The sequence below is a fragment of the Amaranthus tricolor genome, chromosome 3 (assembly GCF_026212465.1).
Source record: "Amaranthus tricolor cultivar Red isolate AtriRed21 chromosome 3, ASM2621246v1, whole genome shotgun sequence".
Classification (NCBI taxonomy): Eukaryota; Viridiplantae; Streptophyta; class Magnoliopsida; order Caryophyllales; family Amaranthaceae; genus Amaranthus; species Amaranthus tricolor.
This window is the reverse complement of record NC_080049.1, coordinates 1608518-1680606: the sequence shown is the minus strand read 5'-3', so window position 1 is coordinate 1680606 and position 72089 is coordinate 1608518. Positions and strand designations below refer to the sequence as shown.

General features: G+C 31.7%; 5 protein-coding genes and 1 long non-coding RNA gene across 8 annotated transcripts; 4 read left to right on the top strand and 2 right to left on the bottom strand.

Annotated features, from left to right (window-relative positions):
- Nucleotides 1–12733: 12733 nt before the first annotated feature.
- LOC130807729 (receptor-like protein 9DC3) lies at nt 12734–15609 on the bottom strand. The gene is made up of 4 exons (XM_057673051.1): nt 15606–15609; nt 15212–15379; nt 14612–14851; nt 12734–13959 (listed from the first exon to the last, which is right to left on the bottom strand). The coding sequence occupies exons 1-4, from the start codon at nt 15607–15609 to the stop codon at nt 12734–12736; spliced, it is 1638 nt and encodes a 545-aa protein (XP_057529034.1).
- A 1414-nt stretch (nt 15610–17023) lies between these two features.
- LOC130807727 (leucine-rich repeat receptor-like serine/threonine-protein kinase BAM1) lies at nt 17024–17680 on the bottom strand. Its single transcript, XM_057673049.1, has 2 exons — nt 17201–17680; nt 17024–17032 (listed from the first exon to the last, which is right to left on the bottom strand). The coding sequence occupies exons 1-2, from the start codon at nt 17678–17680 to the stop codon at nt 17024–17026; spliced, it is 489 nt and encodes a 162-aa protein (XP_057529032.1).
- Nucleotides 17681–31304: 13624 nt separating this feature from the next.
- LOC130807726 (receptor-like protein 43) lies at nt 31305–36243 on the top strand. The gene is made up of 5 exons (XM_057673048.1): nt 31305–31535; nt 31638–31913; nt 32609–32676; nt 33165–34174; nt 34840–36243. The coding sequence occupies exons 1-5, from the start codon at nt 31455–31457 to the stop codon at nt 36069–36071; spliced, it is 2667 nt and encodes an 888-aa protein (XP_057529031.1). The 5' UTR covers nt 31305–31454; the 3' UTR covers nt 36072–36243.
- Nucleotides 36244–39665: 3422 nt separating this feature from the next.
- Nucleotides 39666–42954, top strand: LOC130807725 (uncharacterized). Its single transcript, XM_057673047.1, has 4 exons — nt 39666–39902; nt 40080–41222; nt 41388–41828; nt 42943–42954. Exons 1-4 carry the CDS (start codon nt 39666–39668, stop codon nt 42952–42954), a joined length of 1833 nt encoding a protein of 610 aa, XP_057529030.1.
- A 1616-nt stretch (nt 42955–44570) lies between these two features.
- Nucleotides 44571–57895, top strand: LOC130808051 (uncharacterized). 3 transcript variants are annotated; one of them, XR_009040694.1, is made up of 4 exons: nt 44571–46823; nt 48227–50056; nt 50227–50295; nt 52188–57895. It is a non-coding gene; the product is annotated as an uncharacterized LOC130808051 (long non-coding RNA). The 3 variants fall into 3 exon arrangements; XR_009040693.1 differs by lacking the exon at nt 50227–50295; XR_009040692.1 differs by having other exon boundaries at nt 48227–50295.
- A 3566-nt stretch (nt 57896–61461) lies between these two features.
- LOC130808050 (receptor-like protein 43) lies at nt 61462–64374 on the top strand. Its single transcript, XM_057673487.1, has 2 exons — nt 61462–62445; nt 63054–64374. The coding sequence occupies exons 1-2, from the start codon at nt 61533–61535 to the stop codon at nt 64289–64291; spliced, it is 2151 nt and encodes a 716-aa protein (XP_057529470.1). The 5' UTR covers nt 61462–61532; the 3' UTR covers nt 64292–64374.
- Nucleotides 64375–72089: the final 7715 nt, after the last annotated feature.

The following is a 72089-nucleotide window of genomic DNA, read 5'->3' as shown; positions in this document are numbered from 1 at the left end:
GTATTAAAGATCGAATTTGGAAGAAAATCCAAGGCTGGAAAGAGAAACTCTTATCTCGTCTCGGTAAGGAAACTCTTATCTCGTCCCGATAAGGAAAGTCTTATTAAAGCGATTGTTCAAGCGATCCCAACATATATGATGAGCATTTTTCGGTTGCTTGATGTTGTGATTAATGAAATAACTTCAATGGTGGCTCGTTTTTGGTTGGTAAAAGGTCCGGATAACAAAGGGATCCACTACCATAGCTGTTCGAATTTATGTTTACCCAAATATATGGGAGGAATGGGTTTTAGAGATCTCAAAACTTTCAATACAACATTGTTGGCAAAGCAATTTCGAGACTCTATAAAGGGGAATGTCCACTACTTATGAAATCCTGAAGATGAAATACTTCAAGCACTCAGAGATCTTGGAAGCTATGAGAGGTTTTGACCCAAGTTATACATGTGGAGAAGCCTTTCGAGAGCAAAATCTTTACTTTTGGAAGGCTTAGGTTGGCGTGTGGGCAATGGGCTTTCAATTAAAGTGCGGTGTACAACCAATTAAATAATTAATTCTTGTTTTCTTGATTTGGTTTGTTTTAGGATAATATAAAAAAATCCTTCTTGTAATTGTATATATATACATTATCCTCTCTAGTAACAAACTTAAGCCTTTATGATCAAATTCTTCAACTTTCTATATGGTATCAGATTTCGATCCATTTCTCGCGTCCCTTTCGGTTTCCATGGCTACCGCATCCTCCTCTCCAAACACTCTTCCCATTCCTCATGATTCCAATTAACCATTTGTGACTCTCTCTACCTCCAATGTCATCAAATTACATTCCAAAAATTATCTAGATTGGAAGCTTCAAATCAAAGCCATTCTTAATGGGCATGATCTCATGGGATACATTGACGGTTCTTGCCCTTAACCCGCTGTTGTCATTTCCGTAAACAATGTCGACAAGACAAACTCGGTGTTCTCCTCTTGGTTTCGTCAAGATTAATTAATTTTCGGTGCTCTTGTTGGTACTCTTTCCCCGAATCTTATTTCTCTCATTTCCCATTCTAAAACATCCAAAGAATCATGGGATAAATTGGCGAACACATTTAGCAAGATTAGTCGGGTTCATATTAAACAAAAGAAAGATCAACTAAAAGCCATCTCAAAAGGTTCTTTGTCCATAACCGAGCATATGCACTCGCTATTGCCGATGACTTAGCCACCATGGGTAAGCCTCTTGATCATGAAAATCTTATTGATCGCGTTCTTGATGGGTTAGATTCTTAATATTATTTGTTTATTGAGCAAATCAATAGTCGTGATTCTCCCATTAGTTTTGAAGAATTACATGAAAAATTAATCAATAAAGAAACTGCTCTTCAAAAACTAGAATCATCATGCCTACCTACCATTCCGGCCACGGCCTTTACTATGCAAATGGGCCTAGATTATTCCAGCCAAAGTTTTGCTCCATTTCATCTCCCAACAGATTCTGATTTGGGTCCAAAAACTCATGCATATTCTACTTTCCAGGCACGGCTCAGAAACTCATCAGTCCATGCTTCTGTTTTGGGCCCACATATGTTCCAGCCACAGCCCTGAAATTTTCGGCCTACACAGAATCAACAGCCTCATTTTTCTCAATTTCCAGTTGCTGTCTCGTATCGCTCATCCTCAAATTCGGGTCCATCCAAACCTTTCTTAGGCAAATTTCAATGGTGTGGGAATGTGGACATGTTTTATCTCAGTGTGCTTCTTTTACACAACAATTTGCTTCCGCTCATCCTCCTTCAACTATTACAAAACCCAACACTCGGCGTTTTTCTAACACACCGCAAGTCCTTGTCACCATGATGAGTCCTCTTGCTCCTACTCATGATTCTAATATGTGGTTACTGGATAGCGGTGCATCTCATCATGTCACCCATGATCTTGCTAATCTTTCTTTACACACTCCCTATGATGGCACCGAAGAGTTTTACTAAACTCAATGTCGCATCTAATTCTCTTTCGTTACGAAATGTTTTACATGCTCCTTCTATTTATCGTAATATAATTTCTATTTCTCAATTTTGTAAAGATAAAAATGTTGTTGTTCAATTCTCATCTAATTGTTTTTGTGTGAAGGATATACTCTCGGGGAAGATTCTACTTCGAGGCCCAATTAAACAAGGAATTTATGAAGCTTTATCATCATCTCCGGTTGCCTATTGATCGGGACTTTACATCTTTCAATAGTAATACCGTAAGTGCACGGCGTAGCGTAGTACGTCGGCAAGTACGGGTCGAATCCACAAGGAGTGGGGGTTAAGTTAATAGATTTTCGATCGATTAGTGTGTTCGAAAACGTATAATATGATGTTTGGAGATAGAAATAATAAACAAGCAATTAAAAGTACTTAATGGAACTAAAGCATAAAAGTAAATAAGGATACAATGAACTAAAAGCAAGGATAAAATGATCAATAAGCTAAGAGGAATAGGCTAGGCTTTCTCACCAAAGTACTGTTTACTAAACATTAACCTAAGGTCATGGATATTTTTTTATGGGGAAGAACGTATCATAATTACTAATGTTCTCTCTCAAGAAACAAAAGCTTCCAAAACATACTCAATTACCTATTCTCATGGAGCTAAGCATAATCTAAGACATGAAGCACACATTCAACATATCCAATCAAAGCATCTACCTATTCTCATGGAGATGTCTTAACTTTTATGCATAGATTATCGTAAAAAATCAACTCTCACCCTCAATTCAATGACACTACAACATGATAGCAAAATCCATCTTAAACCATAAACAACACAACCAAGCCAAAGGTAAAGAAAGCAATTCAAACTACATACATGGTGATGATGCCTAGCCTAAGCCAAAACAAACTACTCACTCATACTCATATTGAAATTGTAGATTGCAAACAAGCCAAGAATCATAAATGAATAAATTGAGCTAGAGTATCCTAAAAAGATGAGTGCAATATAAGTTGAAGAACTACAAGCATGAATATATGGAAGTAAAGGCAAACAATCAAAGATAACTAAGTGACATGAATTGAAAACAATATAAGCAAGGATGGAAGTTACTCTTTTAAGTTCAATCTAAGGATGAACCAGATGATCTGATGATTCAAAAAAATACCTTCCAAAAGCTTCAATAATATTACATCAATGGTTGAAGAATACCAAGTTGCAAAATATTACAATAAAGGATGTAGTTAAGATTGTATTTGGAAAATGAAAATACTTAATTGAATTGAAAGGGAAATTATGCTAACATTAATTCTTAATTGAAATGAAAGCAAAACTATGAAGAATACATAGAAATTACTCAACATGAAAGGTGAAAACTGAGACGATAGCTCCCTTTTCAAATTTTCTATTTATAGGCTTCAAAAACAAGTGGGGGTAGTGGTTTCATGATTGCTCCACCACCCCTAGGTTGTAGGAGGGGGGGGGGGGGGGGAGGGGGAAGGGGGGGTGCCACCCTTAGTGGATAGGGTAGGGTGGCTGGCAGCAGCAATTAGAAACAACAAATGTAATTGGACCTCGAATGATGCTTAAAAAGATCGCACATGCCATTGCCGCCCATTTCGCTATACTCGAGCGAATCCCGCTTGACCAGTCGAGCCACCATCAGGTACAACATCAGAAACTTCAAAAATTGAACAAAATGTGAAATTTAGCTCCGCTCAACCCGAGCCATCTTGCTCGACCAGTTGAGCGGATGTTCTGTAAACCTGGATTGAATCCTGCTGATGATCAGAAGCTCTAGAAGTTTAAATGCACTTCGCTCGACCCGAGCCAACTTTGCTCGACCAGTCGAGCGAACTTCACATATGTAATACTTAGCTTCTGCTCGAGCTACCTTGGCTTGAACCTATTCTTGTCGAGTGGATCTATTTTAGCTTCTTTTTGGCTTGTTCTTGTGGCTTGGCTCATGATGTTTCACTTCTTTGAGCCCTCGGTGTTTAGGGGAGCAATGTATGCAACCAAAGGGGCTAGTTTGTGCTCGGTATTGATGATTAGATCTTGAAATGAAATAAAACACCAAAGCAACAAAACAAGCGTAAAATCCAATAAACCAATGCGATAACATGTAGTTTCCTCACGCTAAACAAGCCACTTATAGGGGTAATATTAAAGATAAAATGTAGCTAACACCAATACCACTCATGCTCATCTTACATTTCATGTTTTGCATCATAGATTTGGACATCCTTCATTTTTCGTTTTAAAACATTTCTGCTCTAGTATTGATATTTCTATTTCTAAGGACCAAGCATGCACATGTATTTCGTGTAATGTGAATAAAATGCATAAATTGCCTTTTGCGACTTCTACTATTTTATCAACTTCACCTCTAGAATATATATAGACACAGACTTATGGACTTCTCCTGTTTTGTCGTTTGATGGACATAAATACCATTTGATATTTGTTGATCACTTTACAAAGTACATTTGGTTTTATCATCTATGACGAAAATGTGACACTAAGGCTGTTTTTATTCGTTTCAAGGCTTTAGTTGAGAAACATTTTGGTTTGTGTATACATCATCTATATTCCGATAATGGTACTGAGTATATAGCCTTAAAAAACATTCTTACTTTAGATGGCATTACTTGGCTCACTAGTCCTCCTCACACACCACAACATAATGGATGTTCCGAGAGACGTCAGCGTCACATTGTTGAGACTGGTCTTTCTCTTCTACACCATGCTTCCATGCCTATTCTCTATTGGTCTCTTGTTTTTTCTACAGCTGTTTATCTCATCAATCGCATGCCTACCCCTGTCTTGATTAATAGATCCCCGTTCTCTAAGTTGTTCTCTACACAACCTAATTACATTAAGCTAAAGTCTTTTGGTTGTTTATGTTTTCCTTGGCTTCGGCCATACACTAGTCACAAAATAGAACTAAAGTCGATTGCTTGTGTTTTTGTTGGCTATTCTTCATCACAAAGTGCGTACTATTGTTTAGATCCTAAAGTGAATAAAATATATGTTTCATGACATGATAGGTTCTATGAGAATATTTTTCCCTTTAGTAATCAGGCACACACTTCTTCTCTTCCCTCAGCTGACATATGGTGTCTTATGGATATCATGATTCTCTCGTCTTCGCCTCCCTCCTCTACTCTCCCTACTCAACTTTCTGATTCATCTTCAAATTTACCTATCACTTCTCCTTCACCTCCTTTTGATTTGTCTCACAATTCTACTTCATCATCTTTATCTTCTTCTTCACCACGACCATCACACCAAATGATCACTCGCCTAAAAGATAACATCTGCAAACCTATAAATAAATTGAATCTTATGGCTTAATTAACTTCTCTGAAGACTGAAACCCAAGACTGTGACTCAAGCCCTTAAAGACCCTAAGTGGTGTCATGCTATGGATTCTGAGTTTAATGCTTTGCTAAAAAAGAATAATTGGGATTTAGTTCCACCATGTCATGCTGAGAATGTTATTGGTACAAAGTGGGTGTTCCGACTAAAACGTGATTCTAAGGGTCATATTGTTCGACATAAGGCCCGTCTTGTTGCTCGTGGTTTTAATCAACGAGAAGGGATTGATTTTCATGAGACCTATAGTCCTGTTATAAAGCCTGCGACCATTCGTGTTGTCTTAACTGTTGCTACTGTTAAGGGATGGAAATTAAGGCAACTAGATATCAATAATGCATTTCTTCAAGACTATTTAGATGATAATGTTTATGTTACTCAGCCTCCTGGATAAACTGATGCTACTAACCCGCATTATATGTGCAAATTAAAAAAGGCGTTTTATGGGCTTAAACAAGCTCCCCGGGCATGGTTCAAACAATTGAGTTCTTTTCTCCTTTTTATGGGATTCAAGAATTCCATTTGTGATTCTTCTCTTTTCATTTATCTACATAATGATTTATGCATTTATGTCTTGGTTTATGTTGATGACATAGTTTTTATGGCTAATGATGATACTGTTCTTGAAAAGTTTATTATCAGGCTATCTAGTCGATTTTCATTAAAAGATCTTGGTCTTCTATCTTACTTCCTTGGCGTTGAGGTTCAACGCACTTCCTAAGGACTTGTTCTCAATCAACTGCAATACATTCTTAATCTCCTTGTTAAAAGCAAAATGGTCCATGCCAAGTCTGCTGTCACACCACTTGCAGTTGATCCTCCTTTGACCAAAGTCGGTTCTCCATACTCCAATCCCACTGAGTATCGTGCTCTCATCGGCAATCTACAATATCTTGGCATTACACGTTCAGATATGGCTTTTGTTTGAACAAATTAACACTGTATATGCAATCTCCTACTGATGATCATTGGAATGCTTTGAAACGACTTCTTCAGTATCTTGTGAGCACCATTGACTATGGCTTGATTCTTCGAAATAATACTCCTCTTTCTCTTAATGCTTTTTCAGATGCGGATTGGGCTCGAGACAAAGATGATTATATCTCTACCTCAGCTTATATTGTGTACCTTGGCTCTAATCCTATTTCATGGTCCTCTCGCAAACAACGCACTCGTGCACGCTCGTCTATAGAGGCCGAATATCGTGCGGTCGCTTCCACCACCGCTGAACTACTTTAGTTAAAAATTTGTTTATTGATATCAGTCTTCAACTCACCTCTAAACCGATTATATATTGTGATAATTTGGGTGCTACATATGTTAGTGCTAACCTTGTCTTCCATTCTAAGATGAAGCATCTAGGTCTAGACTATCATTTTGTTCGAGAAAATGTGCAAGCTAGTTCTCTACGAGTTTCTTTTATCTCCACCCATGATCAAGTGGCTGACTTGTTAACAAAGACACTTCCTCGGGTGTTATTTCAGAAGTTTGTTAGCAAAATTGGTCTTCTTCCTCACAAGCCCATTTTGAGGGGGGATGTACAACCAATTAATTGATTAATTCTTATTTTCTTGATTTGATTTGTTTTAGGATAATATAACAAACCCTCCTTGTAATTGTATATATATGATTAATTCTTGTTTTCTTGATTTGATTTGTTTTAGGATAATACAACTAGGGATGGCAACGGGTCGGATCTGACCGGGTCCAGGTGGACCCGGATCTAGATCCGTTTTCAAGAATAGTATCCAGATCCGGACCCGGATCCGCGGGTCCAGTTTTGCAAGACCCAGATCCGGATCCGCGGATACTGCGGATCCGGGTCCAAAACGGGTCCAATATTGCTTTTTTTTTTTGTATTTTTAAATGTGTTGAGATTGTAATAAAGTGATATTTATAGACTAATGTTAATAATATATATAATTTCACAATGAATCACCAAAAAAAATTATACAACTTAAAATTGTCTTCAAAATATCCAACAAACACATTCAAAATAACTTAATATAATTAATAAAAGTCAATCATTCATGTTCTTGGTCATCCAATGTTTCCAATTTGTCAATGCTGGCCGGACCCACCGTGGCAGCCACCCTAGCTCCGTCAATGCTGCTGGTCAGTGGCAGCACCATTCCAGGCCCAATTCCTCTTTTTCTTTTTGGCCCAACAGATTACCCACTGGCCTACCCTCCTTTCCTACTTACTCACCTACTGAATGGCCTTCTTGGGCCGGCTCTCATTGGGCCCAGCCTGCTCCCTCTTTTCCCACTGCACCTTGGGCTCCTTCTACATCAAGCAATGGACTTTCTGCTGGTCTTCTTGGTCCGCGACCTGCACAAAGCTATCACACCGGGACTAATGCTTCTATGAATTATATTCCTATGGACATTGATCATGCCATGAACACTCTTTCTTTGTCTACTCCGGATGAGCAATTTTATATGGATACCAGTCCCACATCTCATATGACTCGTTCTCAAGGTACTTTATTTCCGTATTGTCCTGTAAAGCATCAATTCAATAATGCTATTGTTGTTGGTAATGGTAATTTAATTCCAGTTCTTGGTCACGGGCATATTTCTTTTCCTTCTTCCAAAAAATCCCTTACCCTTAAAAATGTCTTACATGCACCTAAACTTATTAAAAACCTTATTTTCGTTTGTAAATTCACTCATGATAATATGGTTTCCGTCAAATTCGATCCTTTTGGGTTTTCTGTGAAGGATTTAGTCAGGGGGAGCATCGTCCTGAGATCTAATAGCACGGGTGATCTTTATCCTTTCCCATCCGCACATGGAGCTACTTCTTCATCTTCCCCATCATCGACTTTTTTCGTTTTTTCTTCTAGTCTTTGGCATTCCCATTTAGGACATCCGAGCAATGTGATTTTAAATTCCTTGTATTCTTCTCGTTCAATTCAATGTAATAAAAATTCTCCTTTTGTTTGTCATTCTTGTCCTTTAGGAAAACATATTCAATTAGCTTTTGCTAATTCTATGTCTATGAGTTCTAAACCTTTTGATATTGTTCATAGTGATTTGTGGACATCTCCTATTTCTAGTCCTTCAGGATATAAATATTATGTTCTTTTTCTTGATAATTATACTAATTTTTTGTGGACGTTTCCTTTAGTTCGCAAATCTCAAGTTTATGATGTGTTTGAGAATTTCAATACTTTTGTTAATACCCAATTTGAGCTTAATATCAAATCTTTCCAATGTGATAACGGGGGTGAATTTGACAATAATATGTTTCATCAATTTTGTACTAGTCGGGGTATTACTCTTCGTTTTTCTTGTCCTTACACATCTTCTCAAAATGGCAAATCCGAGCGCAAAATCCGCTCCATCAATAACATCATTCGTACTCTTTTATGTCATGCTTCCCTTCCTCCGTCTTTTTGGCCTCACGCCTTAAACACGGCTACTTATCTTCATAATATTCTTCCTTCAAAATTTCTTGGTAATTTCACTCCCACTCATTTTCTTTATCATAAGTCTCCTACATATACTAATCTACGGGTTTTTGGGTGTTTATGTTTCCCTCTCTTTCCCTCTACTACTATTCACAAACTTCATCCACGTTCCACTCCATGTGTCTTTTTAGGATACCCGTCCTCTCATCGAGGTTACAAGTTCTATGATCTCTCATCCCGTAAAATCATTATATCTCGACATTTTCTATTCGACGAGGCCACCTTTCCTTTTTCTCAATCTTCTTCCCCGTCTCCCCAAAACTACCAATTTTTAGATGATAATCTCCCACTTCATTTCCTCAAAACATCCTCTACTGGGCCTGCTCATACGCCCAACCCAACTCCTCACCCTTCCCCTATTCCGTTTTCACAACTTAGCCCACCAACTTCCCCTCCCCAGCCTATTCTATCTTCTGGGCCCAATTTCTCACCTAGCCCAATACCTGCTCCCCCTCCCTCTGCCAGCCTCTCCTTGCTTCCGGCCCAACAGTTTCCTCCAGCCCATCAGACTACATTCCACCCCCATCTCTTCCTGGGCCTATTGATCCTTTAAGCCCATAAGCTTTCTCTCCCTCCACCTCTGGGCCTGCTACCATTTCCGGCCCAGCTGCTATCCCAACACTTACTGGGCCTGCCTCACGCAGCCCAGCCAATTCCCACGCTTCATCATCACCACCCGGCATGGTTACGCGTAGTCAGCATGGTATTTTTAAACCCAATCCCAAATACTACTCCCAAGCTTTATATGTTTCTTTTTCACCTTTACCTAAATCTCCTCTTCATGCCCTTCATGACCCAAACTGGAAGCTAGTTATGAAAGAGGAATTTGATGCCTTAATTGAAAATCATACTTGGGATTTGGTACCTCGTCCTCCTAATGATAATATCATTTGTTCTTTATGGGTGTTTCGTGTCAAGACCAAGTCCGATGGTTCTTTTGAGCGCTATAAAGCGCGTCTTGTTGGTGATGGTAAATCTCAAAGGGAAGGCATTGACTGTGATGAAACTTTTAGTCCGGTTGTGAAACCTTCTTCTATTCGCATTGTTTTAAGTATTACTCTTTCCAGGTCTTGGTCTATTCATCAACTAGATGTTAAGAATGCTTTTTTGCATGGTTACTTGACTCAGACTGTTTACATGCATCAGCCTCTAGGTTTTCGTGATCCTACTCGTCCTGATCATGTTTGTCTGCTTCGTAAGTCTCTTTATGGTCTCAAACAGGCTCCTTGAGCTTGGTACCACCGGTTTGCCACTTTTGCGACTACAATTGGATTTTCTAACAGCATTTCTGATAATTCTCTTTTTGTTTATTGTCATGGTTCTGATATTGCTTATCTATTATTATATGTGGATGATATTATTCTTACGGCTTCTTCTGATTCACTCCGTGAGTCTATTATGTCCAAACTTAGCTCTGAATTTTCCATGAAGGATTTGGGTCCTCTTAATTATTTTTTGGGTATTGCTGTTAATCGTACTTCCACGGACCTCTTTCTATCTCAACAACGGTATGCATCTGAACTTCTTGAAAAGGCTGGCATGTCTCAATGTAACCCTGTTGCTACCTCCGGCAAACTTTGTGCTAATGCTGGTTCTCCTTGTGATGATCCTACCTTGTATCGTAGCCTAGCTGGGGCTTTGCAGTATCTTACATTCACCCGCCCAGATATTTCATATGCTGTTCAGAAGGTTTGCCTCTATATGCATGATCCTAGAATTGAACATATGGCTGCTATTCATCGCATTCTTCGCTATGTCAAAGGTACTATTCACTATGGTCTGCAGTTGTATCGTTCTAATCTTTCGACTCTTTTGTCCTATACCGATGCTGATTGGGGTGGTTGTCCTGATACTCGCCGCTCCACTTCTGGGTACTGTGTTTTTCTGGGTGATAATTTAATTTCATGGTCCGCTAAACGCCAACCTACTGTTTCCAAGTCTAGTGCTAAGGCTGAATATCGTGGTGTTGCTAATGTTGTTTCTGAAACTTGTTGGATTTGCAATTTACTTATTGAACTTCATTGTCCTATTAATACAGCTACTCTTGTCTATTGTGACAATGTTAGTGCCGTCTATTTGGCTAATAATCCCGTACATCACCAGCGCACTAAGCATATTGAGATCGACATTCACTTTGTTCGTGAAAAAGTTAAACGTGGTGATGTTCGGGTGCTTCATGTTCCAACCCGTTATCAGATTGCTGACATTTTCACCAAAGGTCTTCCTCAAGTATTATTTGATGATTTTCGTTTCAGTCTCAGTGTCTCTAAACCTCCCAATTCGACTGCAGGGGTGTATTAGAATATATTAGAATAATATCTTTTGATTACTAGAATATTTTATATAATCTCCATGATTGTGTAGCATATTAGAAAAATATTTAGTTTCCTAAAGTATGATTTGTAATCTTGTATATATTCACATTTCGTCTAATGAGAATGCAACCACATAAAATCCTTCTACTCATATCAAGTTTTCGAGCGACTTCTTTGATTGTCGCAACCATATCTTCATCGTATCCTTGTTGATTCAACAAGAGTTTAAAGCCATATACAAAGGATTACAAATAGTGTAGATTTATCTTGTAACACATGATTGTAATACATCATTATTGTAATACTAGGCGAATTCGAGCTGTATGGGATGCGAAAACCAGCAAGGCTGCAGCTGCTATGTTCAGCCTTGAAGTGGCTTTGAGGTTAGGCTATCAAAATGTCCATCTTTTTAAGCTATCTTTAAGCAGCACTCAAGCAGCACTGGGAATGTATGTGAAAAAATATGTATGGAGCCTTTCTCCCTAGGACTCAAAACCTTGGCTTTCCTTGATATTTCTTAATGCAATGTCATGTTTAACTCAAAAAAAAAAAAAAAGAAAAGGGAAACAATTATCAATATTACCACCGTACCATATCATGCAAAATTGAAAAAACTTCCTCAGTATTCATTTACAAATAAAAAATACTCAAAAAATATTGAGGACTATTAATTGAGCTTTAATATTCTTTCTCTTAATCAACAAGAAAGTAAAGGCACAAATAACAATATCATTATGGTTCTTTGGTTGCTTAATCTTTTTCTTGAATTTGGATTATTGAAATTTGTAGATGAATAGTGAAACAAGAAATAAAATGGCAAACTTTGAAGAACCAAAAAAGTCTGTTATTTATCCATGGCATTGAAAATACTTATGTGTGACCATATCTGGGTAAAGATTACAATTACTTTTAACAATTGAAAATTGTGATGTTTTGGAAAATTTTTAATCTTTTTATTAGAATTAATGTACGATTAATTGGGAAAAAGCAAAGATTAAATGAGACCGAGGGAAAAGTAGGTAAATAATAATCTAACATTTTATTTTCTTTTCCTAACTTCAAAATGACGATTAAATTTCCTTCTTTATAATCTAACAATCTTTTAAATTAATTAATTAATTATTTGCTTACTTTTCCAATTATTATTTCATTAAATTTTCATTATTATCCCATTTTCTATATGGCAAAAAGAAAAGGAAAAAAAATAAACCAAAACAATATGTATGAAAAAAACGACGAAACAGCAAACAAATAAAAATTAGAATATTCATCATGTATTCATGTTCTTCCCAAATATCCAAAACTCTTTCCCCAAATCCTAATTTTAATATATATTTGATATATTTGATATAAAAAAAATAAAAAATAAAAATTAAAACGAGTCCTCCAGATCCGCAGGTCCGGGTCTGGGTATTTTTCTCAGATCCGGATCCGGACCCATGAAATTTAAACGGATCTGGATCTGACCCGGATCTGATGGGTCTATATTTTTAGGACCCAAATCCGTAAAAACGGATACGGATCCACGGATCCGGATCGGGTCCAATACCCATTGCCATCCCTACTTGCTACAAATGAAATGTTCTTAGATAGAGGATCACTTTTAGTTCTTTGTTTTTCTTGTTCTGCTTCTTCTACTGAAATGGTGGTCATGAAAATCAAGTAAAGCCCATTCCATCTTATTCAACAATTTAAAAATCCAAAAAGGCTTCCACACTGACAATATGTTGTATCCCCAAGCCAAACCAACTATTGTACCACTTCCAAATCCAATCACTACAACTTCCCACATCGATAATTCTGTTTTTTCTTCAACATTATCATTGTTCAAAGATTGCACAACAATATTGTTTTTGCATTCAAGTAATGGTACTCCACACAATTCAAGATTTTCCTTGTACGATTCAGATGAGAAGGTATCAAAATTGTTACCATGGGGTATAGGCCCTTCCAGTTGATTATATGAAACATTAAAAATCTCGAGAAATGTTAAACTAACAAGTTCTTGAGGGATTTCAACGATAAGCCTATTTGATGATAGGTCTAAACCATCCAACAGTGATAAGTTCCCGAAGGATGGAGGGATGCTTCCGGTAAGTAGGTTATGCGAGAGATTAAGATTTCGTAGTGCTTGCAGCATCCCTATAGAATTTGGAATCTCTCCTTCAAAGTGATTATTAGACATATCAAATGTTGACATAGAAGTAATTATCTTCTTATTATCCAGTTTCACCCCCTTTACTATCATCTTAATGGAGAACATATAACCACCGCCTTCTAAGTACCTTGGACTTCCTATAGTAGACATGTCGATATCCATGATGGATAGAAATTGATTCATGTACATGAATGGCAATTTACTACAAAAATTATTGTTTGAAAGCTCGAGAATTTGTAGATTTGAAAAAGGAAATGTTGTAATCATTGTTAAATTGTTGGTTATATCATCATGAATTTTATTAAACGGTAGGCTGAGAACCTCTAAAGATGGAAGGCTATTTAACCAGTATGGAAATAGATCTTTGAATTTGTTGTTCCTCAAATTTAGGACTTTTAGGTTTCTACATTTAGATAAAGACCTAGGTATAGCTCCTTCTAACTGATTGTCACCGAAAACTACATATTCCAAGAAATCACGAGTAGAAAATGTTGATGGAATGATGCCCTTGAAATTATTTGATTGGAGATTCAATACAGCTAATAATTGAGTACTAGTATTGCCCAAGCAATGAGGAACTTCTCCATTAAACTTGTTATAAGATAAATCAAGGATTAGAAGATTAACCAAGTCGCAGATAGAAGAGTTTTTAAAATTCGTGACATTGTATCCTGGAATGCATGACAAATATGAAAGAATTTAGAGAAAGTTGTAGCTTCATATAATAATGTATAAATACATCATAGTAAAAGAATATTCTACCAAGAAATTTAATCTTTTTTGAAAAGAAAAAAAAATAAATTTGACCACATGACTTCTTAAAAAAGTTAGAAATTTGTTTAGAGTACATGTAATCACGTTAGGATAATTCCACTCAACTTTATGGAATATCTTGTTTTAAAAAATAAAACGATAACTATAAACTTAGTGTACCTGTAATCACGTTAGGATAATTTCACTCAGTAAATTGAGTTGTGATGCTTCCAATGTAGGCATATTAGATGTGAGATAATTGATATACTTTTTTTTATAATCTTTATTAATATATACAAAATACAAATATCAAAAATCAAAGAAATACATTAAAAATAATTCGATAGAACTTGTTTCACATATTTTTATTGGTTACATTAATCAATGTTATAAGAAAAATAAAAGCAAATATGAAAAACCTTAACAATACAAGAAATATATTTTTATTAGTGACAAGCAAATTCAAAAAATAAAATAATAATTTAACAATTGGAAGTCTCAATGTATGCAACAATGTCGAAATATTTTGGAAGATGCAATTTAGATAAGCATTGCTAAAGATTAGTGTACCGGTAATCTGTGGTGTGATTTTTCCAATCAAGTTATTGTTGGCAACCAACAAATAACGAAGATTCGTAAGCTTTTCAATGTTGACAGGTAACTGACCCGTGAGTTGATTATCTGTCAAATTTAGAAAATCAAGTAACTCACAACTCCCTAATCTCTCAGGGATTGGACCACTAAGCTTATTTGAAGAAACATCTAGGTATGTCAATAACCCATTCGTCCCCAACTTATGTGGAATACTTCCTGTAAAGTTATTTCCCCAAATATTAAGTTCTTCTAAGTTAGATAAATCTCCAATAAACTCTGGTATAAAACCTTGTAAGTTGTTTTGACAAAGAATTAAGAACGTCATGTTTATAAGAAGAGAAAAAGAATTTGGTATCTCACCGTGTAATTAATTATTTGATAAATCCAAATTAGTCAAATTTGTAAGAAGAGAAAAATAATTTGGTATCTCACCATGTAATTGATTATGTGATAAATCCAAATAAATCAAATTTGTAAGAAGAGAAAAAAAATTTGGTATCTCACCATGTAATTGATTATTTGATAAATCCAAATGAATCAAATTTGGAAGAAGTGAAAAAGAATTTGGTATCTCACCATGTAATTGATTATTTGATATATCTAAAGTTTTCAACCTCTTTAAGAATCCTAAGTCATAAGGAAGTAATCCCGAAAGATAGTTGTCAGAAAGATCCAAAACTTGAAGCTTTTGAAGTTTACTAAACTCTGGCGATATTGTACCAGAAACTCGTTCGTAGTATAGGGCTGGCAAAATTTGACCCGACCTGTTAACCTGATCTGAAACCGACCCGAAATTAGCGGGTTTGGGTTTAGATTTTTGACCCAATTAATTAATTGGGTCAACCTGACCTGATCTGTTTATTTAATGGGTTAGGTTCAGGTTGAATATTTAAACCCGAAAAAAATCTGTTTAACCCATTTATTAAATGGGTCAGTCAGGTCAGGTCGACCCATATTATCTAATATTAACCCATTATACTAGATGACACGTTATTGGGCCACTTGGGAGTTGGGCCTGCAAAATGGGGATGGAATGATGGAAATAATGAAAAATTGAAAATCATAAACCCTAAAATTATTTCGTCTTCCCAGTCATTCCTCTTCACTCTTCAGTGTTCTCTGCACCTTCCTCATTCCTCTTTAGTCTTCTCTGAGCGCCTTCCTCATTCCTCTTCTGTGCGCCTTCCTAATGTGTTGAGGGTAAGATTGCTTTTAAAAAGTGAGATGGAGAGTACGGATGGTTTTATGAAGAAAATGGCTTGTAAGATGTATGAAAAATTTGGGAAATATTGGAGTGATTTTAGCATTATTATGGCAGTCGCTATTGTGTTAGATCCTAGGTTTAAGCTTCAATTTGTTCAATGGAACTTTAAAAAAGTTTATGGAGATGGTGTTGATTATGAGGAAGAAGTGGCTAAGGTGAGGGAGAAAACACAAGAAATTTATAATATCTATGCTCTTAAACTATCTGCAACTTCTCCAAGACAAAAATATGGAAGTTTACATGTTGGAAATATTGAAGATACTACCGATGAGTTTATGACCGTAAGTTTCTGATTTTTTTTCCATAATTATATAAGTTGTTGTTTGTTTCTTTACCTTTTAAAGATTTTGATGTAAATGATTGTTTTATAGGACTTTGATAGTTTCTCTAATGAGCATAGTACTGTGAGTATGAATTCTGATTTGGAGATGTATTTTGAAGAGCAACAAGTGCCTCGTTCAATTAATCTTGATATTCTTGCGCATTGGAAGGCAAATGTATCTCGTTATCCGGTACTTCCTTTAATGGCTAGAGATATTCTTGTCATTCCTATATCTACCGTGGCTTCCGAATCTGCCTTTAGCATTGGTGGTCGGGTAATTGATTGCTATCGAAGTGCTTTGAAGCCAAATATTGTCCAAGCTATTGTTTGTCTAAAGGATTGGACATTTGAAGGAGATAATTTTCTATATACTATATGTCTAAGTTAATATTGGTTTTGGTTGCTTTTATTAGTGTTAATATTTTTGTTTGTTTGATAACTTATATTTTTGTTTATTAATGAAGAAAAATGGAATCACAATTAGATGAGCTTTGTGGGATAGTAATGAAGATTAAAGTTGTAGAAGAAGAAGACATATCTTACCCTAGTTCAAGTCCAAGTCCATGTCAAAGTTTCGATCAACAAGAATTCAGCTCAAAAGCATCTTCCTCAGCGACCATATTTTAGATTATGATGATTTATAGAAACTAGAAACAAATTATGATACTTTTGGTTTTGGCTTGTCAACTTAACAATTTGTTGTGCTATTTTGCTTATTTGTTGACTTTTGAAGACTTTTAAGAACTTTGAAGCATGTTTAATTTTATTATGAAATGTGAATATAATATATGGGTCAAATGGGTCAAATGACCTGAAATATATGGGTTCAATAACCTGAAAAAAAGCAGGTTAAATGGGTCATTAGCAGGTTGACCCAACCTGCTACAAATCATGTCGGGGTTTCAATTTTGGACCCATTTAATTAAATGGGTCAGGTTCAGGTCAAGGGTCTAATGACCCATTTATATATGACCCGAACCTGAAAACGACCCCACACGACCTGTTTGACACCCCTAGTAGTAAGACAAAGGCACCGAAGCTCCGACATATTAACAAATAAAGGGAGTGGACCACTAAAATAGTTATCACGCCCATAAAAATATTGGAATTTTGTAAGGAGAGAAAGAGAAGACGGGACATGCCCATAAAAATAGTTATCATGGAGAGATAGGTTTTGCAGGTTTGTAAGTAAACCGATTTGAGGAGAGAGAGTACCATTGAGTTCTAAGTAGGAGATGTCCAGGAAAATGACAGTGGGAGAGTGAGAAGACGAAGAGCAAGTGGCGAACGACCAATTGCAATAGTGAGTAGTGTTTTTCCAAGATGATAGACTTTTATGAGGATCATCTTTAATGGCAGATTTAATAGCTAATAATGCTTCTTGTTCTGATAATATTCTGCCATTGACGAAGATAATATTCAGACAGTGAATAAACAAGAAGAAAACAAGAATTCGCATTTTGTTATTTTTGTTTCTTTTACTTTGATGTGTAGAATACTAGAATTGAGATACATGATGAGAGGAAAATGAAAGAATATTTATAATGTGTTAAAATAATCTAGAAAAATCTAGGATTTTAATTAAATATAAAAAATATCTAAACTAAAGAATTAAAAAATAAAAATATTTATATTTTTAGTAAACTTGTAACTAAACTCATCACTATAAATATTCATTGATGTAATGAATTTTGAGCAATGAATAAGAATAGCCATTTTACATATTCACTTATCTTCCTCTCCAAATAAATCAATTTACTATTTTACCTTCTAAATTTTCCTACTATGTAGTTCTTTTTGAAAGCAACTTAGGATACTACTTTAATGTATCCTTAAATATGTATCAAACTTTAATTATTTTTATTAAATAATATGAATTTTAGATGAATCTAATAAGTTCTTGATAAAAACAAATAAATATCAAGAATTAAGTTTGATTAAATAGGAATGATGATCTCTTCAAAAAAAATGAGAATGATGATCAAAGAACGAAGTCATAATTGGGAGACGTTTGATAAATCTATTTTCATGTTTTATTCAGTGGTAATGAAAATTAATGAAAAAGAGATTTTGATCATATAATAAAAATGATCCTTCCGCCTCTTTTATTTTGCTACGCAATACATAAAAACCTTTTATTTTTATTTTCGTATTGTAGCAAAATTAAATGGATAAAAGAGTATATTTGTACTCTAAGAATCCTCCCCAAAGATTTTTTTGGCAAGATACATAAATGTTATTTTGCACTAACATATAATTCGAATCCCTCAAGTGATAATGAATGAAAATAATTTTGTAGAAGAAAATTTATTTTTATTAGTATCCTAAGTTGCTCCGGTGCATTTCCCTTAGTTGGAACGACTTTATTTGACCTGTGAATAATTTACATATGAATAATTTATGACATGTGAATAACAATAAACTTGTGGGAAAAATACTAACAATAATAATTTACTTTTAAAATATATGTAGGATCGAATGAAAAAGATTTTAAAATGAGAAGGGTGAGAAGGATTTTTGTTTGATTTTGTTTGGTTACTATATATACAAAAAGGGATACTATGTTATAAATTAAGAACATTTTAAAAATTATTTCATAGTTACCTTTCTGTGTAACATAGTTACTTTTACAATTATGAGTTTTTGGCTCAATCGTGACCGTAGATTTTTTTTATTTTAGTGAAATAAAGGGTGTAGAGTCCTTCTTATATATATATTTTCAAACTGCCAATATTTTAGTGAAGTTGGAGGAGAGGCTATGAAGCTACACATAGTGTCGCACGATTTGCTTTTTAATTGCCAATATTTTCAAACTTCTTATTGAGATCGATTCAATATTTTTAAGAAGAAAAAATTAAATTTAAATATTCCAAAATTTGAGTTTTTCAATTCTACAAATTTCAACTTTTGAATAGCATTTAAAAACTCTAATTTTTTACGGTAGTTTTTAAAAATCTTAACTTTAAATTATAAAAGGACCAATAAAATGATGCCATGTATGTGATAGTTATCATTTGATGTTTTAAAATTAGATACCCCATAAAGTTGAGATTTAAATAAAAATGTAAAGTTTAGATTTTTATAATTAAAGAACATAAAGTTGAAAGTTGTAATATAAATTTTTTTAAATGTTTTTTCATAGTGTTACTAAATGTTTTTTAAATTTGTAGCATTTTCTTTTTCTTTTCATTATGCTTTAATAGTAATATTTTGTAACAATAGTTTCTTTTCCATAAAAAATATAAATGTGTACATAATGGGTGAATGTGATCATCCTTCATCTAAGAAATATTTCATTTCATGAGATTAGATGTCTATAAAGCATAAGATGTTTTGTTCATAGCTGATTTTGTTCTTCTCGGCTTCATCAATAAATTTTCTCCTTTAACTACATTTAGAACACTTTTCATTGGCCTAATATTATTAAAGTGGCACTCTCGGTTGTACAAAGTTTTAGAGTTTAAAAAACCTTGAAAGTGGCGACCTCGTTATGGGACGGTATTTATGGGCTGGCCCAAACTCAAAAATTAAAATAAAAAAATTAATTTTAATCTAAAAGTGATTAATTTTCACTTTAAAGTGATTAATTCTAATCTTAAAGGGATCAATTCAGGCTTTAAAGTGATCATATAAAGTGATCATTTATAACATTAGAGCGAACAACTTTAACATTAAAACTAATGAGTTTAAAAATTGTTGGACCTCTTGAGTTTTGATGATGACTACACTTTATTTAAGCAAACATGTTTTTAGAGATTGTGCAGGTCGATATCCGATTATGATTATGATCGTTGATAGTACCTATGACTTAGCTTATGGAAACGTACATGTCAAAAGGTTTCAATTGATGTTAGGAGAAGTATATCGCTTGGGATGTAAAATGGAGACAGCAGATCTACTGTTCCCAAGTTGGATGTTCTAGCTAAACTGAAGTCTGGAGACAGCACACTGTTCCTGAGCTGAAGGTTGACTACGTTGACTAAAAATTCTGATTATCATATTTTAATTATTATTTTTTAGTTAATGTATTTAATAAAATTAATTTGTTGCAGTAATAATTTATTAAAATTAATTGGCAAATCGTTTTTCTTAAAAAATGAATTAACGTCCTTATTTCCCTAGATCCTTTATTTTAGGATCTATTTTTAGTAAATATTGGATTTACTAAAAATAGAATTAGTGGTTGTTGAATGAGTCTTAGCTACCTTCTTAACTGGTTTTTATTCCTAAAAATTAGCAAGCAACCATTCCCACTATGATTAACCGTTTCTATTAATAGCAAAAACGTTCCAGCAGTTTAGTACTGGAACAGGAACAGCTATTGAAGAAACTGCTGCTTGAAGGGAACAGAAGACAGCGGTTATTGCTAAATAACCGTGGGCTTGAATTGGTCAACTTTAAATGCCTATTTTTAAGATTAACCGTAGGAAGACTTGGTTATTAAAATCCACATTACTCCCATGATCTTTTGATAATGGGATAATGGATTGGAATATTCCTTATTCTTAGGGATTTTAGCTCTATAAATAAGAGACTCGGTTATTCTTCAAAACTCGCCTAAGTATGAGCCATTAAATCATACGTAATTATGGGAGAATTTTTACAAGAAAATTTTGTTTTTAAAATGCCAATTAATTTATAATATTTTCTTGTGCAACTCATTGATTTTATTTTTAGAGAATTTTTATCCTTTGTAAGGGTTTTTGAGAGAATTTGTAATTAGACTCGGGTGAGCCTAAGGGGGAAATTAGATAGCTTTTAATGAAGCTAGAGAAGATATTAGCTTTGAGTAAAGCTAAGGAGAAAGCTTCTAGTGAAGCTAGTGGTGAGAATTAGCTTTTAGTGAAGCTAAGTTTGTTGCTTTGAGTGAAGCAATTTAAGAGAGAAGAGTTGGCCTAGTTGATGCGCTTCGAGTGAAGTAAGATGTTTAATGTAATTGTAACGAGTTGCCTTAAACATAGTGGAGAATTTAGAAATCCCGAGGGGTCGTGGTTTTTCCTTCTATTTAGGCCTAGAAGGTTTCCATGTAAAAATCGTTTGTCTCTTTTAATTATTTCGCTCTAAGTTTAAGCTTTATTTATTTTATTCAATTCCGCAAAAACAGGGCAAAAACGCTTAAACTAGTAACAACAAAAATTCACCCCCCCTCTTGTTGCTGTTCCCGTTCCTAATTGAGTCTTCAATTGGTATCAGAGCCCTGTTCCCAGTAGATCAGGAAACCCTGAGGGCAGATTCTGGTGTTCCCGAAAATGTCAATTATGAACGAGCGAATGGAAGAAAGTTATTCTACTCAAAGACCGCCCATGTTCGATGGAAAAATTCTATACATAATGGAAGAATAGGATGGAGATTTTCATCAAAGCGGAAAATTATCAAGTTTGGAGAGACATCGAAATTGGAGATTTTGAGGTAACCATTACTAACTCCAATCATGAAATTGCTCCCAAACCCAAACCGTATTTGAAAAAAAGAAGATTTTCAAAAGGTAGAATTTAATGCCTTTGCCATAAATCAGGTCCAAGTGAGGGGGAACAGCTCATGGTATCTCGACAGTGGGTGTTCCAAGCACATGACGGGTGACAAATCTAAGTTTCTCTCACTTGAAGCCTATGATGGGGGAACAGTAACCTTCGATGACAATATGAAGGGTGAGATAATAGCCAAAGGAAAGGTTGGAAGGTCCTGTTCCCATGCCATTGATAATGTATTTTTAGTCGAGAATTTGAAACATAACTTACTTAGCATTTCTCAATTTTGTGATAAAGGTAACTCTGTAAACTTTACTTCTGAAAGATGCATTATTTCTAGGAATGACACAGGAGACACCGTTCTTGAGGGAATCAGAAAAGGGAACACCTATGTGGTGGACCTGGACACTGTTCCCAGAAACAGTCTAACGTGTCTAAGCGTTATAGAAGACGACCCACTTCTTTGGCATAAGCGTCTAGGTCATGCTAGTTATACATTGATTAATACATTAAGATCAAAAGACCTAGTTAGAGGATTACCAGCTATAAAATTCTTTAAGGATGAAATTTGTGATCCTTATGCCAAAGGAAAACAAGTGATGCCATCTTCTAAATCAAAGAATATTGTGACCACCACTAAACCACTTGAATTAATACATATGGATTTGTGTGGACCTATGAGAATACAAAGCCGTAGTGGCAAGAGATATGTGTTTGTTATTGTTGATGATTATAGTAGATTTACATGGACTTTATTTTTAGTTAGTAAAGATGAAAACTTTAATGAGTTTGTTTCTTTCGCTAACAAAATACAAAAATCTACTAATAATCAAATTATTCACATAAGGTCAGATCATGGTAAGGAATTTGAAAATTCAAGTTTTATTAGTTATTGCAGTGAACATGGAATAAGTCATAATTTTTCCGCACCAAGAACACCACAACAAAATGGTGTAGTAGAAAGGAAAAATAGAACTTTAGAGGAAATGGCTAGAACCATGTTAATTGCTAGTGGTTTACCTAGAAATTTTTGGGCCGAGGCTGTTAATACTGCATGTTACATTTTGAATCGTGTGTTAATAAGACCCATCACTTCAAAGACACCCTATGAATTGCTTAAAGGTGTTAAACCAAATATTTCCTATTTTCGTGTGTTTGGATGCAAATATTTTGTACATGTAAATGGAAAGCGAAATATAGGTAAATTTGATGAAAGAAGTGATGAAGCAGTATTTCTTGGCCACTCATCTCAAAGTAAGGCATATAGAGTCTATAACAAAAGAACAATGAGTGTGGAAGAATCCGTTCACTTAATTTTCGATGAAACTAACTTTTTGTCAAGTGAACAGGATACAAATAATTTTAAGATAGGTCTTGCAAATCTAAAGAATGATGAAGAAGATATGAAAATGCAAGATCAAGGAACAGCAGGTGAACAGCTGATCCCAGAAGAGGCAGAAAGGAACGATCTTGATCAGGAACTGCCAGAACATCAGGAACAGCAGACTGTTCCCAATCCAGCTGTTCCCACAAATGAGCAGAACGATCCAGTAGCTGAACAGAATGTTAATCAAGCTGATGAACCAGAACATGCTACTGTTCCCACAAGAGATTTTGTGCCAAAACCTTGGAGATATCAAAAATACCATCCTCTTGATTTGATTATAAGTGATTTGAATAAAGGAACACAAACTAGATCTCAAATGAGAAACTTTTGTGCACACTTTGCGTTCATATCATCTCTCGAGCCCAAGAATCATGAAGAAGCTCTAAATGATTCCGAATGGATCATAGCCATGCAAGATGAATTAAATGAATTTGAAAGAAATAAAGTATGGCATTTGGAACCCAAACCAAAACACAAAAAGGTAATTGGATTGAAATGGGTGTATCGGAATAAACTTGATGAGCATGGAATAATTGTTAGAAACAAAGCAAGGCTCGTGGTCAAAGGATACAATCAACAAGAAGGTATTGATTATACCGAGACATTTGCACCGGTAGCAAGGTTAGAGGCTATTAGAATTTTAATTTCTTTTGCTGCTTTCATGAATTTTAAATTATATCAAATGGACGTGAAATGTGCTTTCCTAAATGGTTTTCTTGATGAAGAAGTTTTTGTTGAACAACCACCAGGTTTTGAAAATACCTCATGTCTTGATCATGTCTACAAGCTTGATAAAGCTCTTTATGGCTTGAAACAAGCTCCTAGGCAATGGTATGAAAGACTATCAAAGTTTTTGATTCAAAATGACTTTGTAAGAGGCAAAATTGACAAAACCTTATTCTTTAAGAATAGAGGTTCCAATATATTAGTTATTCAAATATATGTTGATGATATTATTTTTGGTGCCACAAATGAATTGCTATGTAAAGAATTTGCTAACCTTATGAGCACTGAATTTAAAATGAGCATGATGGGAGAATTAAATTTCTTTCTTGGTTTGCAAATTAAACAAACTGCTAATGGTATCTTTATTCACCAACAAAAATATATAAAAGAACTTCTCAAGAAATATGGCTTGAATAATGCTAAAACCAACAACACACCTATGGCTACAAATGTTAGATTAGATGAAGACCCAAATGGATCAAATATTGATCAAACTATGTATAGAGGCATGATTGGCTCTTTATTATATCTAACTGCTAGTAGACCCGATATTGCTTTTAGTGTTGGTTTATGTGCTAGATTTCAATCCAATCCTAAAGAATAACATCTCACTGCAGTTAAACGTAATTTAAGATATTTGAAGGGAACTGACGACTTGTCCTTATTTTATCCTAAAAGTGATGTTTATGATTTGAAAGGTTTTAGTGATGCAGATTATGTAGGTGATCTAGTTAATAGAAAAAGTACATCAGGTATGGTACAATTTCTTGGCTCATGTTTAGTTTCATGGAGTTCCAAGAAACAAAACACTGTTGCATTATCCACTGCCGAAGCTGAATACGTAGCAGCAGCAGCTTGCTGTTCCCAAATGCTTTGGATAAAACAACAGCTAAGAGATTTTGGTATTAAGTTTGAATGTGTTCCTATTTATTGTGATAATACCAGTGCCATATGCATTTCAAAAGATCCAGTGCATCATTCTAGAGTAAAACATATTCACATTAGGCATCATTTTCTTAAAGACAACGTCGAAAATAAAAATATTATCGTCAAGCATGTTAATACAAACGAGCAAATAGCTGATATCATGACAAAGCCGCTCCCAAGGGAACAACATGAAAAGATGAGATTAGAACTGGGCATGATTAAGTTGAATTGAAGTAAGTGATAAATGTGATCCTTAAAGACAAAATGGAAATTTGAAAAAGACGATCAACCACAAAAATCTTGATTGAAAAATCAATTATTGAAAAAATCAGGTACGCACTATTTAAAAGTATATACTGTGAGTGCTCTTATGATTGCATGTTTGATTTGATCAGATTGTAGTAGCATAAAATTTCCATTTATCTTTTATTTTCATAAAAATTTTTCTTCATAATAATAAATATATATATTTATCCAGCAATTTTTTTTTAAGAAGTGGGAGTTAAATCATCATAGTTCTTCACTAAATTCGTCTGTTTCCATTTCACATTTTGTGTTCATATGCACGAATTAAATAAGGAACTTGAATTACCTAAACACACGTCCCCTCACATGCATTTTATACTCTCTTTCACGTCAAATGCTTCACTTCATCATCAATTGCATTTTACCCCCAAAACCGTCTTCAACCTAGCTTTTCTTTTTCTTGAACTTTCAAACCACCATGAAAACCAAGAATCAAACCCCAAAAATGAAACAACCCACACCTCTTCAAGTCATCTATCCAACACCACTCACTCCTAAAACTGAGTCTTCATCAAGAAAGCAGCAGGACACACCTAATCCTTCTGAAGTGCATGAAAGTTCGAAGCGCAAAGGAGATGCTACAGTGAGGAAATCATCCTCAAAGAGGGCAAAGGTTAATGTTAAGGTATCTGCTGAAGAGATATCAAAAGAAATGATTGTTGGGTTCGGATTGGACAAACAATGGTATGAATCAAATTTTTTCCCTCAATTTCACGCCATATTGCAAAATCAAGCTTGGGAATCTTTAATGGGAAACTATTGCTGTAACCCAATGTATCCCAACTTAATGCGTGAGTTTGCTTTAAACTTTTCTTTTGATCATGGAGTTTGTACTAGTGAAGTAAAGGGGATTAAAATTGAATTTAATAACCTGATTTTAGGAGGATGGTTGGGTGTTCCCTCGACTGGTTTTGATAGATATGTTGTTGGGTCAAAAATTAATTTTTCCGGTATAAATGAGAAGTTGGTGTGGAAGTTTTTAGGGTTGAATGAGAAAAAGGGAAAAGTTAGTCATAATGTACTATCACCTATGCACAAACTGTTGTACAACATAGCAAGAAGATTCATTTTGCCTCGCACATCCAAAAGAAGTGAGGTTAGTCTTAGAGATGCTACGTTAATCTACTGTCTGGCGAACCACATCAAGATTAATTTTCCTTCTTTAATGATTTGTCATTTAAATGATTGTATTTTTAAAAGGAATGTGTTAGGGTATGGTGGACTGTTGACCTGGATTTTTAAGAAATTGGGTGTTCCTCTTGATGGTCCAAACTATCCCATGGGTCCAAACAACAAAGTGGGTGTAAAATGTTTGAAAAATTTACACCTAAAATTAACTGAAAATGGGACCCTTGAGAACATTTTTGAACATTCAGAGGACACCAATGAAGAAGAAGAAGTTGAAGAAAATTTTGAGGAGGAGAAAGTAAACAAGGAGGAACAGGAGGAGCCTGTTCCCTCTGCCACTGAGAAGGCAGAGGGGCATTCTGAGGAAGAAGAACAGGAGGAAAACTCTTGTAAGGGGGAAGTAGAAAAGGAACTGGTGAAGGTTGCTGTGGAGGAAGAAGAAAAGAAAAATGAGAAGGGTTCTTCACCTGGTTTAACACCTAGGAAGAGTAGAAGGCTAGCTTCTAAAGGAAAGAAACCTGTTGTTGTTATTGATGATGACTCTACCTCATACACAACAGCACAACCAAGCCAACCTTCCTCACCTAGACCTGCCACACCGTCATTCCATAAACCATCACCACCACAATCACCAATACGACCATCTTCACCACCTAAGTCACCTATACCATCACCATCACCTGTACCCCCTTCACCACATCAAGGTTTAGGTGACACTACAGTTCCCACTGACCCTCTAACCTCCATTCTCCTGAAACTCAATGATTTGCAGTCAAGCTTCCTTGTGTTTAAAGATGAAATTCGTGTCTCTATAGCCTCACTATCTGCTCAAATGGCCCAAATGGAATCACGTTTAGGGGCCAAACTGGACACAGTAGAGGTGGAGACAGAATATGTTGATGATGAAGCTCCTGCAACTTAATTTCTCCTTTTTCATACCTTCTTATTTGTTGCAACTATCACTCTCATTAAACAATCTTTTTATGTTTTTCATTTTGTACCAGCTGGGGTACTGCTTAATACTCTGAATCATATTTTCTTTTTGTGCTACTTAATATCTGTTATTTTCATCATTGTTGATCATGTTTGCATTCATTGCTTATGTTCTTTTAATTTTTGCATCCTTATTCTCTCTTTGACTATAACTATATGTTTAGTGCTGTGGCTTGATTGCTCCATTTCTTTTTGAATGATGTCAAAAGGGGGAATATTTAGCACAAACTTAAATAATGCTTGAGTATGCTTAGTCTGATATACATTTATTCTGTTGAACATTAGGACTGTAGCTATGCTCTGATAGTCATGCTCTGATACTCTGATGATTAATAAGTTTAGCTCTGAGATACATACTGAGATACATACTTTGATTGTTATGATGTATATGCTGTGATGATTACTTGAATGCTATGATAAAAGTTCTTACAATGCTTAGAATTTTGATAAATTTTGTTTTGTTTTAGTTTTATTTGAAATCTTAAGTTATAAACTACTTCCGATGTTTTGATTATGCTTAAGTTATTTTAAATAATTCTAATTAAAAGAGTAATTTGTTTTTAATGTATGCTTGGTAAATTATATTGTAACGAGTTAATTTACTAAGTAATGTAGAGTTGTTTTAATCTCGAACATGCTCTTCAATATTGGTTTTACTCTATTTTGTTTAAGTTTGATTAAAAAGTTTGTCATCATCAAAAAGGGGGAATTTGTTGGACCTCTTGAGTTTTGATGATGACTACACTTTATTTAAGCGAACATGTTTTTAGAGATTGTGCAGGTCGATATCCGATTATGATTATGATCGTTGATAGTACCTATGACTTAGCTTATGGAAACGTACATGTCAAAAGGTTTCAATTGATGTTAGGAGAAGTATATCGCTTGGGATGTAAAATGGAGACAGCAGATCTACTGTTCCCAAGTTGGATGTTCTAGCTAAACTGAAGTCTGGAGACAGCACACTGTTCCTGAGCTGAAGGTTGACTACGTTGACTAAAAATTCTGATTATCATATTTTAATTATTATTTTTTAGTTAATGTATTTAATAAAATTAATTTGTTGCAGTAATAATTTATTAAAATTAATTGGCAAATCGTTTTTCTTAAAAAATGAATTAACGTCCTTATTTCTCTAGATCCTTTATTTTAGGATCTATTTTTAGTAAATATTGGATTTACTAAAAATAGAATTAGTGGTTGTTGAATGAGTCTTAGCTACCTTCTTAACTGGTTTTTATTTCTAAAAATTAGCAAGCAACCATTCCCACTATGATTAACCGTTTCTATTAATAGCAAAAACGTTCCAGCAGTTTAGTACTGGAACAGGAACAGCTATTGAAGAAACTGCTGCTTGAAGGGAACAGAAGACAGCGGTTATTGCTAAATAACCGTGGGCTTGAATTGGTCAACTTTAAATGCCTATTTTTAAGATTAACCGTAGGAAGACTTGGTTATTAAAATCCACATTACTCCCATGATCTTTTGATAATGGGATAATGGATTGGAATATTCCTTATTCTTAGGGATTTTAGCTCTATAAATAAGAGACTCGGTTATTCTTCAAAACTCGCCTAAGTATGAGCCATTAAATCATACGTAATTATGGGAGAATTTTTACAAGAAAATTTTGTTTTTAAAATGCCAATTAATTTATAATATTTTCTTGTGCAACTCATTGATTTTATTTTTAGAGAATTTTTATCCTTTGTAAGGGTTTTTGAGAGAATTTGTAATTAGACTCGGGTGAGCCTAAGGGGGAAATTAGATAGCTTTTAATGAAGCTAGAGAAGATATTAGCTTTGAGTAAAGCTAAGGAGAAAGCTTCTAGTGAAGCTAGTGGTGAGAATTAGCTTTTAGTGAAGCTAAGTTTGTTGCTTTGAGTGAAGCAATTTAAGAGAGAAGAGTTGGCCTAGTTGATGCGCTTCGAGTGAAGTAAGATGTTTAATGTAATTGTAACGAGTTGCCTTAAACATAGTGGAGAATTTAGAAATCCCGAGGGGTCGTGGTTTTTCCTTCTATTTAGGCCTAGAAGGTTTCCACGTAAAAATCGTTTGTCTCTTTTAATTATTTCGCTCTAAGTTTAAGCTTTATTTATTTTATTCAATTCCGCAAAAACATGGCAAAAACGCTTAAACTAGTAACAACAACAATTCACCCCCCCTCTTGTTGCTGTTCCCGTTCCTAATTGAGTCTACAATTGGTATCAGAGCCCTATTCCCAGTAGATCAGGAAACCCTGAGGGCAGATTCTGGTGTTCCCGAAAATGTCAATTATGAACGAGCGAATGGAAGAAAGTTATTCTACTCAAAGACCGCCCATGTTCGATGGAAAAATTCTATACATAATGGAAGAATAGGATGGAGATTTTCATCAAAGCGGAAAATTATCAAGTTTGGAGAGACATCGAAATTGGAGATTTTGAGGTAACCATTACTAACTCCAATCATGAAATTGCTCCCAAACCCAAACCGTATTTGAAAAAAAGAAGATTTTCAAAAGGTAGAATTTAATGCCTTTGCCATAAATCAGGTCCAATATTCCAAATTTTGAGTTTTTCAATTCTAAAAATTTCAACTTTTGGATAGCATTTAAAAACTCTAATTTTTTACGGTAGTTTTTAAAAATCTTAACTTTGATTTATAAAAGGACCAATAAAATCATGCCATGTATGTGATATTTATCATTTGATGTTTTAAAATAAAATACCCCATAAAGTTGAGATTTAAATAAAAATGTAAAATTGAGATTTTTATAATTTGAAGAACATAAAGTTGAAAGTTTTAATATAAATTTTTTTAAATGTTTTTTCATAGTGTTACTAAATGTTTTTAAAAAAGAAAATATGAAGGCCATGATTCCATCATCATTTTCTACTTGTGATTCATTGGAATATGTAGATTTCACTGACAATCAAATAGAGGGAGGTGTACCTTGATCTTTATCTAATTGTACACATTTAAACTAATAAAAGAGCTTCAGTTAAAACCTTGGTAGTTTTTTAAATTTGTAGCATTTTCTTTTTCGTTTCATTATGCTTTAATAGTAATATTTTGTAACAATAGTTTCTTTTCCATAAAAAATATAAATGTGTAAACAAGGGTGAATGTGATCATCCTTCATCTAAGAAATATTTCGTTTCATGAGATTAGATGTCTATAAAGCATAAGATGTTTTGTTCATAGCTGTTTTTGTTCTTCTCGGCTTAGCTTGATCATCGAAAATGGGAAAGCTGAACCCTTTAACTACATTTAGAACACTTTTCATTGGCCTAATATTATTAAAGTGGCACTCTAGCTTGTACAAAGTTTCAGAGTTTAAAAAACCTTGAAAGTGGCGACCTCGTTATGGGACGGTATTTATGGGCTGGTCCAAACTCAAAAATTAAAATAAAAAAAGCAATTTTAATCTAAGAGTGATTAATTTTCACTTTAAAGTGATCAATTTTGATCTTAAAGTAATCAATTACTTTAAAGTGATCATATAAAGTGATCAATTATAACATTAGATCTAACAACTTTAACATTATAACTAACGAGTTTAAAAATGATCAATTACAACCTTATAGTGATCAATTTTTGAAACTTATAGCGCTAAATTATAAGTCATCACATGTATAATAGTCAATTATAACTTATTATCTTAATCGAGTTCATTATAACCTTAAAGTAATCAATTATGATCTTGAAGTGTTTAATTCTGACCTTCAAGTAATAAATCATAACTAACAATTACAACTTTTTAAAGACATTATTTTTGACCTTAAAGGTTTCAGTTTTAATCTTAAATTGATCAATTTAGTGATCGGTTATTGTAAAAATTGAAATTGCGTTGATTGGGATACTCTTATATGAGATGTCTCATAGTAAGACGCTCTCTCACAAGCATAGTTATCAGATTCCTAATTTTAATCTACGATTCTACAACCGTATGATTTAAAAATAGACGAGTGATCTTGATCTTATGTAGTATCCTTAAAATGGTAGAATCCTACGATACTACCAAGATCAATAATATGGGTGATAGGATCATAACACGATTTTACGATTTTACGATCCAACAATCCAATCCTATAACACGATTTTACGATTGATAGTAATAAATATAAAATTTTTTTGTAGAATCTTTTCCACATCGAGAGCGATGAGGACAAGAAGAATGTGTTTCTTTCAGCTGTTGCTGAAAGATTCAGAGATTTCAAATCCAAGCTAGTAACTGGCTGGATTACGAAGACCCGTCCCTGTACGACCAAAAAGGTCAAAACGGGAAACGAAGGTGGAAAGCAAGAACCTTCGAAGATGCCCTACGAAATATGGGGTCACATATCGAAGAGGGATTGGGAGGCCTTTGTTACCAAAAGAACAACTCCCATAGAAGTTGTAAGTATTTCATATTATATTATAGTTTACCAATTTGAATTTACTTCTTTTGATTCAGTCATTAAACTAATACATGACATTCGATTTCTATTGATTAATTAGAAAAAGTGTGGTAAAGCTTCTGATTCTGCAAGCAAAAGGAAGTTTTATCATCGCTTAGGCCAGAAAAAGTACGATGAGGTCCGAAAAGAGTGGGTGGAAGCGGGTTTATACCCCAATCAAAGTTCATCCACGCCCTCATCTACGACTAACTCCGCATATGTGAATACTCTTGCTGGAGATCGGGTGCGTGATTGGTATTGCGGGCTTCATTCCCGAGATGCAAGTGGTAAATTTACCATTAATGATCCAGGAACGAAGAAGATTGCTGATGCTGTGGTGAGTTTTGAAATTATTTACCATTAATGAGTTTTGCGATTCTACGATCCAACAATCCAATCCTATAAGGATCATCTTAATTATAAAAATATATTATAAACTAGCTTTTACTTACATATAATGTAAGTTAAAAATAGAATAGTTTGCGAAATACAGCCTTAAAGTTTAGCACTTTTGCGAATTACAGCTTCAATGTTTATTTTTTGCGAATTACAGCCACCAAAGTATCAAAGTTTGCATGTTCAAACCAAAACATAGAATTCCAACCATTTTGGTGGTCGGAATTTTAGATTAAGTGGTCGGAGTTCTGTGTTTTTGGCGTGAACCTATAAACTTTGATACTTTGTTGGCTATATTTCATAAAAAATAAACATTGAGGTTGTAATTCGCAAAAGTACTAAACTTCAAGGCTGTAATTCGCAAATTATTCTTAAAAGTATATCATCATTACGATTAAGAAAATTCATGTACTTACTAAATCACAAAGATTATTAAAAGTATACTTTTAATCAATAAAAAGATAAAGTCAAATAAATCTTTATATACAACTCAAAACTTTAAAGATGAACTAATATGAAGAAATATGAGTGATAATTAAGTATCCTATAACATATTAAAACATATTCGTAGGATCTTACGATCTTACGATCCGATTCTATCGATTTTGACCCCACCTCCTTTTTTATTATATTTAGGATCCCGATTCTAACAAGCTTGGTGGCAAGACGTTCTGTTCAGAGTTAGAGTTCGCTACTTTACAATTGTAATAATTATAATGTCGCATGGAGTACTTTACATTATTAAGTGGGAAAGGTTCATTTTTGTTGAGTGTAAACTCAACATAGCAGATTAGTTTTTACATATGAATAACAATATACTTGTTGACTATTAAGCCGTCACCAAATATGAATAACAATATACTTGTTGACTACTAAAATAATTTATTACTTGTGGGAAAACTTTATACTACCTACTTTTTTTATAAGACCTTTACAAATGAAGTATAACTAATAGTTGTTCAGGTTCAGCAACAGTCGATTACCATTTAAAAGCAAATTACTTATAATTTTGTGCAAGTAATAAAAAACTTATCATAAATAGTCTTTCATTTTAACATATTATAAATAGTCTTTCATTTTCCTCTCATCATGTATCTCAATTCTAGTATTCTTCCCATCAATGTAAAAGAAACAAAAATAACAAAATGCGAATTCTTGTTTTCTTCTTGTTTATTCACTGTCTGAATATTAGCTTCATCAATGGCGCAATATTATCAGAACAAGAAGCATTATTAGCTATTAAATCTGCCATTAAAGATGATCCTTTTAAAAGACTATCATCTTGGAAAAACACTACTCACCATTGCAATTGGTCGTTCGTCACTTGCTCTTCGTCTTCTCACTCTCCCACTATCGTTTCCCTAGACTTCTCCTACTTATATCTCAATGGTACTCTCTCTCCTCAAATCGGTTTTCTTACAAACCTGCAAAACCTATCTCTCCAAGATAACTATTTTTATGGGAATGTCCCGTCTTCTCTTCCTCTCCTTACAAAACTCCAATATCTCGACCTTAGCAATAACAGCTTTAGTGGTCCACTCCCTTTATTTGTTAATATGTCGGAGCTTCGGTGCCTTTACCTTCGTCAGAACGACTTTTCTAGTACAATATCGCCAGAGTTTAGTAAACTTCAAAAGCTTCAAGTTTTGGATCTTTCTTTCAACAATTTTTCGGGATTACTTCCTTTTGAATTAGGATTCTTAAAGAGGTTGAAAAGTTTAGACTTATCAATTAATCAATTACATGGTGAGATACCAAATTCTTTTTCTCTTCTTACAAATTTGATTGATTTGGATTTATCATATAATCAATTACATGGTGAGATACCAAATTCTTTTTCTCTTCTTACAAATTTGATTTATTTGGATTTATCACATAATCAATTACATGGTGAAATACCAAATTCTTTTTCTCTTCTTACAAATTTGATTCATTTGTGTTTATCAAATAATCAATTACATGGTGAGATACCAAATTCTTTTTCTTTTCTTACAAATTTGAGTTATTTGTATTTATCAATTAATCAATTACATGGTGAGATACCAAATTCTTTTTCTCTTCTTACAAATTTGAGTGTTTTGGATTTATCATATAATCAACTCACGGGTCAGTTACCTGTCAACATTGGAAAGCTTACGAGTCTTTTTTATTTGTCGGTTGCCAACAATAACTTGATTGGAAAAATCACACCACAGATTACAGGTACACTAATCTTTAGCAATGCCTATCTAAATTGCATCTTCCAAAATAGTTCGCCATTGCATACATTGAGACTTCCAACTATTAAATTATTATTTTCTTTTTTAAATTCGCTTGTCACTAATAAAAATATATTTCTTTTATTATTAAGGTTTTTCATATTTGCTTTATTTTTTTTATAACATTGATTAATGTAACCAATAAAAATATATGAAACAAGTTCTATTGAATTATCTTCAAAGTATTTCTTTGATTTTTGATATTTAGAAATAATTTATGGAGACGAATCAATCACCATCCCACATAAATATTCTAAAATTCGTAAATTTATTTGAGAATAACATATGAAATCGGAGGGAGTAATAAATAGGGTGGTAAATCAGAATATTTTTTTTATGAATAAAATCCGAAATTTCAAATATTAATCCAAATGTTTCCAATATTCATCCAAGTCAAATATTTATTGTAACCTTTCATAGAAAGCAATATTCACTGTAAACTAATTTCTAACTTTTTTAAGAAGTCATGTGGTCAAATTTATTTTTTTTTTCTTTTCAAAAAAAGATTAAATTTCTTGGTAGAATATTCTTTTACTATGATGTATTTATACATTATTATATGAAGATACAAGTTTCTCTAAATTCTTTCATATTTGTCATGCATTCCAGGATACAATATCACGAATTTTAAAAACTTGTCTATCTGCAACTTGGTTTATCTTGGAATCCTTGATTTATCTTATAACAAGTTTAATGGAGAAGTTCCTCATTGCTTGGGCAATACTAGTACTCAATTAGCTGTACTGAATCTCCAATCAAATAATTTCAAGGGCATCATTCCATCAGCATTATTTTCTACTTGTGATTTATTGGAATATGTAGATTTCACTGACAATCAGTTAGAAGGAGCTATACCTCGGTCTTTATCTAAATGTAGAAACCTGAGAGTCCTAAATTTGAGGAACAACAAATTCAAAGATCTATTTCCATACTGGTTAGGTAGCCTTCCATCTTTAGAGGTTCTCAGCCTATCGTTTAATAAATTTCATGGTGATATAACCAATAATTTATCAATAATTGCAACATTTCCTTTTTCAAATCTACAAATTCTCGACCTTTCAAACAATAATTTTTGTGGTAAATTGCCATTCATGTACATGAAACAATTTCGTTCCATGATGGACGACATGTCTACTATAGGAAGTCCAAGGTACTTAGAAAATAGTAGAGATGGTGATTATATGTTCTCCATCAAGATGACAATAAAGGGGGTGGAACTGGATTATAGGAAGATAATTACTTCTATGTCAACATTTGATATGTCTAATAATCACTTTGAAGGAGAGATTCCAAATTCTATAGGGATGTTGCGAGCACTTCGAAATCTTAATCTCTCGCATAACCTCCTTACCGGAAACATCCCTTCCTCCATCGGGAACTTATCATTGTTGGATGGTTTAGATCTATCATCAAATAGGCTTATCGGTGAAATCCCTCAAGAACTTGTTAGTTTAACATTTCTCGGGGTTTTTAGTGTTTCATATAATCAACTGGAAGGGCCTATACCCCATGGTAACAATTTTGATACCTTCTCATCTGATTCGTACGAGGGAAATCTTGAATTGTGTGGAGTACCATTACTTGAGTGCAAAAACAATACTGTTGTGCAATCTTTGAACAATGATAATGTGGAAGAAAAAACAGAATTATCGATGTGGGAAGTTGTAGTGATTGGATTTGGAAGTGGTACAATAGTTGGTTTGGCTTGGGGGTACTACATATTGTTAGTGGGGAAGCCTTTATGGCTTTTTAAATTGTTGAACAAGATGGAATGGGCTTTACTTCATTTTCATGACCACCATTTCAGTAGAAGAAGTAGAACAAGAAGAACAAAGAACTAAAAGTGATCATCTATCTGAGAAACATTTCATTTGTAGTAAGAAGTAGAGTATGATGGAATGAGCCTTTTGGGGCTTTACTTGAATTGTAGCATTTTCTTTTTCTTTTCACTGTATTTTATTCATAATTATATTTTGTGATAATAACATTTCTTTTCTATAAAAAAATATAAATGTGTGCCAAATGGGTAAATGTGATAATCTATCTAAGAAAGAAACATTTCATTTCACGAGATGTCTATAAAGCATAAAAATATACTTAGTTTTAATATACAGATAATTCCTCATAAATTCCATAAAATAAAATAAAAAATAGAGATAAATAATAACAAAAGGCTAACTTGAATAAGAATTACATAAATCAAATTTTAACAACAACAAAACATTTACAAAATAATTGGCAGTGCTTTTGAGTAATAGCAAGCATTTATTAAATAAAAAATTGCTCCCTATTCAAATATTAATTCTATATCCTCCCTTTTTTCCTAATTCATTCATTCATGATTAGGCAGTGGATGGCCACTCTTTTTGAATGTCGAATGTGTAATTGATCTCCATATAATATTTGTTGTCATCATCAAGAAACTGAGGCAACCAAAATAATATAATTCACAATTTAACATAAATTGTAATTTATGTGGTAGGCAATAACCGATGAGAATTGAATTTTTATCACAAAGATAAAAGGAAAAGTCTTTGACCTTGTGAATAGTGAAAATAATTCAGACTATTTATCATTTTATAATTAAATTTTCATGCATAATGCTCCCTTTGTCTAATTTCAAATGTCTAATTTGTTTTTTGTACGTTTGTCAATGCATAAATTCAATACTTCATAAATTCGATAATTAGCATTATTGGTCAACCCTAAGCATAGATTACAAATATATTATTAGACTTATTTCTAAGTCTAATAAGTTTAAATAAGTTCTAATAAGTTCAATTTAACTCTAATAAATACTAAGAAATGTTGGTTAACTTAGTGGTTTAAGATATTCTCTTTCACTCTAGTATTCTCAACACCTATAGAAAATACTAATTCTCTTCTCCATTGCTTTAGCACAATAAAATGTCAATTATATATAATATCCAAAATTAATTACATAATTCTTAAACTTCACAACCCTTTCTATTTTATCACCATCCCTATTTTAATAAATTGACGATATTGCCCTTAGACTTAAAATTTCTTATATATACTCCAACTTCACTAAATAACACCTTTATCACTCTAAAAACACTAAATTAAAACATAAAATTTGTGGAGCTAAAACTAAGAAATTCAAAACACAAGCAATAATTCGAGGTAATTTCTAAACGAATTTAATTTAAAAAATAATAAAAAAATAAAAAGGGGGAGTCGCACGCGACTTTGCCGCAGCTCAGTCGCACGTTTTCAAAGTCCCATAAGTTTTCAAAGTCCTGCAAATTTAAAATATGAAATAAAACATAGATTAGGTTAATAAAATATTATATAAAGAAACATTAATAATAAAAATATTCCATATTAAATAAAAATATAATTTAGTTTAATAATAAAAATTTCAACTAAATTAAAAATGTATATAAAATAAAATAATTCTAATAATAATAAAATAAAAAATAATATAAATAAATTACTACAACATAAATTATAAGTTACTAGAATAATTAAAATAAAAAATAAAAAATATTTAAATAATTTAAATAATAATAATGTAAATTATAAAATAAAATAATTTATTACAACATATATTAAATAATTAGAAAATAAAAAGTAATTTAAATAAAAAAGATAAATAAAATAAATAAATAAATAAAAATTCAGTCGCACGCGACCAAACCGTGGCTGAGTCGCACAAAACGTGCGACTCAACCGTGGTCCAGTCGCACGTTTTTTTGCGACTCCAATTTTTTTTTTAAATAACCATTCGAATCGATTAAAGTATGTATCGAATCGGATTCATAGTCGCTTTGGTTAGCCATTGTAAATCGATTCCAACTTTTAACTTGTTTTAACTGAGAGAGCGTTTTTAGAGAGATGTTACCGTGTTTGAGTTCGTATATTATGCAGGGGCGATCTCGAAAATTCAATATATACAGGGTGGCGATAAAAGTGTTCGGGATTGAAGTGTGTTTAATGTTTTTAGAGTGATAAAAGTGTTATTAAGTGAGATTGAAGTGTGTTTAACAAATTTTAAGTTTAGGGGCATTTTCGTCATTTTATTCATATAGGGTTGGCGATAAAATAAAAAGAGTGGCGATCTTTAGCAATTTCCATTAATAATCATAAACAAATTTACCGAGTATGATAGTATAATTTGAATGTTGATAGGAGGTCGAATACTCTTTAGAGGGGGGGTGAATAGAGAGTATAGCCGTTTAAAATTTTTGTCTGCAAGATTATCTCAAGAGATTGAGTGACCTTTCAAAACAGTTTTCTGGAATAGTTTTAAGTCAATATGTAAAACTATAACGTATGTACGGAAAATAAACTTTAAAGAATAACACACGATATGTTAACGAGGTTCGGTTCTAAACAACCTACTCCCCGCTTATGGGTTCTCTTTCAACCCAGTGGCGGACCCAGCTAGGGGCAAGGGGGGGCAGTGGCCCCCCCAATTTGAAAAAAATAAATCAGATTTTTTTAAAAAAAAAAATTATTTTTTGCGACCACATAGCGACCACCTGGCGACGAAAATCCCCGTCGCTAATAACCTTTAAAAAAAAAAATTAAAAACGGCAGCCTACTGCCTACCTACCCAGCCTTCCTGAGTTCCTTCTCATTTCGAAAAAAGGTACCAAACCCTAAACGGCACAGGCTTCCTCTTCGGCTCTTCCTCTCCCAAATCTGAAATCTCCACCGCGGCACCGCCACAGCACACAAACGGCAGCCTTCTCTTCCTCTTCGTCGCCAGTCGCCACAGCCACAGCCTTCGACATTCGTCCGTTCCATACTCAATTCCATACTTCCTCTTCGTCCGTTCGTCCCTCACAGTCACTGACTGTTCTTGAGCTCTTCCTCTTCTTCGCTACTCGCTTCTCACAGACACGACAGTACACTTCGTCAATTGTGAGTTCCATGCTTCCATTACTTATTTAATTGTTAATTTGTAATTGTGATTGTTAATTTGTTTAATTTGCAAGATAATTTACTGTATTGTTTCTTGTTTTTTCGTTTTCTTCCATGAATTTTGTTCTTGTTCTTGCTGTTGATGGAGTTGTCAGTTGTAATTGTAAGATGAATTAGATGATGTAATTGTTCTTGCTTGATGTTGATGGAGTTGTGGGTTTGTAAGCTCTTTTTTTTGTCTCATTGGTTGATTGAATGTTAATTGATGTTAATTGATGGAGTTGCTGTCTCATTGATGTTAATGGTTCAATTTTGTTCTTGCTGTGGGTTTAATTGAATAATTTGTTTGGTTCATTGGTTGCAAGTTGTTAAATGTTACTTGATAGTTTAGTTCACCTTGATGGTTCATTGAATAATTAGATTGAATAATTGAGTCATATTTTTAAATTAATTAGGAAATGTCAAGTAATTCAAGTTCACCTTGTTCGAAAAAGTCAAAAGCAAAGGGAAGACAACCCGATCTTCGTGAATTATCGTTTAAAAGAATGAAATCCCAACAAACATCTAACGAAGGCAATGAATCTCCTCCTTTAAGTTCCCCTCTAAGTCCTCCTTTAAGTTCCCCTCCAAGTGAAGATGTTAATATGGAAGTAGGTGGTTCAAGTAGAAGTAGTTGTGATGAACCATTGGATGATGAGTGGGTGTATGATGTTGAACTTCTTCCTCATGACCCGGGATTGAGGAAAAACATAATGGATTATCCCCCTAATGAAAGAAATCCGGTTAGGAGAGCATATATTCTTAAAAAACCTTGCCAACCCAAAACACATGATTTCCCTCAAAGTAATATCTCCGGTAGGTTACGCCGTTTTAGTTTGAATTGGTTCAAAAAATGGGATTGGCTTGAATATAGTGTTGAAATGGATGCCGCATTTTGTTTTGTTTGTTATTTGTTCAAGAGGGATGTTGAAATTAACAAGGGGGGTGATGCATTTGTTGTTGGAGGGTTTAGAGCGTGGAATAAACCTGAGAGGCTTGAGAAGCATGTTGGAGGAATTAAAAGTGCTCATAATATTGCTTATGAGAAATATGTGAATCTAAGAGATTCAAAGAAGACATCAATTGAATTTGTATTTGATAATGCGAGTGAGGTTCAAATGAATGAATATCATATTCGTTTGAATGCATCCTTAACTTGTTTGAGATTTCTTTTGGGCCAAGGTTTGGCATTCCGTGGACATGATGAAAGTGAGGAGTCATATAGTAGAGGTAACTTTATTGAGCTTTTGAAGTGGTTGGGTGGGAAGGTTGAGGAAATAAGAAAATATACTTTTCAAAATGCACCCAAAAATTGTCAATTAACATCTCCCAAAATTCAAAAAGACATTATCACTTGTTGTGCAAAAGAGACTACTAAGCGCATAATAGAAGAGGTTGGTGATGGTTACTTTTCTATTTTGGCCGATGAATCAAGTGATGTGTCTCAAAAAGAACAACTAGCTCTTGTTTTGCGGTTTGTTAATAGAGAAAATGGATCGGTAGTGGAACGCTTTTTAGGCATTCTACATGTGGGTGATACTACCGCTTTGTCTCTTAAAAATGCCATTATGTCATTGCTTATGGAACATTCATTGAGTCCTTCCATGATAAGAGGTCAAGGGTATGATGGGGCAAGTAACATGAGGGGTGAAATCAATGGCCTCAAGACTTTGATTATGAATGATAATCCAAGAGCCTATTACATTCATTGTTTTGCTCATCAACTTCAACTAACTCTAGTTGCGGTTGCTAAAAAGAATGTTAATTGTACTTGGCTTTTTGACGTACTTGCAAACTTGTTAAATGTGGTGGGAGCTTCTTGTAAGAGAAGAGACCTTATTCGAAAACACCAAGCTCAAGTAGTGGCTCAAGCTTTGGAAGTGGGGGAAATTGAAAGTGGATCGGGTTTGAATCAAGAACGTGGTTTGAGTAGGCCGGGAGATACACGTTGGGGATCTCATTACAAGTGTCTAATAAGTATCATCAACTTGTTTCCTTCAATTGTTAAAGTGCTTGAGGAGATTGGAGAAAATGGCTCTCCGGATGATAAGCTCAAAGCTCAAGTTGTTTTAGGATCTTTGGAGTCCTTTAATTTTATTTTTATGGCTCATTTCATGTTGACTATTTTTGGCTACACTAATGATTTATGTGTTGCTTTACAAAGAAAGGAACAAGATATTGTGAATGCCATTAGCCTTGTTAAAAGTACAACGAATGTGTTGCAAAAGATGAGGGATCAAGGATGGGATAGTCTCTTAGACAAAGTCATTTTATTTTGTACTAAACACGAGATTGATGTTCCATCTATGGATGCTCAATATGTACCTCAAGGAAGATCAAGACGTTTTGCTAAACAAGCAACAAATCTTCATCATTTTCGGGTTGCAATCTTTTTGGAAGTAATTGATTTGCATCTTCAAGAGATTGATAACCGTTTTAATGAGAAGAACATGGAGTTACTTACATGCATGGCTTCCCTGAGTCCTAGAGGTAACTTTTCATCTTTTGATAAAGAGAGGATACTTAAACTTGCTTCTTTATATCCCGAAGAGTTTTCATGTTTTGATTTAACGGCTCTTGATCTTCAACTTGATGTCTTCTTGGATTCTATGCAAAATGATGAAAGATTTCATGATTTGCAAGATATCAATTCTCTTTCCATGATGCTTGTTAAAACAAGGAGACATGAGACTTTTCCTCTTATACATTTGCTAATCAAGTTGATGTTGATTCTTCCTGTTGCTACGGCAAGTGTAGAAAGAGTGTTTTCCGCAATGACGTTTGTCAAAAATAAGTTGAGAAATAGCATGGGTGATCAACTAGTGAATGATTGTTTGGTTACTTACATTGAGAAGGAAGTGTTTCTACAAGTTTCTGATGAAAAGATTATTGATCGCTTTAAAAATATGAAAACTCGAAGGATTAATTTGTAATTTTCATTTGAACGCTTGTATTTTTTTTTTTAATATTTTGGATTGTAAAACTTTTAACATCGGATTTGATATTGTAAATTGTAATTTTCTATTTTTCTTGTATTTTTCTATTTTTCTTTAAAAAAAAAAAAATTCGGACGACGATCAAATTATTCGAACGACGTGACGTTCGGATTTTGCCCCCCCAAATTGAAATTCCTGGGTCCGCCACTGTTTCAACCCGTAAGAATTCAACGCCTTTTATTAATCCGACTTTAAGACAAACTAGAAGATCTCACTATCTTCTCTCACCACGTTCTTTCCCTTGCAGAAACGTCTTACAAGTCCCTTTAATAAAAGCAAATCCCAATCTATGAAATAATCTAACTCTTTTTTAACACTTAAAATTGTAAGAGCTAGATAAACTAAGAATTACAACTCTTTTTTAATAATTAGAGAATATTAGATCTTATTACAAGAGAGAAAGTTATAAAGAAGAGGTGCATCATTAATTCTGAAATAAAGCCTTGTATTTATAGGTGTTACGCCTCAACACATCCTTGAAGAGCAAGAAAGCTTCATCCGTTAATTTTGTTGATCTGGATATTATGTGCCAGTCTTCAAGACCTTAAGCTTTATTTCAAACTGACGTGTACTGACAACTCATATATTTTCGTCATTGTTGCTGTAATTTGTTTTTAATAACCAATATTGTGCTGCCACGTTAGAATTCATACAAGAGATTGAAAACTAAGCAAAACCAGATTAATCAGCATGTAAATATTTATTCAAATTAATTCCTATTTTAAGCATTAATTTAAATAGTCATTTTCTATTTTTAGTATCAATTTAAATAACATCTTATTCATAGGAAACTCTTTAATTATCATAACAACTAACTTAAATTCAAATATTAACGTGTACTAATAATAACAAAACGTATTTAGCTTGTACTATGAATATTTAATCATCAACTATTTTAAGCACATAATTTAAATTCAAAATAAAATATTCAAACGTTAATAACAAACCGTGTAATATTATATTCAAACTTAATTTTAATATTTTAACCTATTAAAATATTTCAAATATAATTTTAATGAACCTTGACATATTAAAATATTTCAAATATAATTACGAAAATAACCTTATCATAAACGTAATTATCTTCAAGACATTTAAACGTATTTCAAGACCTATAAATTTAACCATAAGATTAACTTAAGTTATTTAAGCATATTCCAATAATTCAAACTTAAATATATATATCAATTATTAAATTTAAATCCAATATGATTTTAGACTGACTTAAACAACTAAATGTAATTACTTAATTTATTTGTTTAATTAATATGTGTTTTGAATTATCATCATTTAAGAGAGTTGAGTCTTTATAATTTATGTATTTTATATATATTCGAACTACTATCGTCAGGGAATTTACTGTGTATAATTTTATGGTATGGTATAATGGCCGTATAATACACAAATTAATCATACTAGCAACAACTTCACATGAAAATAAAATAATTTATTTATTAATTAACCGAAGTATTAGAGATCATGAAGTATATAATTTCTTTGTATTTATAAAGAGAATTTTAGATATTTGAAAATCAATTAAATAATAGAGTACGTAATTTCTTTGCATATAAGAGTAATTTTACAATTGTGAATATGAAATAAACCTAAGAAATTCTATGGATAGACATTAATTCTATCATCAATCATAGGATTAGAGTCTATATACTTCACTAAAATATAAACTATTTATTTTTTTTAAAGATATAAAATTGCATGTTTGATGGATAGCTTCATATATAAGACTCGCATCTTATTTTAAACTTTTCATTTTGTCTAAAATTACGAATCATAAAAAACATTATAAATTATATTATAAAAAACTATTCAACAAGACGAAACTAACAAAATTTCATCTTCAATCTATTCATTAAAAAACTTGTGCACTACTCTTGTGAGACACCAGTTTTCAGTGAGACGACCTCAAATAAGGAGTTTATATTCTCATAATATATATTAGAATAATTTGCGAATTACAGTTTTAAAGTTTTGAAGTTTTGCAAATTACAAACTTAGTATTTAATTTTTGCAAATTACAAACACCAAAGTATCAAAATCTATAGCATTAAGGCCAAATCACATAATTCCGACCACTTTACCTAAAATTTCGACCACCAAAATTATCGGGATTATATGTGATTCGGCATGAATGTTGTAGACTATGATTTTTTGATGACTGTAATTCGCAAAAAATAAACATTAAAATTATAAATCGTAAAAGTGCTAAATTTTAAGATTGTAATTTCCAAATTATTAAATAGGCTATTTAACTCGAATATGAAGCGCGCCGAAAAGAATTAAAATAGCGGAATAAGGGATCTAAGTGAATACTCGTTTTTTATTCATTTGGAATAATTACAATGACTCTATAAATACACAATTAGGCAAACTAATTAAGGCAACAAGAATAATTACAATAAAACTAATATTCTTATTTCATGCTAATATTCTGATTTTATACACTTTTCTACATGCGCCTCTTGATAAAACCATCTTATTTCATCCTCAGTTGGTTGTGTATTCAACGATGGGTTTTGATCTTCTCCGACTTCACTCGCCGGAACCGAAGACGATATTGGATCACTTGCTTCTTCCATCTTCTTTCAAATTAATAGCAAATTTTTTTGTTTTTGGAAAAAGAAATTAAATTCTAAATTCCATTATCTATATTCTATTTCAATGTATCTTCCTCGTATTCGGTCGTATTCAAATAATTAAAACTTTTTTTCTATAATTTTTACAAAAGTACAAGACTTTTCTTTATTAATTAGTTTCAATAGATCTTGGGCTATATATATACTTCCTATATTTAGAGCTGATATCATTCTCAGCTTTCAAACTTCATCACCTATTCAAATGGCTGGAACGATTGCGAAGGTAATTAAGTATCATTTTTAAATAATTTACTAATTTGCAAGTGATGTTATATATATTGTACTACTAGATAAAAGTACTTCACTAGTTCCTTCACAGTTTATCATGATTCATTAATTCTTTATTAAAGTCGTTTTAATTTGAGATGATCTTAATTGAATCAGTTTAAACTCTTTAAAAATTTATTTTCAGTATAAGTGTAAATTTAAATTTTACTGTATTTTTTATTTTTGCTAATGGCCAAGTCATACATTTTGTGCGACTAGGACCAGTTTCCAATTCTTTTTTAAAACAATTAACAAAAATTCAGTTTGAATTTACCTCAAATTGTTGTTTGCATTGTGAATTCCTTGTTTCTAAGCTTTAAATTGAAAAATTGTTGAAAATAAGTTTTAATAATGATTTTTAGAGAGAATATAATATTGTAGAGTGATATGAGTGTATTATAATTTTATTAAACAAAAATTGACAACACAATAAAAAAGACGACAATAAAAAAATAAAAAAATTAAGTCTAACGACTTTTGATAACATCTCAATTCTCTCATATTACACCTGTCCCATTGTACTTGCTATTAATATTGACATTTTTCACACAATATCTTATAATTGGATACGAACATTTTAAAGCGAGAGAAATATAAAAATAATTATGTATTCAGTCTTCACATTAAGTCTTGAACTCACAAATAAATCCAATAAAACGTTATTATTTATTTTTTTCATTTTCAAAGTAAAAATCCAATAAAGTTTTCTCTTTTTTAATCTCTCTATTTACTATCTCTCTCATCTTCTCTAACAAAAAAGCAGAAGAGAGAGAAAGAAATAGAAATACAAGAGTTGACAACGAGTAGTATCCGTTTTTTTCAGTTAGACACAAAAAAATTTAAAAATTTTAAACAAATCTCTTTCTTTGTCTGTCTTTCTCTTTCTCAAACCCCCAATTTAAAAATGGTGTCTGACCAACAAATAGCTGAAGCTTTACAATTCTTTATTTTGTCAAATAAACCCTAATTCTTTCACTTCACTCAACCAAGTTATTCTTCAATTGCAATCCAATTTAGGGTTTGATCTTTCTAACAAAATTGATTTCATTCGTGCTCATATTAGTCTTTTGTTCAATTCTCAGCCTCCTCCTCCTCCTCCTGTTCCTGTTCCGCCGCCGTCGATTGTATCTACTGTCACTTTAGTTCACGATGAATGTTATCAATTGGGGTTTTTTCCTGGTAGGAAAACGAGGAAGTAATGGATGTTTGGGATGTAAAAGTTTAGACTTTTTTGCGAGGGGTGAGGAAGGGGGCATTTTTCTCATTTTATCTTATGATGAGTTAGGGTTTTTGGAAAAGGGTTAATTTATTTTACTCTGAAGAACTTGTTTATAATGATTTGTGATAAGGAAAGGGAAAGTAAAATAGAAAGGAAGAACTTCAATGCTTGTTGATTTGAGGCTTTTTGAGAGGTTTTTGGCTAAGGCTTACATTTGACTTATGGAAGTATCAAATCATGACACTCTGATATGGTTTGAGGCTTTAATTAGAGCTGTGTTTGTTACTTTAACAACATTAACTTCTTTGAAGCATATGTACTAAATTTGATTGGTAAATTAATGTATTTATCTGCTGAAGATTGTCAGGCAACTTTGGGCATATATAAGAAAGAACAATCTCCAAGATCCGAGTAACAAAAGAAAGATAATATGCAATGATGAGTTGCGATTGGTATTTGAAGTTGACTGTACGGATATGTTTCAGATGAACAAGCTGCTGGCAAAACATATTATTCCTCTTGATCCCACAAGTATATCAAACTTTCTAGATCTTTCTATTATACTTCCTCTGGATTTTATTAGTTGTTACAGTTTCTGTAGCAACTACTATTCATCAACTGATCTTATTTGATATATTCCTCCATGTATAATGTAAAACATAGTCAAGTGAGATCTTGTTTGATTCACCTTAATGCGTATTTTCATAATATTTTTTATAAAGTATTCGTTAGACAGAGGTAAATTGTGGGTCGTATTTTAAAATTAATATTTGTATACTTTTAATTATCAATTTTTTTTGTGTTTTTTTTTATAGTGTATTATAAAGTATTCTACGTCCTACAAAATTAATCTCAAGTATATATTTTGTGCAAATCAAGAAAAGGGAGGAATAATGATAAAAAAAAAAAATACTCCCTTCATCCCACTTATTTAACATTATTTGCTATCTCACTCATTTTAAATAATTTCTGTTTTTGGACAATTTTCCATCATATTTTTTTTTATCTCATCCATACATGTTAAGTCTCATTTGTTAATATCTTTTACACAATTTATTTTTTCTTTAATTAATATAAAATATCCACATGTTCTTAAAATAATCAATTTCTCTTTGCCACTAATTTAAAGGGACGGAATAGTATACTTTTAAGGGAAGTCAAAAAATTATATCATGTACTTTGTTTTTCATTATTATATATTTTGTTCTCATCTAAATTTGTATGTACCGCTTACCCATGGCTCTCCCCCCTAAAAAAGGTGTGTGGTGACAAAAAAACTAAACCTATTAAAATATGTCGACTTTGCAATTTTAGGCCTACTGGCAAATTTCCAGTTAAATATAATTCATTATCCAGATGGCCCCCAATTTATTTTTTAATATTTAAAATATTTATTCACTCCAAAAAATTATCAAAATAAGTACACTTTACCAAAATATTTAAAGCTTTGATTTACAAATCTACTAAAACCTAAGTGTGAAATTGTAAGTATTTCAATTATGAAATCATAAAAATTACTAGATATTTAGTACAATTCTACTTAATATGGAGAAAAATATTTATGGAAACTAATAGCTTAAGCTAAAATAGCTTAAGCTTAAACGAAATTGTGTATGAAAATGCTCAAATCATTATTTCCTTCATTTGGGAACAAAATAGTTGTCGAGAAGATGAATCAGTAAGACAATCTTTTCCGGCAATGCCACCTCCTAGTGGTAGAGTTGTTTCACATGTGTGGTCGTATTTTACAAAAGAACCAACCGACAATCCATATGTTTTCTTATGCACTTGTCAAATTTGTGAAAGTCAAGGAGTAAAACCCTTAATTTCATACAATTTCGCCAGAGGTAAATACTTTTTCAGTTTTTTATACATACATTATATATTCATATTTTATAAAAATTTATTTATTGTGTTTTGTGAATACGTGTTAGGTGGTGGTATGGGATCTTTTAACAAACATTTGGCAAAGAAGCATGGAATCACAAAAGAAACTCATGCAGCAAGTGGCAGCGGGACCACAAGTGGAAGCCAACGGTGGGACATTCCCAGCATAGGTATGCCTTTTAAATATAATCGTAATGATATGATTGATGAATTTTCTAAGTATGTAATTTGTGATGAATTGCCATTTAACCATGGTGAAAGTAGGGCATACGAGCGTTACACTAGAAAAACTTTGCAACCACAATATAGAGCAATTCCTAAGAGCACTCTTAAACGACGCATAATTAAATTATATGAAACAATGCGTTATTAATTAGTAGAAATGTTTAAATCTTTTAATGGTAGGGTTAGCATAACAACTGATATTTGGTCTGCTCCCCCACATTTAGAATCTTATATGTGTGTAACAGCACATTGGATAGATCAAAATTGGATTATTCAAAAAAGAATAATTGCTTTTGAGGCAATGCTCGAAAGACATACGGGTGAAAACATAAAATACAGATTAGTAGAGATATGTAGAGAATGGAACATAATAGATAAGATATTTTGTTGTTCTACCGATAATGCAACCGCTAACATTAAATGTATGGAACTTTTGTATAACGAACCTGCATTTAGTTTTATCCTTGGGGGTAGATTATTACACATACGTTGTTGTGCTCATATAGTAAACTTATCTTGCCAAGCAGGTATAAAACAATTAAGTGATTTATTAGATTCAATTAGAGACATAGTGAAGTGGCTTAGAATTGGACAGATAAAGAGACGATATAAGCAATTATGTGACCATTATCAATTGAAAAAAGTGTATTGGTCATTAGATACTCCTACAAGTTGGGGCTCAACCAACGATTTATTAAGAAAAGCGATTGCTTATCGTCCAGTTATAACACAACTTTATAGTGAGTGTACAGATAGCTATATAACTGATGACACATGGGAACTAGCTATAGGTGTACATAAAATATTAGAAGCGTATGACCACGCAACTAAGATTTTTTTCATATGTTTACGAACCAAACGTTCACTTAGTAATAAGTGAGTGTATTACTATTTTTTATCATCTTCTTAAACATACGCATGATGATACTAACCCATATTTAAAGCCGATTCTTGCAGATATGATGGATAAGTGAAAGATATATTTTACCGATTTTCCTTTTATTTATGGAATTTCAACCATTTTAGACCCATGTTTTAAGACATCTTCATAACTTTATGATTACTATGCTAGTGTATATAACCCAAAACGCGATACGTCTAGGCATGCTAGCGTCTCGGCACGTCCCTCTTATTATAATTTTCCGTAATAGCTAATATAATAAGCCAAGATGATAGTTTTGTAGGATTATCTTCTTCACTCTCCACTGCATATTTAGAATTAGATAATTATCTTAAACATCACTTTGAAATTAACCAAGGTAGCTATAATATTTTAGAGTGGTGGAAAGAAAAATCTATAAAATTTCCCATATTATTGAGGATTGCAAAGGATGTCCTTGCAATTTCTGCTTCTACGATTGCGTCGTAGTCTGCTTTTAGTGCAGGTAGAAGAGTTTTAGACGAAAAGAGATCTCGTCTTGCTCCACATAGTATTCAAATATGTGTTTGCAAGAAAGATTGGGATCAAGCGGAGATTCGAACACAAGGACTAAGGAATGATGATGATCAAGGCGATGATGATGATGGATACATCTGCATCATCGTCAGGAGGAGAGTCAGCGGAAGCATCTAACCAACCAGATGATGATGACGAAGACGAATAGGATCAATCGGACAACGATAAATCAACATTCAACAACTACAAATAAAAGGTATGACAAAGAACTACGTGGACTTTGATTCCTTCGAGATACGTAGACAACTTAGTATTCCTTTGGGTACTAGGTTCAAGTCCATTTTCTCCCTCTTTTTTTATTAATCATCTTTATCGACATTATCGTTGATTCGTTTCTTATTAATTTATTTTTTTCATTCTTTTTAGTAAATATTTTAATAACGATGACAACTTGACAAGCAATGAATTTCGCTAATAATCAAGTAATCATCAAAGGTACGTCCGCAATATTATAGTATTTTTATATTATATAAATATTTAAAGGAAAAATAAAAATGGAACCGATGGTCCGACCCGCGAGTTGGAACCGCCGGAAACGCCTCATGAACCGCCAAGGAACCGTTTGGAACCGCCCGGAACCGGAACCGTTCGCGACAGGTTCTAAATGGAACCGAAACCTGGTGGAACTGGAACCAGATGGAACCGAAACAGAACCGGCCCAACCCAAACCGTGGCCATGCCTACCCAAATTACAACATTCAAGGTAGAAGAAGACTTTCAAAGTTATCACCAATGTATGATACTCGTTTTGCCAAGTCTTTCAATAAGCAAAGAATGAAATGTACAAAGTTTTGGTCCCCCAACTCAACCCCACCTCTTCTTTATTGAAAATGACTTAATTATCCTTTTTTTCCCTCTATTTAAGGGCCTATTCTCCAAATTAACCTTTTATATAAAATGCATTAGAAAAGATTGAGTTTTGAGTTAGTCCATTGTATTTAATACACCCTACGTTTCTTTTTATTTATACACTTAAAATTTTTCCATTTTAGTAGAGAGAAATTTAAATTTAATTTTTAAAGTATATATTCAAGACAAAATATATTCATGTAGAATCCTGTTAAATTCATCTTAATGCAAAAAATTTTAATATATAATTTTTATAATTTTAGTATGTGGTATATATATATATATATATATATATATATATATATATATATATATATATATATATATATATATATATATATATATATATATATATATATATAATTTTTATAATTTTAGTATGTGGTATATATATATATATATATATATATATATATATATATATATATATATATATATATATATTTACATATATATATATATTTACATATATATATATATATATATATATATATATATATATATATATATATATATAGAGAGAGAGAGAGTATAAAAAATCAAACTAAAGAAGTGTGAAGTAATATTTTTGATTACAAGATAGACCGAGGGAAGAGAGGGTTAGGTGAGATTCGATCCAATAACCTTGTACAGAAAAAACTGTATTTGTTCTAATTGAGATAAGACCCAAATTTCAGTATATAAAAGTTATTAATGAGTTATCCAACTTGAATTAATATGACAATTACATAAGGTATATATAATATATACAACCTATAATCCATAAATTTAGCCTAACAATAGTCCTATACATATTTAGTTTGCTTAATTATTGCTAACATTATTCCAATTAAATATTTACATACGATTTATTTCTTAATAATATTTCTTCCCTTAGTGAATTATAGAAGTAACCCCTCCAACCAGTTCAATTCACAGGTGAGATTAGCCATTGAGCCATATTCAACATCAGTGGCCAAGTGTGAAATTGTAATATGTAGTGTTTGAAAACAAGTATTTCATTTCTAAATATGAATTTCAATTGTGAAATCATATATGAAATCATAAATTTCCTAGACAAAATTTTGGATTATCTTGTTTAGGGTTAAACAGAGTTTGGTCTAAACCGTAAACCAAACCGGATCAAACCGTAATTTAAATATTTGGTCTGGTCTACGGTCTAAATGGTCTGGTTCGGTTTTATTTTATTTAAAAAAGCGATTTCCGGTCCGGTCCCAATTTTAAAATTTTTAGACCAGACTGAATCGGAAAACCGTAATAAATTCCGGTCTGGTGAAAACCGTAAACCGTAGACCGAAACCCGTAATTTCCATTTTATTTAAAATTTTAAATGTTACATTTCATTTAATTTGACAATTGATCAATGTAAACCCTGAGTTTGTTCCCTCTTTGATGAATTATAATCGTTTAATTGATCAATTTTGCAAACTCCCAGAGCCTCGTGTAGCTCATAGAATTTTGTTTGATATGCTTGATAGGGGTCATTGTCCGACTGTTATTTCCTACACTACTTTGATTAACGGGTACTGCACGTATGGTGAAATGGGCGCAGCATTTAAGGTTTTTGATGAGATGTCTGAGAAGGGTGCAACCCCTAATTCGTTGACTTATAGTGTTTTGCTTGGTGGGGTTTTGGTCAATGGTGATGCATAGCTCAGGAAGGACTTGATGAGTAAACTTTGGGAGCAGATGATAAATGTGCTGCCTTTGTCAATCTTATTAATTCTTTGAGTAAGGAAGGATTTTTTGATGAAATTTTCGAGATTTCTGAGGATATGCCTCAAGGTAGTAGTATTCCTACGGAATTTTCTTATGCTCAAATGGTAGATTCTTTGTGCAGAGCTGGTAGGCATAATAGGGCATCAAGGATAGTGTATATAATGAGAAAAAAAGGTTATAAACCAAGCATGGCAGCATATAATTCTATCATTCACGGATTTGGTGATGTATTTTATTTATAGATTATCGTTTATCTTACATTCTCAATTAAAAAAATACAAAAAAATAAAAAAAACCGTAGACCAGACCAGAACAGACCGTTCTAGAACGGTGTGGTCTGGTCCGGTCTGGTGTCTTAACTGGTCTGGTCTGGTCTGTAAAATTTCTAGATCGAAATTTCAAGTCTGGTCTGATTTTTCTGTCAAACCAGACCAGACCGAACCGTGTGCAGCCCTAATCTTGTTAACTTAACCTGGTGAGGGAAAAATTTTGTTATTGAGAATGACAATATAAATTAGGCTTATTCAAATTTATAAATAAAAATAAATAATGTAAAATTATTTTTATTGTAATTTCTTATATTTTAAACTCTAATAGTTAAATATCTTGATAGATGTTTAGTGGATAATATAATTAGTTAAGTAATTGGTTATATTGTCGATATAGTAGCTTGGTATAAGTATTAAGCTTTCCTATTAGTTTAAGTAATTGGTTAATATCGGAGTGTTTTAAGGAGACGCTTTAACATATGTACCGGAGAACTCCATTCCACTGTGCAAATCAAGAAAAGGGAGGAATAATGATAAAAAAAATACTCCCTTCATCCCACTTATTAAACATTATTTGCTATCTCACTCATTTTAAATCATTTCTGTTTTTGGACAATGGTCCATCACTTTTTTTTTATCCCATCTATATATGTTAAGTCTCATTTAATGTAATTTCTTATATTTTAAACTCTAATAGTTAAATATCTTGATAGATGTTTTAGTGGATAATATAATTATTTAAGTAATTGATTATATTGTCGATATAGTAGTTTGATATCGGAGTAATTGGTTAATATTAAGCTTTCGTATTAGTTTAAGTAATTGGTTAATATCGAAATGTTTTAAAGAGACCCTTTAAGAATGTACCGGAGAATAATGCCGCTGCCTTGAGTGACACACTGCATTGCCTTCTTTGGGCGTTGAAGAACTCCATTCCACTATGCTAATTTGAATATCATTATGTATATATAACTCTAAAACTTCATCTGCATTTTCTATAATACTTTTTCCATATTAGCTTATTAACTAATTGCAATTACTTACACAGTTTATGTCTTTGCTCTTTGCATTGGTTGTTTTTCAGATGAAGGATGATCCCACATTGGGTAACAGGGCCGTCTTGGATATTTTAGGGGCCCTTAGCAAAAAATGAAATATGAACACATGTTTCACTTTTCAAAAATATCATTGATAGAGTGTTAATTTTTTTATTGTTTAAATAAGACAATACTTTGCATATCTAACTCAATCATAGTTAGAGCTGTACAAAAGTGACACGACCCGAAACCGAAAGTTAACCGACCCGAAAATATGTTTCTTTTTTAGGTTTATCGAACCGACATTATCCGAACCGAAGTTGCGTCTGAATCGATTTACGACCGAAAATCGTAAAATCGAACACGAACTGCGACCGATTTTTATAACTGACATATAACCGTTAACTAAGATTACCCGAAACTAATAGTGACCGACCCGAGTCATACCCGACCCGAATCATGCTCAAAAGCGAACTTGATCAGGCTAAAATCGACTTAACCCGAACAAACTTTTAATCGAAATGCTGTAAAATTGAACCAATTTTTAACATAGAGGTATGACTCATATTCAATCATCTTATTAGTTAATCTAATAAAGTAATAGAAATTTTAGTAAATTAAATTTTATACATACATGGTTTTCTATATTTAGAGTTAATAATCAATGGTCAATATTTATTTAACTATTATGAATCAAATTAGATGAAAAATGAAAAAACTTTAATTTTAATTGACAGTCAAACAAGTAAAAATAACAAAGTAACAATCACTAACTAATTTGCATTTTAACTATATTGCCTTAACTAAGGGGAATCTTATGAAAAAATGTCTAACAACATAATCTGATATGGACTCGATCTATAGTAATAAGTAGTAGTAATTTGCAGCCGAATTCTACTAGAAAATAATACCCGAACCCGATCTGTACCCAGTAAAACCGAACCAATTATTAATAGATGAAAGCCCGAGATCGATTGAATACTCGACACGAACTTATACCGACACCGAACCGATGCTAACCCGATAGCTCAAATAACTGATCTTCAACCAAACCGGGACTAACTGACCTGACTCGAGTGTGACCCGCTGTAACACGCATCCGAAAAATAACCAATCTGAAATACAACTTAACCGAATGACAACCCGTCCGAAACCGAACCTATCACCCGAATGAACACCTCTAATCATAGTATTTACTAAAAGACTTGGAAAATGACACATGTCATAGTTCAAGACAAACTGCCAAATGTAATAATATTTGTCAACTGTAATAATATTAGTGGACTTAATTTGCTTACATGTAATTCACTTAATTCCTCTCTTAAAATAACTTAATTCTTAAAATAGAATATTTGCCTAAATTATAGAGAATAATTAATTAATTTATTTATGACATGGTTTTTCCAATTATATTATTATTATTATTAGTTAAATAAATAAATTATTATTTATTTAATTTTTTAACTAAGATAAAAAAATTTATCTATATTACTCCTTCAATCTTCAATCTCTTGCACTTATTCTTTAACTTTCAATCTTCTTAAACCTTCAATCTTCAACCATCAACCTTCAACCTTCAACATATATTCATCCGACATTATCTATTTTCGGTTAGTTTTCTAACATTTTTTAGTTTTTTTTGATAGTTCATATTTTGTTGTTATTTGATGATAGTGTGTATGTAGATTTGTTTTTCGGTTTGTATGTTGTTGGTGGTAAATTTCAGTTTGTGCATCATCCATTTTTTTTGTTCATTTTTGATAATTTTTAATTTGTATGTTGCTGTACGTGTTGGTAATTTTTAATGTTGATAGATTTTGTTAATTTTTCTGTTTATATGTTGATTTTTGTTAATTTTTTTTGTTTATGTGATAGTTTTTGTTACTTATTTATATGTAGATTTTTCTGTTAGTTCACATTGTTGTATGTTGTTGTTGGTAGATTTTTTTTGTTAATTCTTGATAGTTATTTTTCTTTTTTTCGATTTTTTTTTATTTCAGATTTTTTTGATTTATCTGTCCAAATGTTTAGTTTCAGTTTCTTTTTTAAATTTTTGAATTTTTTTGTGTTTGTTTGTAGGTAATTAGCTATTAGTTTTTTTAATTATTCGTGAAATAATGAATTTTTTGTTAATATCAATTTTTAATTTCATGGTGCAAATCGCGGTGCATCTCTTAGTTCCCAAGGATCTTGTAACACACGTGCTCCAGGCGGCTCGTGCAGGTCTCGTATGCGGCGGGGTGGTGGAAGTGGTAGTGGTAATTAGTAGATGATTTAGGATGTTGTATATTTTATACAAAAATAATTTATATGTAAATTTAGTATTTTAAACCTTTTGTATTATATTTGTTATTATTTTCTATATTAATATAATTAGTTTATTGTTTATATAATTTTTTTTGTCGTATATATATATTTTTTTATTTTAGTTTTATGTAATTTTATATATTTATTGTTATTTTAATTAAAATCTAAATTATAAATTATAAACTCTTAATTCTTAATCCCTCCAATCCATTTGAGTTGTCTCATTCAGTTTTGGCACACTATTCAATACACTAATTCAATTCTAATTATCTCTAATTGTGCATAATTAAAAAATTATAAAAATTTGATATTAATAAAATTTATATTGAGAAGAATCAAACAAGATCCCACATGACTATATTTTGACGTTTAAATTAAGAATAGAATACAAATTAAGAGTGATCGATGAATAGTGTTAAAAAATAAAATGGGACAACTCAAATGAATCGGAGGGAGTATTAATTAATATTAAAATACTAATAATAATAATAATACAATAATAATAATGAAATATAATAGAAAGTTCAAGATATAAAATGGTGAGGACATTAGGTTTCTGACACAAACAATTGAGACAGGATCACTACTTGAAATACTGATGGCGATGACAAAAATGGCTATGGGTCCTTCCTGTCGCCATATGGGTGATCGCGACAGGATGGAGACGGGAAGGACCCGTAGCCATCTGGTTTTTTTTGTAGTGGTTGTAAGAAGGTGTTAATTTTGTTTTTATGTTGTTTTCAAGAATGGTGATTGTGTCCTTCTTTGAGTGGGATGAAAAATTCAAATTTCCATAAAATTCAGATGTTATGTTTGGAAAATTGGTAGAGCTAGAGGCACAGTGTGGTATGTTGGATGAGAAGATGAGGCCCAACCTCAAGAGTGAAACCTATGTCTAAGCAAAAATCGAACAATTATCAGTTGAATAATAAGGTATCAATTGCGAATTTAAAATTTAAAACTTACTTGTGTTGTGATGTTTTTCTCGAAATCTCCTTTGCAATACCGAAGAAAGGGAAGTTGCCTTAAAATTTTGCTTGAACCTCCATCACAAGAATGCTAAAGGTTAGATTAGTTTTGGTTAAAGAAGATAATTCCATGTGTGAAGAAGAAGATAGAAACTTTTATGTTTTGAAATAAAGTCTAACTGACAGCTATGACTTGGTTGGTATAGGAATTTAATGATTTTACCGATGTCCAGTAAAATAGCTCTTTCTTTGCAAAATTGAGCAAAAGGTTGGATTTTTAAAGAATAAATGAAACATTGGCCTTTTATTTGCAGATGGCCAAAATGTTTGCCTTTTAAAAACATTTTTTCCTATAATATAATGCATAATATATTGTTGACAATTTTTAAAATTATAGAGTTAATTTATACATGTAACTATCAAAATTGAGTGTCTCTACTGCATAATATCATTCACTTTATTTTTTTTATATTATATGTTTATATATGTCGATGTTAAAAAAATTGTGTTTTACACGGGTTTCTACACTAGTTAAACACTAAAATATAATAAATTAACAATCTATACTTGACTACCTAGATTCAATGATTTTGTCGGAAAAAGAAAATATCAAAAAAAAAAAGCTGAGTAACTATTAACCCAAAAATAATTGAAAAACACTACACTACTATGTCGTCATTTATATTACCTTTGTTTAGAAATACTTCTTACTAATAGTGACATGTTGTATCATATTGTGTGGGAAAATTAAATTAGGACCTTATTTAATTTTGGTATTATTTATTTATTTTATTTTTATTTATTAAAAATTATAAATAGAGTTAAAGTTTAATAAATACGAGATATAGCCACTATATATCAAATAATGAAACTAACTAATTCCATCTCATCAGGTTTCAGTCAGAGAAGTCTAGCGGCTTCAAACAACAAGTTATATCCTACACAATTCAATATGGGGTTAGAAACAAAATTTCTACTAATACCGGGTGCAAAATACACATATTTTAGGATTAAATGATTTCTCGATGTAAACAGAAGTTTTACTTGTCCTTTGCCATAGATTTTAATTGAAGAATTATATCCAATGTAAACACTTTCTCCATACACAACTTTATGTAAAGATGTGAACATTTGTTTATTGTTACAACCAAAGATTTTGAAACTTTGAAACCAATCCACCAAAACATGTGATCATGTCGCACAACATTCATATTAGAATATATGGAAGAAAAAATCAAACCAAAATCAATTCTGTAAGATTACCTTTAGTGGGATGATCCTTATTTTGCTAGTGGAAAAAGTCTTATTTGTATCTATGGTTTAAGGCTATTTATATTTTATATTGTGGGTTATTAATAAGACGTTACAAATAACACATTATTTGTACCTTTTGAAAACCAAAGATTATTTGTATCGTTTGTTTCAAACAAATGATACAAATAATATTTTTTAATAATAGTAATTATACAAATAATTTATTTGTTATTTTATTTTTTAATGCTATAGATCAAATAAAATAATAAATGAAATCCAAGATGAAAGAACTTTTTAGAATAAACAAGAGATTATATTTTTATTAAATATAGCAGTTATAATTCTAATTTTAGTTCAACTAATAACTAATTATGTGATCAAAGCAAAGCTAATACAATTCAACTAATAGCTCAAAATTTGGTGTTTCATGGACACAACTGACATATATTTGACTAAATTGTTTAGACCAAAGTCATAATATGTTTTTTCTTCACAATTTGAATATTTGTGAACTTTATGTTCCAAATAAATCGTACGTAAATGTTTGATTGGAATATTGTTATTAGCCTTAATTTTTGGATTAAAGGTTGTAGGTATATTTTACAACTATTGAGAGACCGTTTCTCAATGAGATGACCTCAAAATAAAAAGCACACATTTTTATTTTCTCTTTAATTTTGTATTAATTGGAATATTGTTGCAACTAGCAGGGAGGTATTACTATACGTAAAAAATATGATGTTGAATTTCATTAGCTTTGAGTAACATATTTTCATCATTTCCAACACATTTTTATAGTACATAGGAGAAAATAATTAAGAGAAAAACTACATCTTCTAGTAAATATTTATAATTATTACGAATAAATGTCTGCACCAAAAAGCTTATTAAATTTTTTTTCATTACATAATAAATATAACATAAAGCATATTTAAAATAATAAATAATGTAAATATGACTTATAGAAATAACATTCCTTGATATTTTGTTGAATACTTATATGATATTTTTGTTAGAAGAAATTAAATTGTTTAGCGTAGGGAGAAGAAATTTTTGAGAGAGTGAGGTATGTTTGGTTGTAGAATTTGAGGGTAATAGAGGGAAAAAGATGGAAAAGGACGGCGATTGGGAAATTGTAAATATAAAATTCCAACTACCCACTGACTAAATACACACCAACCCTCCTCCTCCAAATATTCCGACTAAATACCGACTATATTGGGCAGTCGAAAATTTCCGATTATCTTTTCAGTCGGTGATTAGTCGGATTTTCCTACAATTTTGGGCTAGTAGGAATTTAGTTAGAATGTCTGACTGACTACAGTTAGTCGGTAAGTTAGACGAAAATTTCCGACTGTTTCTGATTAGTCAGTGATTTAGTCGGAATTTCACCGTTTTTTTGTAGTGGTTCAAATCTCATCTATCATTCCTTTCTAATGGAATATTTAGCATTTGTTTTGAAGAAGGTATGTGTTGTAACGACATCTACTCTTGCAATTAAAACAACTCTCATGTGAAAAGATATAATAAAGTATATAACATATCCTAAATATACAATCTAAAGCTTTGTTTTTAGACTGTTTCCTTCCAAATGAAGGAAATTGATAATGTCAAAATTTGCATTCTCCAACCAACTTAGTTCATATCCACATAATTAATTTCTTTAAATAATTATATATTTTCGTTGTCTCTCTGAATTAATAACATATGACTTAAAAAACACTCAAATCTTTAAATTATATAATGCTTTCTCATAAGATGGAGAGAGTATCTCTCCATAAGCATAAGCGTGACAAAGGTTTCAAAGGGGCATGGATCCATTTGACTGATACAGGTCAAAGTCTTGTCTATAAAGACAAAGTTGTACCTTGAGGCCTTAATAGCTTATGCTCCATTAATTAATGCCATGGTTGACTTGGCGTTTTAGTAGACTTGTACTACTAAATATCTACTTCTTCAGTTCTGAAATACTTGTTACATTACGGTTTTTAATACTATTAATCGTTCAAGCTTATTTTATCTATTTAATTAATATGTAAGAAGAAATATAGTCAAGTGAGATCTTGTTTGAATCGTCTAACGCATACTTTCATAATATTAACTTTTTATAATTTTTAGATTTTCATATTTCAATATATAAATGATCGAAATAACACACTGAATCGCATAAAAGTTATATATGTAATATGTTATAAGAAAAATTATTACTTTTAGAAATAAATTGAAAGGGACGGAGAAAGTATGTAGCTTCAATTGTTTTGAATAAGTGTACTATATTATCTATTTTTTATTAATTTTCATTACCACCGAATAAAACATGAAAATAGATTTATCAAACGTCTCCCAATTATGACTTCGTTCTTTGATCATCATTCTCATTTTTTTGAAGAGATCATCATTCCCACTTAATCAAACTTAATTCTTGATATATATTTTTTTTATCAAGAATTTATTAGATTCATTTTAAATTCATATTATTTAATAAAAATAATTAAAGTTTGATACAATTTAGTTTAAATTAGTAAAAATCAGCTTATGTCGTAAAAATAAGTTGTTATAAGTTAAAATTTTATTTTGAGTTAAAAAAAAGTTTTAATTCAATCAAAATTAGTAATTTTGAATAAGAAAAAGAATAAAAATCAATAAGAACAAATTTCATTGATAAGGAAAAATCAGTATAATGTAATACATTTTGATTAAAAACAATTAAGTTCAATTCAATCTAAATAATACATTTTGATTAAAAACATCATATGACCTTAACATATAATTCAATTTACTTTTTAAATATATGAAATTATTTGCTATAATTGAATACAATAGATACATATTTAAGGATACATTAAAGTAGTATCCTAAGTTGCTTTCAAAAAGAACTACATAGCATTGTGTAGGAAAATTTAGATGATAAAATAGTGAATTGATTTATTTGGAGAGGAAGATAAGTGAATATGTAAAATGACTATTCTTATTCATTGCTCAAAATTAATTACATCAATGTATATTTATAGTGATGAGTTTAGTTACAAGTTTACTAAAAATATCTTAAATATTTTTATTTTTTTAATTATTTTTTCTATAAACTTCTATTATATTATCTTAGATACTTTTAATTTTAAAAATTCTTTAGATATTTTTTATATTTAATTAAAATTCTAGATTTTTCTAGATTATTTTAATACATTATAAATAGCCTTTCATTTTCCTCTCATCATGTATCTCAATTCTAGTATTCTACCCATCAAAGTAAAAGAAACAAAAATAACAAAATGCGAATTCTTGTTTTCTTCTTGTTTATTCACTGTCTGAATATTAGCTTCATCAATGGCGGAATATTATCAGAACAAGAAGCATTATTAGCTATTAAATCTGCCATTAAAGATGATCCTTATAAAAGTCTATCATCTTGGAAAAACACTACTCACCATTGCAATTGGTTGTTTGTCACTTGCTCTTCGTCTTCTTACTCTCCCACTGTCATTTCCCTGGACATGACCAACTTACATCTCAATGGTACTCTTTCTCCTCAAATCGGTTTTCTTACAAACCTGCAAAAGCTATCTCTCCAAGATAACAATTTTTATGGGTATGTCCCGTCTTCTCTTTCTCTCCTTACAAAACTCCAATATCTCGACATAGAATTAAACCAATTTAGTGGCCCACTCCCTTTATTTGTTAATATGTCGGAGCTTCGGTGCCTTTCCCTTAGTTGGAACTACTTTTCTGGTGAGATACCAAATTCTTTTTCTTTTCTTACAAATTTGATTCATTTGGATTTATCAAATAATCAATTACATGGTGAGATACCAAATTCTTTTTCTCTTCTTATAAACATGACGTTCTTAATTCTTTGTCAAAACAACTTACAAGGTTTCATACCAGAGTTTATTGGAGATTTATCTAAGTTAGAAGAACTTCAATTTTCGAGAAATAACTTTACAGGGAGTATTCCACAAAAGTTGGGGACGAATGGGATATTGAGTTACCTAGATGTTTCTTCAAATAAGCTTAGTGGTCCAATCCCTGAGAGTTTAGGGAGTTGTAAGTCACTTTTTGTTCTAGATTTGTCACATAATCAACTCACGGGTCAGTTACCTGTCAACATTGGAAAGCTTACGAGTCTTAATTATTTGTTGGTTGCCAACAATAACTTGATTGGAAAAATCACACCACAGATTACAGGTACACTAATCTTTAGCAATGCCTATCTAAATTGCATCTTCCAAAATAGTTCGCCATTGCATACATTGAGACTTCCAACTGTTATAAAAATATTTCTTGTATTATTAAGGTTTTTTATATTTGCTTTTTTTTTTTATATAACATTGATTAATGTAACCAATTAAAATATATGAAACAAGTTCTATCGAATTATCTTTAATGTATTTCTTTGATTTTTGATATTTGTATTTTGTATACATTAATAAAGATTATAAAAAAAATATATCAATTATCTCACATCTAATATGCCAACATTGGAAGCATCACAGCACAGTTTACTGAGTGGAATTATCCTAACGTGATTACAATTACACTAAGTTTATAGTTATCATTTTATTTTTTTAAAACAAGATATTCCATAAAGTTGAGTGGAATTATCCTAACGTGATTACATGTACTCTAAACTAATTTCTATCTTTTTTAAGAAGTCATGTGGTCAAAATTTTTTTTTTCTTTTCAAAAAAGATTAAATTTCTTGGAAGAATATTCTTTTACTATGATGTATTTATACATTATTATATGAAGCTACAACTTTCTCTAAATTCTTTCATATTTGTCATGCATTCCAGGATACAATGTCACGAATTTTAAAAACTCTTCTATCTGCAACTTGGTTAATCTTCAAATCCTTGATTTATCTTATAACAAGTTTAATGGAGAAGTTCCTCATTGCTTGGGCAATACTAGTACTCAATTAGCTGTATTGAATCTTCAATCAAATAATTTCAAGGGCATCATTCCATCAGCATTTTCTACTTGTGATTCATTGGAATATGTAGATTTCACTGACAATCAGTTAGAAGGAGCTATACCAAGGACTTTGTCAAAATGTAGAAACTTGAAAGTCCTAAATTTGAGGAACAACAAATTAAAAGATGTATTCCCCTATTGGTTAGGTAGCCTTCCGTATCTAGAGGTTCTCAGCCTACCCTTTAATAAATTTCATGGTGATATAACTAACAATGTATCAAAGATTGCAACATCTCCTTTTTCAAGTCTACAAATTCTCGACCTTTCAAACAATAATTTCTGTGGTAAGTTGCCATTCATGTACATCGAACAATTTCGCTCCATGATGGATATCAACATGTCTACTATAGGAAGTCCAAGGTACTTAGAAAATGGATTTGGTGTTTATTATACGTATACGTACTCCATCAAGATTATAGTAAAGGGGGTGGAATTGGATTATAAGAAGATAATTACTTCTATGTCAACATTTGATATGTCTAATAATCACTTTAAAGGAGAGATTCCAAATTCTATAGGGATGTTGCGAGCACTTCGAAATCTTAATCTCTCGCATAACTTACTTACCGGAAACATCCCTCCATCCATCGGGAACTTATCATTGTTGGATGGTTTAGACCTATCATCAAATAGGCTTATCGGTGAAATCCCTCAAGAACTTGTTAGTTTAACATTTCTCGAGGTTTTTAATGTTTCATATAATCAACTGGAAGGGCCTATACCCCATGGTAACAATTTTGATACCTTCTCATCTGATTCGTACAAGGGAAATCTTGAGTTGTGTGGAGCAACATTACTTGAATGCAAAAACAATATTGTTGTGCAATCTTTGAACAATGATAATGTGGAAGAAAAAACAGAATTATCGATGTGGGAAGTTGTAGTGATTGGATTTGGAAGTGGAACAATAGTTGGTTTGGCTTGGGGGTACTACATATTGTTAGTGGGGAAGCCGATTTGGCTTTTTGAATTGTTGAGCAAGATGGAACGGGCTTTACTTGATTTTCATGACCACCATTTCAGTAGAAGAAGTAGAACAAGAATAACAAAGAACTAAAAGTGATCATCTATCTGAGAAACATTTCATTTGTACTAAGAAGTAGAGTATGATGGAATGGGCCTTTTTGGGCTTTACTTGAATTTGTAGCATTTCGTTTTTCTTTTCACTGTACTTTATTCATAATTATATTTTGTGATAATAACATTTCTTTTCCATAAAAAAATATAAATGTGTGCCAAATGGGTGAATGTGATAATCTATCTAAGAAAGAAACATTTCATTTCATGAGATGTCAATAAAGCATAAAATGTAATGTTTTCCATTGCATTGTTAAATTAGTTGATTTCGTTTTTCCAAGTTTGATCAATAAACTAATTTTCAGCTTTTACTATATTTATAATAACACAACCCCGACCGTGGGTGTAAGCGAGGAGTGCTGCCGCCTAGGGCCCAATCTTGAAAAGGGCCAATAACTTAAGTCACCATTAAATTTAATCGTCATTTTCAAGTTGGGAAAAGAAAATAAAATGTTAGATTATTATTTTCCTACTTTTCTCTCACTCTCATTTAATCTTTCCTTTTTTCCAATTAATCGTACATTAATTTTAATAAAATGATTAAAAATTTTCCAAAACATCACAATTTTCAACTGTTAAAAGTAATTGTAGTCTTTACCCAGAAATAGTCACACAACGCCATGGATAAATAACACACTTTTTTTTTCTTCTTTAGAGTTTGCCATTTTATTTCTCGTTTCACTATTCATCTAAAAATTTTAATAATCCAAATTCAAGAAAAAGATTAAGCAACCTAAGAACCATAACATTTTTTCTTGTTATTTGTGCCTTTATTTTCTTGTTGATTAAGAGAAAGAATTTCTCCATTCTTCTTTACTTGTACCATTTTTTTCACACTTTTTAATATACGAATTCAATCGTTAATATCACTATTTATGCTATCAAAATATTATGGAAACTAAAAATTAATAAACATTGAATCGAAATAATTCAAATATAAAAGTGAGTTTGCTTAATAAATAGTGCCGAAATATTTTCGTTTCATACTACATGTTTTTCTTGTCTTGTTTTGTCAATTGGAATGGGTTTTTGAGTGCTTAATTTAGAGGGTTGATTTGATGGGTTAGAAAGGGATTTCTTAATGGAAGATATTTTATTCATTCTAATTTTGGTGGGACATCTAAAAGAAATTGGCATGACTTTTTATACAGAATTGATTTTAGCTTATGAATTTGTTTAACTTATTTTTTTTTTTTGATAAAGGTGAATTTGACAAACATTTAGATATTCCTTTTTTTCTTGAATTTAACTTATAAATTTTTGGAAGTATTTTTACTGTGTAGTCTCTTTTTAATTATTGATGTTAAGTAGTGATAATAAGAATGAATTCTTGTATTAAGTTTTATAAAATGTGCTATTTTATTTTCAATTTTTGATTGCCAAGTCGTAATACCATCTTGTAAAAGTCATGGTTATAGTCATCAGTCTAGTGTCCCGCACAAAGTTACGGTCCGAGGGGAGAAGTAGCGGACATATCATACCCATTCCTTGTATAATCTATTTAAATTATAGAATATAATTAATATTTGTATACTTATAATTATCTATTTTTTTTATAGTGTATTATAAACTATTCTACGTCCTACGAAATTAATCTAAAGTATATATTTTTTGCAAATCAAGAAAAGGGAGGAATAATGATGAAAAAAAAATACTCCCTTCATCCCACTTATTTAACATTATTTGCTATCTCACTCATTTTAAATCATTTCTGTTCTTGGACAATGGTCCGAAACTTTTTTTTTATCTCTTCCATACATGTTAAGTCTCATTTATTAATTTCTTTCACACAATTTTTTTTTCTTTAATTAATATAAAATATCCACATTTTTTTAAAATAATCAATTTCTCTTTGCCACTAATTTAAAGGGACGGAATAGTATACTTTCAACGGAAGTGAAAAAAATATGACTATTATTAATTTGTTATAATTATATTGATTATAAAATTTTAACGTGTAAATTTCAACTTGATAAAGATAATACATTATTATATCATTGTTTAAAAATCATTATACTCCTATATCTTAATAATAATAATAATAATAATAATAATAATAATAATAATAATAATAATAATAATAATAATAATAATAATAACAGTGCATTAAACGGATTTCTATATTAGTACTAGATAATATACTTGCTCAAAACATTTGAAGGCTAAAGATACATATTACTAAATATTACTCAATATGGAGAAAAATATTTAAACGAAATTGTGTATGAAAATGCTCAAATCATTATTTCCTTCATTTGGGAACAAAATAGTTGTCTAGAAGATTAAGTTCATGATTGTATCTTTAGAGATATGATATAAATTTTATTACATTTTTTTTGCACGACAGCTATTTAGATTACCAGAATGCTAATATTCTATTTGAAACCATGATAATCAACACGAGAGTACCGTTGATAATCGAAAAAACTTAAAACTACCATTGATAAAAGTGTAAAAACTTAGAATTACTAATAATAGTTTCTCTATTTTATCTTATTAAGATAAGATTTTGATTTCAAAGATGCCAAAATGACAACATTCAAGGTGGAAGGAAGACTTTCAAAGTTATCACCAATGTACGATACTCGTTTTGCCCAAGTCTTTCAATAAGCAAAGAATTAAATGTACAAAGTTTTGGTCCCCCAACTCAACCCCACCTCTTCTGTATTGAAAATGACTTAATTTACAGTCAAACAAGTAAAAATAACAAAATAATAATCATTAACTAATTTGTATTTTAACTATTTTTTATTATTAAGGGAAATTTTATGATCAATTAAAAAATTTTATTATATTTTTTTGCACGACAGCTATTTAGATTACAAGAGTAAATGTAGTAATAACACATATCATTTTCAAAACTAATGCTAATATTCTATTAGAAATAAAGGGCAGATGAAATTTGAACCAATGACTTTATGTTACATTGGCGTTGACGCCAAATATAATATAGAGTAACCAAATCAACAAAACTTTAATATATATATATATATATATATATATATATATATATATATATATATATATATATATATATATATATATATATATATATATATATATATATATATTCTATAACATATTCACGTGTCAAGAAACTAACTCGATCAAAGAAATAAATTAAGATTTTAGCTTAGGTTTATGAATGTGTTGCCTAGTAAGCCTGGTTTGATCGCCCTGTTAAACAGGCAGATACAAATAATATTTGTTAAAATTTTAAAATTATGACGTGTAAAATCCCAACATTAATATTAACGATGGAGTAGCAGCATTAAAATAATTGAGGATAAGCCCACCCATCCATTAGTTTTAATAGAAATATATTTTTAAAATTTAAGGTTGTGGATGTTCTCAAATAATATTTTAGACGCAATTTAAATCATCTCGTCTTCTTTTGTCTTATATGCAACTCTATATAAATTAGTTGTCATATAATTCATAGCACACTAAACTAATAAGATAACATGTATTATTTGTTATATTTTTCATGTAATATTGTAAAACTACAACTTGTATGTAAACTTGTATGTACCGCTTACCCACGGCTCCCACCCCTAAAAAAGGTGTGTGGTGACAAAAAAAATAAACCTATTAAAATATATCGACTTTGCAATTTTAAGCCTACTGGCAAATTTTCAGTTAAATATAATTCATTATCTAGCTAGCCCTCAATTTATTTTTTAATATTTAAAATATTTATTCACTCCATAAAAATTATCAAAATAAGTACACTTTACCAAAATATTTAAAGCTTTGATTTACAAGTCTACTAAAACCTAAGTCAACCATATTACTAAAATTTTAAACAACTTTAATGGATCATCATCCACGTTAGATTTTTTCAATTAAACACGATCTATTAAACCCAACATACCCTTTATTTAATTATTTATTATTTAAATTTTTTTATTCACCCCACAAATTTATTAAAATAAGTAAACTTACCCAAAAGATTTTAAGCTTCATATTACAAGTCCACTAAAATTACCCAACTCAGCTTCATATTAGAAAACTTTTGGGATATGACTTGAATTAAACACCATTACTCCCCTATTTTTTTCTCTCTTGTTTCCTGAACTAAACACTGGATCCCCCATGATGCAAAATTAAAAAGACACAGATGCACTTGGTATGTGGCATATATATATATATATATATATATATATATATATATATATATATATATATATATATATATATATATATATATATATATATATATATATATATATACATATATATATATATATATATATATATATATATATATATATATATATATATATACATATATATATATATATACATATATATATATATATATACATATATATATATATACATACATATATATATATATACATATATATATATATATATATATATATATATATATATATATATATATATATATATATATATATATATATATATATATATATATATATATATATAAATTAAGCCTAACAATAGTCCTATATATATTTACTTTGCTTAATTATTGCTAACATTATTCCAATCAAATATTTACATACGATTTATTTCTTAATAATATTTCTTCCCGTCAGTAAATTATAGAACCCTTTAACCAGTTCAATTCACAGGTGAGATTAGCCATTGAGCGATATTCAACATCAGTGGCCAAGTGTGAAATTGTAATATGTAGTGTTTGAGAATAAGTATTTCATTTTAAAATATGAATTTCAATTATAAAATCATAAATTTCCTAGACAAAATTTTGGATTATCTTGTTAACTTAACCTGGTGAGGGAAAAATTTTGTTATTGAGAAAGTCAATGACAACTAGAACCACAAAGATCTCTGATCAATATAAATTAGGCTTATTCAAATTTATAGATAAAAGTAAATAACGTAAAATTATTTTTTAATTTTTTTTGATATGTTGTATTGTTTGAGGAAAAAATCCACCATGCAAGGCGATTTAATTGTTGGAAGATTCGTCAATTGTGCCACTGATTGGCTTTTGTTTTAAAACATTGGTTTTTTACTTGAAAGTTGACTCATTACGTCAAAAAAATTCAATTTAGATTATACGATTTACAAACGGAATTCTATTGAATTTTCTACAAAAATTTTGGTATTTAAAATTATTGTAAATTCTATTTTTAATGTAAAATCTTATATTTTAAACTCTAATAGTTAAATATCTTGATAGATGTTTAGTGGATATTTTAGGAGCCCTTAGCGAAAAATGAAATATGAACGCATGTTTCACTTTTCAAAAATATCATTGATAGAGTGTTAATTTTTTTATTGTTTAGATAAGACAATACTTTGCGTATCTAACTCAATCATAGTTAGAGCTGTTCAAAAGTGACACGACTCGAAACCGAAAGTTAACCGACCCGAAAATATGTTTCTTTTTTAGGTTTTATCGAACCGACATTATCCGAAACGAAGTTGCGCCCGAACCGATTTACGACCGAAAATCGTAAAATCGAACCGAACTGCGACCGATTTTTATAACCGGCATATAACCGTTAACTGAGATTACCCGAACCTAATAGTGACCGACCCGAGTCATACCCGACCCGAATCATGCTCAAAATCAAACTTTATCAGGCTAAAACCGACTTAACCCGAACGAACTTTTAACAGAAATGCTGTAAACTTGAACCAATTTTGAACATAGAGATATGATCGACTCATTTTCAATCATCTTATTAGTTAATCTAATAAAGTAATAGAAATTTTAATAAATTAAATTTTATACATACATGGTTTCCTATATTTAGAGTTAATAATCAATGGTCAATGTTTATTTAACTATTATTAATCAAATTAGATGAAAAATGAAAAAACTTTGATTTTAATTTATAGTCAAACAAGTAACATTAACAAAGTAATAATCACTAACTAATTTGCATTTTAACTATTTTGCCTTAACTAAGGGGAATCTTATCATCAATTAAAAAATGTCTAACAACTTAATCTGATATTGACTCGATCTATAGTAATTAGTAGTAGTAATTTGTAGCCGAATTCTATTGGAAAATATTACCCGAACCCGATCTGTACCCGGTAAAACCGATCCAATTATTAACAGATGACAGCCTAGGAAGCACGGACACGCCCCTGGACCTGCGTGTCGGACACGGACACGCGACGGACACGCGAAAATCCGTGTCCGACACTCCAAATGAAGTGTCCAATATTTTAATATTTTTTCGGACACGTGGACACGGCAAGGACACGCGACGGACACGGAAGGGACACGTGCCCCACGTTTTTCCCACTGTTGAACCCGATTATTCGCTGATGGGTTCCATTTTTCAGCGGATCTTGCTGTGTCCGTCGAGAAATGAGACCCGACTCCACTTTCTATGTATAAGGATCCGTTAAGTGATCCGATTAAGGGGTGGCGGAGGAGGAGGGAACAATTCCCATTGAGAAGAAATTGGATCAAAAGAGGAAAAACAAATTGGGGTAAGAATTTGTTGAGGGTTTGAAGAAGATGAGTGGGTTAAGTTATCGGGAGTAAGGATAGTGTAAATGGAGTAAAATGGAGGATAAATTGGGGAGTAGATGAAATTCCGTCATGGATGAGAAACAGAGTAAATGATTGTAGGAGAGATTTTGGAGAGGATTAAATGAGAAATATGATCTGGGAGACCTAGTATTAATTGTTGTTGTTTATCATCTTGTTGGTTTTGTTGTTGTTCATAATGGTGGGGGCTTCCATGGTAGGAGAGCTTTAAGCTTTTTCTGGACATGGAGATTTATAAAGTAATGTTTGATTTGAGAAATTTGTTTGGGAGGTTTTAAAGGAAAGTTCAATTAGGGGAGGAAGGAAGGAGGAGGATACCTGTGGTTGAGGGTACATTCATAACAATCTTAAATTTACCTATTTATTTGGTTTTCTTTGATTTGGTTTGTATGACAATTTTTAAATACTCGTGTTGTTTATTTGGTACTTATTTGCATTTTATGTGAGTTTTATGTTTATAAAGTGTTTATTTACATATATCAAATGAAAGATTGTAAAATTATCTTTAATTTGATATATTTATTATATTACCATTTTCGTGTCCCCGTGTCCGCCATTTTTAAGTTGGCGTTTTCCTGTACCCGTGTCGTGTCCGTGTCTGTGTTCGTGTCCGTTTTAGTGCAACTTAGATGACAGCCCGAGACCAATTGAATACTCGACAAGAACTTCAACCGACACAAAACCGATGCTAACCGAATAGCTCAAATAACTGATCTTCAACCAAACCGTGACTAACCAACCTGACCCGAGTGTGACCCGTCATAACACGCATCCGAAAAATAACCGATCCAAAATACAACTGAACCGAATGACACCCGTCTGAAACCGACCCTATCACCCGAATGAACACCTCTAATCATAGTATTTACTAAAAGATTTGGAAAATGACACATGTCATAGTTCAAGACAAACTGCCAAATGTAATAATATTTGTCAAATGTAATAATATTAGTGGACTTAATTTGCTTACATGTAATTCACTTAATTCCTCTCTTAAAATAACTTAATTCTTAAAATAGAATATTTGCCTATATTATAGAGAATCATTAATTAATTTATTTATGAGATGGTTTTTCCAATTATATTATTATTATTATTATTATTAGTTAAAAGAATAAATTATTATTTATTTAATTTTTTAATTAAGATAAAAAAATTTAACTATATTATAACTTAATTCCTCTCTCTTAAAATAACTTAATTACTTTTTTTTTGTTAAAATAACTTAATTACTAAAATAGAAGATTTGCATAAATTATAGAGAATCATT

Coding starts and splice junctions, on each gene's coding strand:
- LOC130807729 (XM_057673051.1), bottom strand. Junction 14,852..15,211: donor ATCAAATAATCAATTACATG/GTGAGATACCAA, acceptor ATAACTTTACAG/GAAGTATTCCACATAAGTTG. Junction 13,960..14,611: donor AATCACACCACAGATTACCG/GTACACTAATCT, acceptor CATGCATTCCAG/GATACAATGTCACGAATTTT.
- LOC130807727 (XM_057673049.1), bottom strand. CDS start 17,680: ATGCGAATTCTTGTTTTCTTCTTGTTTATTCACTGTCTGAATATTATC.
- LOC130807726 (XM_057673048.1), top strand. CDS start 31,455: ATGCCCTACGAAATATGGGGTCACATATCGAAGAGGGATTGGGAGGCC. Junction 31,536..31,637: donor GAACAACTCCCATAGAAGTT/GTAAGTATTTCA, acceptor TTGATTAATTAG/AAAAAGTGTGGTAAAGCTTC. Junction 34,175..34,839: donor AATCACACCACAGATTACAG/GTACACTAATCT, acceptor CATGCATTCCAG/GATACAATATCACGAATTTT.
- LOC130807725 (XM_057673047.1), top strand. CDS start 39,666: ATGAAATCCCAACAAACATCTAACGAAGGCAATGAATCTCCTCCTTTA. Junction 39,903..40,079: donor CCCCTAATGAAAGAAATCCG/GTTAGGAGAGCA, acceptor TATTTGTTCAAG/AGGGATGTTGAAATTAACAA. Junction 41,223..41,387: donor ATGATAAGCTCAAAGCTCAA/GTTGTTTTAGGA, acceptor GTGTTGCAAAAG/ATGAGGGATCAAGGATGGGA.
- LOC130808050 (XM_057673487.1), top strand. CDS start 61,533: ATGCGAATTCTTGTTTTCTTCTTGTTTATTCACTGTCTGAATATTAGC. Junction 62,446..63,053: donor AATCACACCACAGATTACAG/GTACACTAATCT, acceptor CATGCATTCCAG/GATACAATGTCACGAATTTT.